At 32.4% G+C, this 72,089-nt stretch overlaps 1 protein-coding gene and 3 long non-coding RNA genes across 7 annotated transcripts in view; all 4 read right to left on the reverse strand.

The window, feature by feature from the left end:
* Positions 1-14,292: 14,292 nt before the first annotated feature.
* On the reverse strand, positions 14,293-15,061 carry LOC140062380 (uncharacterized). Its single transcript, XR_011847478.1, has 2 exons — positions 14,877-15,061; positions 14,293-14,603 (listed from the first exon to the last, which is right to left on the reverse strand). It is a non-coding gene; the product is annotated as an uncharacterized lncRNA (long non-coding RNA).
* Positions 15,062-21,503: 6,442 nt separating this feature from the next.
* Positions 21,504-22,271, reverse strand: LOC140062287 (uncharacterized). The gene is made up of 2 exons (XR_011847466.1): positions 22,088-22,271; positions 21,504-21,814 (listed from the first exon to the last, which is right to left on the reverse strand). It is a non-coding gene; the product is annotated as an uncharacterized lncRNA (long non-coding RNA).
* A 27,153-nt stretch (positions 22,272-49,424) lies between these two features.
* LOC140061975 (uncharacterized) lies at positions 49,425-50,681 on the reverse strand. The gene has a single exon (XM_072108016.1). It carries the CDS (start codon positions 50,679-50,681, stop codon positions 49,425-49,427), a length of 1,257 nt encoding a protein of 418 aa, XP_071964117.1.
* A 19,281-nt stretch (positions 50,682-69,962) lies between these two features.
* The window catches only part of LOC140062904 (uncharacterized), an 11,767-nt gene continuing 9,640 nt past the window's right edge, over positions 69,963-72,089 (reverse strand). For all 4 annotated transcript variants that reach the window (XR_011847549.1, XR_011847546.1, XR_011847548.1 and 1 more), the window contains 2 exons: positions 71,639-71,719; positions 69,963-71,035 (listed from right to left, as the gene is read on the reverse strand). This is a non-coding gene — a long non-coding RNA (uncharacterized lncRNA). The remainder of the gene's footprint in view (positions 71,036-71,638; positions 71,720-72,089) is intronic.

The following is a 72,089-nucleotide window of genomic DNA, read 5'->3' on the forward strand; positions in this document are numbered from 1 at the left end:
TTTCATCAGTTGAATTAAGGTCAAAGGTCAACATTTTAATACGCGTATTAGTTAACAAATAAATGCAAAGTTGTCCAAACTACGATATTGATGGTTTTACAAGTAATCAAATTATTTGATTAGTAAAGTTATGTTATTTCATTATAATTTTGATTAATATAATTATAATACTGTATTTAATAAAATCAGACTTCGATCAGGATAGGAAGCGAATAGGAAGAGATAAGGGGTCAAAGTTTAAAATGGACCAATTATAACAATGTATTATATACATATGTATTATAACCAGTTTATTAAAGTTAAATTTGGTCTTTTAATATATTTGTATGGTTATAGGTATTGTATGGTGTTATTCAGTCGCCTTATAAAACAAATACTTTGCAATTAAAGGTCAAATGTCAATATTAACCAATCACAAAATTTGCATTTAAAACCAAATAAAAACTAACATTTAAGACAAAATGTTATGTTTTATCATTCTGTTAAGACATCTATCAATCATACACAATCAAAAGAGCACATTTATCATTACACAAGTTGACATGGGTCAAAGGTCAACATTTAAACAAATGATATACTAAATAATGCAAAGTTATTCAAACTATGAGATCGATGTTCATAAATGTAATCACGTTATTTGATCAGTGAAGTTATGGTATTTTTATATTTTTTCTAGTGCGCATTATTTTAAATGTATTAATATAATACTGTAAAATAAATAATAAAATTAATATTATGACGATTAAAATGTTATGATGTTAAAATGTTGCGCTGACTTTCAATGATTTGCCACTATACCGTTGCATTTATTAGGGCTACAATATTCGTCTTTGGAAAATAAACTACTATTCATCAGAACCAGAGAATACAAATTCGTACAGGATAGGGCATGGACAGATCCAGGTGGCCGAACTCAATCGAAAACTTACACTACACAGACAGACCACAATTTTTATATAGTTTGGCCCATACAGGAAAGAGTTTCCTGTATACAAAGGATTCTAAAATAACCCATGTGGATTTGCCCGAATGAACCTTCTAAGGACCCTTTTGGGATCTATATGTAGTGTGCTACATAAGGCCCTGTATTAGAAATTAGTATGGGGTAAATAGTTCATAGATGTACTATGGAATAAAACTAAATGTGCACCCTCAATCTTTAAATAACATTTATGGATTTGCCCAAATGAACCCAAGGGCCGATCCTTCATGGACCTTTCGGGGTTCTCTATGTGGGGCTACAAGAGACCCTATATTGGAAATAATGTATGTGGTGTGAAAATGTGGGTTCATAGAGATATAATAAATATCCCTGTGCACCCTAGATCATCCATAAAGAATATTTTATGGATTTGCCCAAATTAACCCAAGGGCCGGTCGTTCTCCATGGATGGACATTAAGCCCCATAATGGCAATATAAGGGGTGACACTGTGAGTTCATATAGACAGGCGTGGCCCATGAATTAAGCTGCCTGTGCAATCTCGATCCTTAAGAAAAATGTATGGATTTGCCCAAATTAACCCAAGGGCCAGTCCTCCATGGACATTAAGCTTTACAACTATAACAATATTTCACTTTCAAAAACAATATTTATTTTCAAATAAAAAAAAAAAGAAAAAAAATATCCCTAGAAGTTCGAACCCTCTATTGAAATCACTCAAACCTAAGCATTACCCGTTACGCCGCAAACCAGTAGATGACTGAAGCGCTGATAATAGTCTATTTATATGAAATAGATGATCAATCAATGAAAAATAATGCCATGCAACTTTGTTTCTGATTTTAAAAAAGGTTCACTTGTTTAGGCTTGACAGTTGCAACCCTCAAAATATCTCACTTTCAAAAACAATATTTATTTTCAATAAAAAAAAAATGAAAAAAAAAACCCGTAGGCCTATAGGTTCGAAACAACTACTGAGAGCACTCAAACCTGAGCATTACCCGTAACGCCACAAACCAGTAGATGACTGAAGAGCTCATAATAGTCTATTTATATGAAATGAATGATCAATCAATGAAAAATAATGTTATGCAACTTTGTTTCTGATTTTAAAAAAAAGGTCCACTTGTTTAGGCCTGACATTTACAACCATAACAATATCTCATTTTCAAAAACAATATTTATTTTCAATTAAAAAAAAAAGGAGAAAAAATATCCCTAGAGGTTTGAAACCACTATTGAGAGCACTCAAACCTGAGCATTACCCGTTACGCCACAAACCAGTAGATGACTGAAGAGATGATAATAGTCTATTTATATGAATTGATGATCAATCAATGAAAAATAATGCTATGCAACTTTGTTTCTGATTGAAAAAAATGTCCACTTGTTTAGGCCTGACATTTACAACCCTCAAAATATCTCACTTTCAAAAACCATATTTATTTTCAATTTAAAAAAAAAAAAAGAAAAAATATCCCTAGAGGTTCGAAACCACTATTGAGAGCACTCAAACCTGAGCATTACCCGTTACGCCACAAACCAGAAGATGACTGAAGAGCTGATAATAGTCTATTTATATGAATGGATGATCAATCAATGAAAAATAATGCTATGCAACTTTTTTCTGATTTTTAAAAAGGTCGACTTGGTTAGGCATGACATTTACAACCATAAAATATCTCATTATCAAAAACAAAATTTATTTTCAATTAAAAAAAAAAAGAAAACATTTTCCTAGAGGTTCGAATCAACTACTGAGAGAACTCAAACCTGAGCATTACCGGTTACGCCACAACCCAGTAGATGAGTGAAGAGCTGATAATAGTCTATTTATATGAAATGAATGATCAATCAATGAAAAATAATGTTATGCAACTTTGTTTCTGATTTTAAAAAAGGTCCACTTGTTTAGGCCTGACATTTACAACTATAACAATATTTCACTTTCAGAAACAATATTTATTTTCAAATAAAAAAAAAAGAAAAAAAATATCCCTGGAAGTTCGAACCCACTATTGAAATCACTCAAACCTGAGCATTACCCGTTACGCCGCAAACCAGTAGATGACTGAAGAGCTGATAATACTCTATTTATATGAAATGAATGATCAATCAATGAAAAATAATGTTATGCAACTTTGTTTCTGATTTAAAAAAAGGTCCACTTGTTTAGGCCTGACATTTACAACCATAACAATATCTCACTTTCAAAAACAATATTTATTTTCAATAAAAAAAAAAAGAGAAAAAATATCCCTAGAGGTTCGAAACCACTATTGAGAGCACTCAAACCTGAGAATTACCCGTTACGCCACAAACCAGTAGATGACTGAAGAGATGATAATAGTCTATTTATATGAATGGATGATCAATCAATGAAAAATAATGCTTTGCAACTTTGTTTCTGATTGAAAAAAATGTCCACTTTTTTAGGCCTGACATTTACAACCCTCAAAATATCTCACTTTCAAAAAGCATATTTATTTTCAATTTAAAAAAAGAAAAGAAAAAAAACATCCCTAGAGGTTCGACCCACTACTGAGAGCACTCAAACCTGAGCATTTGAGGTTCAAACCCACTACTGAGAGAACTCAACATTTACAACTATAACAATATCTCACTTTCAAAAAAAAAAGAAAAAAAATGCCGCTAGAAGTTCGAACCCACTATTGAAAGCACTCGAACCTGAGCATTACCCGTTACGCCACAAACCAGTAGATGACTGAAGAGCTGATAATAGTGTATTTATATGAAATCAATGATCAATCAATGAAAAATAATGCCATGCAACTTTGTTTCTGATTTAAAAAAAGATCCATTTGTTTAGGCCTGACATTTACAACCTTCAAAATATCTCATTTTCAAAAAAAATATTTATTTTCAATAAAAAAAAAAAGAGAAAAAATATCCCTAGAGGTTCGAAACCACTATTGAGAGCACTCAAACCTGAGCATTACCCGTTACGCCGCAAACCAGTAGATGACTGAAGAGCTGATAATACTCTATTTATATGAAATGAATGATCAATCAATGAAAAATAATGCCAACCAACTTTGTTTCTGATTTTAAAAAAGGTCCACTTCTTTAGGCCTGACATTTACAACCCTCAAAATATCTCATTAAAAAAAAAAAATATTTATTTTCAATTAAAAAAAAAGAAATAAGAAATATCCCTAGAGGTTCGAACCCACTACTGAGAGCACTCAGACCTGAGTATTACCCGTTACGCCACAAACCAGTATATGACCGAGGAGCTAATAATAGTCTATTTATATAAAATGAATGATCAATCAATGAAAAATAATGTTATGCAACATTGTTTCTGATTTTAAAAAAGGTCCACTTGGTTAGGCCTGACATTTACAACCCTCAAAATATCAAACTTTCAAAAACAATATTTATTTTCAATTAAAAGAAAAAATAAAAAATTTCCCAAGAGGTTCAAACCCACTACTGAGAGAACTCAACATTTACAACTATAACAATATCTCACTTTCAAAAACAATATTTATTTTCAAATAAAAAAAAAGAAAACAAATACCGCTAGAAGTTCGAACCCACTATTGAAATCACTCAAACCTGAGCATTACCCGTTACGCCGCAAACCAGTAGATGACTGAAGAGCTGATAATAGTCTATTTATATGAAATAGATGGTCAATCAATGAAAAATAATGCCATGCAACTTTGTTTCTGATTTTAAAAAAGGTTCACTTGTTTAGGCCTGACAGTTGCAACCCTCAAAATATCTCACTTTCAAAAACAATATTTATTTTCAATAAAAAAAAAAAGAAAAAAAATACCCCTATATGTTCGAACCCACTGCTGAGAGCACTCAAACCTGAGCATTACCCGTTACGCCACAAACCAGTAGATGCCTGAAGAGCTGATAATAGTCTATTTATATGAAATGAATGATCAATCAATGAAAAATAATGTTATGCAACTTTGTTTCTGATTTTAAAAAAGGTCCACTTGGTTAGGCCTGACATTTACAACCCTCAAAATATCTCACTTTCAAAAACAATATTTATTTTCAATTAAAAAAAAAATAAAAAATTTCCCAAGAGGTTCAAACCCACTACTGAGAGAACTCAACATTTACAACTATAACAATATCTCACTTTCAAAAACAATATTTTTTTTCAAATAAAAAAAAAGAAAAAAAATACCGCTAGAAGTTCGAACCCACTATTGAAATCACTCAAACCTAAACATTACCCGTTACGCCGCAAACCAGTAGATGACTGAAGAGCTGATAATAGTCTATTTATATGAAATAGATGGTCAATCAATGAAAAATAATGCCATGCAACTTTGTTTCTGATTTTAAAAAAGGTTCACTTGTTTAGGCCTGACAGTTGCAACCCTCAAAATATCTCACTTTCAAAAACAATATTTATTTTCAATAAAAAAAAAGAAAGAAAAAAAATACCCCTATATGTTCGAACCCACTTCTGAGAGCACTCAAACCTGAGCATTACCCGTTACGCCACAAACCAGTAGATGCCTGAAGAGCTGATAATAGTCTATTTATATGAAATGAATGATCAATCAATGAAAAATCAGGCCATGCAACTTTGTTTCTGATTGAAAAAAAGATCCGTTTGTTTAGGCCTGACATTTACAACCCTCAAAATATCTCATTTTCAAAAAAAATATTTATTTTCAATAAGAAAAAAAAAAGCAATATCCCTAGAGGTTGGAACCCGCTACTGAGAGCACTCGAACCTGGGTATTACCCGTTACGCCACAAACCAGTAGGTGACTGAAGAGCTGATAATATGAAATTAATGATCAATCAATGAAAAATAATGCCATGCAACTTTGTTTCTGATTTTAAAAAAGGTCCACTTCTTTAGGCCTGACATTTACAACCCTCAAAAATATCTCATTTAAAAAAAAAATATTTATTTTCAATTAAAAAAAAAAGAAAAAAGAAATATCCCTAGAGGTTCGAACCCACTACTGAGAGCACTCAGACCTGAGTATTACCCGTTACGCCACAAACAGGTAGATGACCGAGGAGCTGATAATAGTCTATTTATATTGATGGATGATCAATCAATGAAAAATAATGTTATGCAACTTCATTTCTGATTTTTAAAAAGGTCGACTTGGTTAGGCATGACATTTACAACCATAAAAATATCTCACTATCAAAAACAATATTTATTTTCAATTAAAAAAAAAAAGAAAAAAAATTTCTAGAGATTCGAACCCACTACTGAGAGAACTCAAACCTGAGCATTACCGGTTACGCCACAACCCAGTAGATGAGTGAAGAGCTGATAATAGTCTATTTATATGAAATGAATGATCAATCAATGAAAAATAATGCTATGCAACTTTGTTTCTGATTTTAAAAAAGGTCCACTTGGTTAGGCCTGACATTTACAACCCTCAAAATATCTCACTTTCAAAAACAATATTTATTTTCAATTAAAAAAAAAATAAAACATTTCCCAAGAGGTTCAAACCCACTACTGAGAGAACTCAAACCTGAGCATTACCGGTTACGCCACAACCCAGTAGATGACTGAAGAGCTGATAATAGTTTATTTATATGAAATGAATGATCAATCAATGAAAAATAATGTTATGCAACTTTGTTTCTGATTTTAAAAAAGGTCCACTTGTTTAGGCCTGACATTTACAACCATAACAATATCTCACTTTCAAAAACAATATTTATTTTCAATGAAAAAAAAAAGAAAAAAATACCCGTATAGGTTCGAACCCACTGCTGAGAGCACTCAAACCTGAGCATTACCTGTTACGCCACGAACCAGTAGATGACTGAAGAGCTGATAATAGTCTATTTATATTGATGGATGATCAATCAATGAAAAATAATGTTATGCAACTTCATTTCTGATTTTTAAAAAGGTCGACTTGGTTAGGCATGACATTTACAACCATAAAAATATCTCACTATCAAAAACAATATTTATTTTCAATTAAAAAAAAAAGAAAAAAAATTTCTAGAGATTCGAACCCACTACTGAGAGAACTCAAATCTGAGTATTACCGGTTACGCCACAACCCAGTAGATGAGTGAAGAGCTGATAATAGTCTTTTTATATGAAATGAATGATCAATCAATGAAAAATAATGTTATGCAACTTTGTTTCTGATTTTAAAAAAGGTCTACTTGTTTAGGCCTGACATTTACAACTATAACAATATTTCACTTTCAAAAACAATATTTATTTTCAAATAAAAAAAAAAGAAAAAAAATACCCGTATAGGTTCGAACCCACTGCTGAGAGCACTCAAACCTGAGCATTACCCGTTACGCCACAAACCAATAGATGACTGAAGAGCTCGGCCGTAACTCGCATTTTTGTCAATTTTGAGATTTTTACATTTGGGGAATTATTACAAATTTATGAACAACCTGTAAAAATTTCAGGTTTCAGAGATCATTAATTTTAGAGATAGTACCACGTATCTTTAAGCAAAAAACAAATAATTCTGGTATTTTCCAAGGCAAAACAACGTATCTACCAGATCTGCCACGGAAATGTCTACGATTTTCGCTTCAAATTCTCACAATCAGCTAAGTTACGTAATTTTGAGACAGAAACCACTGATGCATGACGATAGGCATAGCAACGATCTTAACTAAAAGTAAAAGATATATTAAACAATATTAGGCTTATTACGCTAGACAACTAATTTAATGTATTAAAATTTATTCTAAGAATTAACTGTATTTACGAAAAAGTTCAGGCAAGCTTGAAACTAGGCTAGGCTATTATTTTTACAGACCTACCTAATCTAGCCTAGTACACCAGTATTGTCATTGAAACAAGGCTATGCCTAGCCTAGTAGGACGGCCGTCTTTGCATTGTTGTACGTAGGCCTTGTAGTAGCAGGCTAGTAGGTAGGCTATAAAATAATAATGTAATAAGTCTATATCATAAATAGTAGATGCAAATGGCTAAGCCTAGATTCAAATGCACTCTTTGTTTAGCCAACCTAGTTCCTAGCCATCATAGATGATCGCAGCCTTCCCTTTTGTTCAAAAAGAGTTTCAATCCATTGTTTTTAAAATCATCACAGTTACGTTGTTTTGCCATGGAATGACCACAGTTACGTTGTTTTGCCACAGAATATCGCAGTTACGTTGTTTTGCCTCAGAAATGACTTTCATTCTATGCACGTCATTTCTAAGGCAAAACAACGTATCTGTTAAAAGTGGTAATAACTTTTGATCAAATGGTTTAAATTATTTAACATTTTGTATTTAATAATAATTATTATTTATATATACTCATGCAAAATGTCACATCATTACGATAATTTGTTGTTGAAATGCAAACACTCAAACTTCAATTCAATTTTTATCGAAAAGCAACATTTTGTAGTTACGTTGTTTTGCATTGGAACGGCCGAGCTCATAATAGTCTATTTATATGAAAAGAATGATCAATCAATGAAAAATAATACCATGCAACTTTGTTTCTGATTGAAAAAAATGTCCACTTGTTTAGGCCTGACATTTACAACCCTCAAAATATCTCACTTTCAAAAACCATATTTATTTTCAATTTAAAAAAAAAGAAAAAAAATATCCCTAGAGGTTCGACGCACTACTGAGAGCACTCAAACCTGAGCATTACCCGTTACGCCACAAACCAGTAGATGACTGAAGAGCTGATAATAGTGTATTTATATGAAATGAATGATCAATCAATGAAAAATAATACCATGCAACTTTGTTTCTGATTGAAAAAAATGTCCACTTGTTTAGGCCTGACATTTACAACCCTCAAAATATCTCACTTTCAAAAACCATTTAAACCATTTGATCAAAAGTTATTACCACTTTTAACAGATACGTTGTTTTGCCTTAGATGAGGAAAATTGGTCTGAGGTTTACGATTGTGACCAACCCGTATCTTTTGATAAATTTCTTAACACATTCTATAAAATTCATAATAAACATATTAAAAATAAATATAATGTATCAAATAAAATGAAAGCAAAACAGTCTTGGATGACACCTGGCTTAATTAAAAGTAGCAAAAAGAAACAAAAACTTTATAAAAAATATATTTATTCTCATGATATTCAACATAAAAGTATATACAAAAATTATAAAAATATGTACACTAAACTCTGTCGAACCGCCAAAAGAATGCATTATATATCAAAATTTCAAAATGTAAAATGTAACCTTAAAAAGACCTGGGCTATAATAAATTCTGTATTAAGACCAGAAAATCAAAACAATTTCCCATCCCTCATAAATAACGGTTTTGAAACAATTACATCAACTAAAGAAATATGCGATTCATTTAATAAGTACTTTTCAACAGTTGGTTCAAATTTAAATAATTCTATGCCTGACCCTCATATTGACCCAATCTCATATTTACCAAATCCAATTTCTCAATCCTTTTTTATAAATCCTGTTACAAAAGAAGAAATAATAATTATTGTCAACAATTTAAATCCAAATAAAGGATCTGGTGACGATAATATCACTTCACGTACAATCAAACAAATACTGCCGTACATAATTGACCACCTTACCTACTCTATAAACTGTTCATTCTCATCTGGTGTATTTCCAAATTTATTAAAAATAGCTAAAGTTTTCCCAATCTTTAAGAAAGGTGACAAGGGCCAAGTTAAAAATTACAGGCCTATCTCCCTTCTTAGTGCTTTTTCCAAGATCTTAGAAAAACTCATGCACCAGCGACTCTATGATTACCTTACTAAATTCAACATTCTTTATACTCACCAATATGGCTTCCGTCATAACCATTCCACATCCCATGCAATTCTGGATCTTGTTAACAACATCACCTCATCTCTTGACAATAAACAATTTTTACTCTCTGTTTTTATAGACTTGTCAAAAGCTTTTGATGTCATTAATCATAAAATTCTTCTTGGTAAATTATTTAATTATGGCATTAGAGGAATTGCATTAAACTGGTTTGAAAGTTATTTAGTAAACCGTAAACAGTATGTTGCGTTAGGCTCATTTAAATCATCAGTGGAGGCTGTAAATTGCGGAGTGCCTCAAGGGTCGGTTTTAGGACCACTACTATTTTTAATTTATGTAAATGATCTTTCTAGATCAAGTGACACTCTGAAAGTCATATCCTTTGCTGATGATACTACGATTTTGTTTTCTCATTCTGATATCAATGTCTTATATAACACCGTCAACACTGAACTAAATAAAATGACTGACTGGTTCATCTCAAATAAGCTTATTGTTAATGTACAGAAAACTAATTACATTTTATTTCGTACTCAACAAAGACAAATTGATTTCTCTAATCTTAATATTTACATTAACAATAATATTATTGAACGTAAACCCGAAGTACTATTCCTCGGAGTTTATCTACATGAATACTTGAGATGGACCAGTCATCAAGCGTATGTATCTAAAAAGATATCTAAAGTAATTGGCATCCTTTGTAAATTAAGACACTTTTTTCCACAACATATCTTACTCTTGTTATATAACACCCTTATACAACCTCATCTTCTTTATTGCAACATTATTTGGGCTACTACCCATCAAATTTAGAAAAACTTAATAAACAAATTAAACGTGCTGCCAGTATTATTACTTTCTCTCACTATCTCGCCCCTTCCCAACCTTTACTTAAAAAACTCAATATTCTTAGTCTACATGATCTATTTACAACACAAATTGCTTCCTTTATTTTTCAATTCTTTAATACCAAACTCCCTGTGACAATGTCTAATCTATTAAGTCATACAAAATCACACAAGTACTATTTACGTATCGACAATAAATTTCCGCATCTTGATGTACCTCCTTTTAGACTGAAAATTTCCGAATATTTTGTTTCTGTTTCAGGACCGCGAATCTGGAATGATCTTGATGATAAACTAAAGCATTTTAAATCTCTTTATACTTTTCGTAAAAATTTTAAAAAATATCTTATTTCTTTATACTAATTTTAATATTATGATTGTAGTACACTGAAAGTATTTTTATTTCATCGTTTTTGTTTTTATTTATTATTTTATGTAGTAAATTGTATTAGTTTAAATGTATGTGTATTGTTTCTTGGGTCTTTCTCGAGACAAGAAACTTGTTTTCTTCTAGAGAAGACCCCAAATGATGGCTTATTACTATGTTTTCACTTATGTACACACCTATAATTATATTATTGTATAATGCCATTGTTGAATAAATAAATGTTTTTTGAACTTGAAATTGAACCATATTTATTTTCAATTTAAAAAAAAAGAAAAAAAATATCCCTAGAGGTTCGACGCACTACTGAGAGCACTCAAACCTGAGCATTACCCGTTACGCCACAAACCAGTAGATGACTGAAGAGCTGATAATAGTGTATTTATATGAAATGAATGATCAACCAATGGAAAATAATGCTATGCAACTTTGTTTCTGATTTTAAAAAAGATCCATTTGTTTAGGCCTGACATTTACAACCTTCAAAATATCTCATTTAAAAAAAAAATATTTATTTTCAATTTAAAAAAAAAAGAGAAAAAATATCCCTAGAGGTTAGAACCCACTACTGAGAGCACTCAGACCTGAGTATTACCCATTACGCCACAAACCAGTAGATGACTGAAGGGCTGATAATAGTCTATTTATATGAAATGAATGATCAATCAATGGAAAATAATGCCATGCAACTTTGTTTCTGATTGAAAAAAAGATCCGTTTGTTTAGGCCTGACATTTACTACCTTCAAAATATCTCATTTTCAAAAAAAATATTTATTTTCAATACGAAAAAAAAAAACAATATCCCTAGAGTTGGAACCCGCTACTGAGAGCACTCGAACCTGGGTATTACCCGTTACGCCACAAACCAGTAGATTACTGAAGAGCTGATAATATGAAATTAATGATCAATCAATGAAAAATAATGCCATGCAACTTTGTTTCTGATTTTAAAAAAGGTCCACTTCTTTAGGCCTGACATTTACAACCCTCAAAATATCTCACTTTCAAAAACAATATTTATTTTCAATTTAAAAAAAAAATAAATAAAAATATCCTTAGAGGTGCGAACCCACTACTGCGAGCACTCAAACTTGAGCATTACCCGCTACGCCACAAACCAGTAGATGACTGAAGAGCTAATAATACTCTATTTATATGAAATGAATAATTAATCAATGTAAAATGATGTTATGCAACTTTGTTTCTGATTTTAAAAAAGGTCCTTTTCTTTAGGCCTGGCATTTACAACCCTCAAAATATCTCACTTTCAAAAACAATATTTATTTTCAATAAAAAAAAAAAATAAAAAAAATATCCCAAGAGGTTCAAACCAACTACTGAGAGAACTCAAACCTGAGCATTACCGGTTACGACACAAACCAGTAGATGCCTGAAGAGATCATAATAGTCTATTTCTATGAAATGAATGATCAATCAATGTAAAATGATGTTATGCAACTTTGTTTCTGATTTTAAAAAAGGTCCACTTGGTTAGGCATGACATTTACAACCATAAAAATATCTCACTTTCAAAAACAATATTTATTTTCAATTAAAAAAAAAAGAAAAAAAATACCCGTATAGGTTCGAACCCACTGCTGAGAGCACTCAAACCTGAGCATTACCCGTTACGCCACAAACCAGTAGATGACTGAAGAGCTGATAATAGTCTATTTATATGAGATGAATGATCAATCAATGAAAAATAATGTTATGCAACTTTGTTTCTGATTTTAAAAAAGGTCCACTTGTTTAGGCCTGACATTTACAACCATAACAATATCTCACTTTCAAAAACAATATTTATTTTCAATGAAAAAAAAAAGAAAAAAAATACCCGTATAGGTTCGAACTCACTGCTGAGAGCACTCAAACCTGAGCATTACCCGTTACGCCACAAACCAGTAGATGACTGAAGAGCTGATAATAGTCTATTTATATGAGATGAATGATCAATCAATGAAAAATAATGTTATGCAACTTTGTTTCTGATTTTAAAAAAGGTCCACTTGTTTAGGCCTGACATTTACAACCATAACAATATCTCACTTTCAAAAACAATATTTATTTTCAATGAAAAAAAAAAGAAAAAAAATACCCGTATAGGTTCGAACTCACTGCTGAGAGCACTCAAACCTGAGCATTACCCGTTACGCCACACACCAGTAGATGACTGAAGAGCTGATAATAGTCTATTTATATGAATGGATAAATCAATCAATGAAAAATAATGCTATGGAACTTCATTTCTGATTTTTAAAAAGGTCGAATTGGTTAGGCATGACATTTACAACCATAAAAATATCTCACTATCAAAAACAATATTTTTTTTCAATTAAAAAAAAAAAGAAAAAATATTCCTAGAGATTCGAACCCACTACTGAGAGAACTCAAACCTGAGCATTACCGGTTACGCCACAACCCAGTAGATGAGTGAAGAGTTATGTGTATAGAAAGCAGTACTCGTATTAAAAACTAAGCAGGTTGTATTCTTGAACGCAAACTGGCAGGAAAATTTTGAATATTTTTTGTTGTTAAAATGATGGAATCTATCTAGGCTAGGGCTATAATATAAGCCTACTTCTACTATCTAGTAGGGCCTAGGCCTAGTTAGTACTGTAGTTTACTACTGTGTAGTGTAGTGTAGCAGCAGCTGTAGGCAGGCAGATAATCGGGTCAGAAAAGTAGACGGGAACCCACTTTGAGGCCTAGCTAGGTCCTATATGTCGTACTCACCTAGCTAAGCCATCACTCCACAACTAGCTACAGGAAATAGGCCTACTATGTTGATGTACCACTGATATACATTTGGAGCTCGAATTAATTTTGAAGTCTAAAAAAAGACTAACTGATGACAAAAAACGAACATTTGGAAAATGATCAGCATACAGTACCAAAGAAGTTGATGGTAGAATAGATTGTTGTTGATAGCAACCAAAACGAAAACACTAGTAATTAGAATAGGCCTTTTTTAGGGAGGAGATGCACTTTTCAGGGATTCCTTACTGTACATTAGTACCCCAAATTGAAAACTTCAGATTCATGTACAGAAATAATAATTATATGTATGCAATAAATTGTGAAATATTTAACTTTTCTATTTGACTTTTGTATTTATACATCATTGTTTTTCAATTTATAGACTTAAGCTAATGAAGACTGGAACAGAAGTTACACCCATACAGCATTTTAAAGGCAACTGGCAGTAGACTCGGTAGTGGAACACAAGATAAATATTGGATGACTATCATAAAGCATTAGGCAAATGTGTTGGTTGTTTTCCAGCTTTTAAAATGTTGTATAGTTTTCATAATTAGAGCAATAACATTTGTATACAGCATTAAATAAATAAAAAATACTACTACAGTACATGAGATAAAATCACCATAATTTTAATGTGTGAAGATTTACAGTACAGTACAGTAAAAAATGAGTTAATTACTAGTATATTTCATTGAATTTCTGCATTATTGTTGACAATTTATTTTCAACTATTAATTGATGTGTTGATTGTGGCATTACAGCAATAGCTTGTCTTCTGTGATTGTTCATCCATTTTAAAGTGTCATAGTAAGAAACGTTCAAATAAATATTGTGAATGTTGCTACCACATTTTGTGTTGATTTCTTCACCATTTTCCACTACTTCCTCATATTGTTCATTCAAGTGTGTTAATACCTATTAAAAGAAAGACATTATTTATTAAAATATGTACATAAAAAGTTTAATTGTGTGAATGTTGGTTTGAACGTTATTGCTTTGGAAGAATTTTCAACATAACGGTACTAAGTACTGTAAAGTACACATTCCAAAAAATATTTAACTTAGATTATTTGGTCATTTTCTCTAAAATAATTACATTATTGGATGTACAGTATAGGCCTAGTTACACTTTTCACAAATTTATATTAGCATTAAAATCTAATTAATCATGAAGGAAAAACCAAGCACCATAATCTCTCCTGGCCCTGGTGGTGACCTTATTTTCTATTTTTGGCAGCCATTCACAAGTTTTCGCTTTTTGAGTTTCGCTGCTCTTATGTATAATTTTTTTTAATCACAAACTCTACATAGAAAAGAAAATTAAATGTTTTAAAATGAATGAAAAGTGATATGAATAATGATAAATTAAAGACTATTATTAAATATTATAGTATTATACTAAAAATAAGACGAGTTGGTGGTGTCGAAATTCACACAAGTCACAATAAAACCATGGTGGTATAAAATATTTTATTTTTATACCTCCATGCTAAAACCTTATTCCTTACTCCATGCTCACAGATGAATGTTATAGGCCTAATCCTATTTAAAGCTAGGTTGGCAATAACTATTAATAAGGCTTACAAGTTGTATCTATTAGTATTAGCTAGGCCTGCTACTCACTCAGGGTGAACCCTCACTCAGGCCTACAACTAGGCCTAGTACTACTACCACTACTAGACTAGCTACTAGTACTACTACTAGTTTCAAACAATGATGAAAATTATCGTAGCGAAATACAAAGATTTGTTAAATTTTGTGACGATAATTATCTCCAAATAAATGCATCAAAAACAAAGGAGATGATCATTGATTTTAGGACTAAACATAAATTTAATTTTCAACCAATCACTATCAAAGGTAAAGAAATTGAAATTGTTGACCAGTACAAGTATCTAGGAATTGTTTTCAATGATAAACTGAGTTGGGGAGACCATATAGACTTCATCAGCAAAAAATTAAGTCCCAGAATGTATTGTATGAGAACTTTATATAAATTTAACTCCTGTGATTTGATGTTATTTTCGTTCTATAGATCCGTTATATGTAGTGTTTGGACGTATTGCCTCTCCTGTTGGGCTGGTAATGTTACCGGAGGGAATAAAGGACGCCTTGAAACTTTCATCCGTCGGGCTGGTAAAATGATTGGTCTGGAACTGCCTTCCTTTACCGATGTGCACCTAGAACACCTCCAGAAAGATTTTGAACGCATTGAGTCGGATGCCTCTCATCCTCTCCACAAAGTGATTATAGACCAACTTAATCCAAGTGGTAGATTGAGGCTCCTCAGTGTGAAAACAAATCGATTTGCTAAATCCTTTATTCCCTCCGGTATCATCCAGTACAACAGGAAGTCAAGAAGATAATTTTATATTGTAATTTTTTAGATGTTTTTATATGAATGGTTTTATGCTATATTTGTTTTTATAGTGTTTTCTTTGTTATTATGACGAGCAATGAATTTCCTTTTTGAGGATCAATAAAAGTTATCTTATCTTACTCTAGGCCTAGCCAATAGATAGGGGATAGTACACTCACTAGATAGCCAGTACAGCTGTAATGGGCTAGCTAGGCTTCCTATACTAACTAACAAAGCTGCACCATAGAAACTACAGTTCTTACTTACCAATATGCTAGGGCCTAGCCATAGTCTTTTCTTCAAGTAGGAGTTGTTTTTTTTGTTGTTAAACTACAGAACTTTCCCACATCGTCGTCTCGCCATATCACGTCGTATTTTTTTTCTGATGACCTAGAGGTCACATACACGCACAAGAATCATACAATATGCATAATTCATAAGCTAATTCAGGTCAAGGGTTAAAGTAAACCGGAAGCCAGCTGGCTGCCAGCCAACCGACTTCCGGTTGACTATTTTTTACTTTAAATTACGATTTTCTAAGGTAAATAATTTTTTTTTTGATCCAATTTTTTTTCAAAGTGCTAACTTCAATTTCCACGAACTGGAGACGAAGACGAAGACGACCCTTTTATTTAAATTTATTTGGATAGACCTCCATGTAAATTCATTAAAGGCTATATGATTGTTTTATATTTTAATATGTGATAGTAGAAAATCATTGTGTATAATGAGGACTATGAATCTGATATTTACTTGCATTCTCATCTTTTTAAAATTTTATTTATAATGCTGGTAGTGAATTTACTATTGAAAAAGTCATGTGTCCACTTATCTCAAATTGTGTCACACCTCTAACCTTGGTAGAACTGACTGTGTTCTATATGAGTACATTTAATTTGCCATATAGTAGTGTTTCCACCATACTTCAACCTGGTAGTTGAATACATTTCATCGGGGTAAAATTATCACCTTTAACATAAAGTATCCTCCTGAAACATGTATTTGTACTGTACTTCATCTACTATTCATTTAATTACTTAATACTAATTTGGGTGATTTATGTCTAACTTCAGGAATGATCTGAGGCTAGAAGAACGAATTTCTGCACATATAATTTATATAAAAAATAAACCAATGTTTTCCTAAAAATTTAACCCCTAGGTTGATAACTAACAAAGAAATTATTGAAATTGTGTTCTCACAATATATGTGTACTGTATCTACATATGCATACTGCTGTACTTGTTTTTAACCGCATAATGGCATTAAAAAAAAACAATGTTTTATAATTATTATGTTATTTCCAAATATTAAAGGTCTGAAACAGAAACTAAATGTTACCAAACTATGTTTTTGAAAATCTCTATGATATAATATAATAATATGAACATAATATTAAATTATATTGACTATTTTTGATAATCATCATGTCCTTATAAATTCATTTATATTTCATTTGTGTAATATAGTTCATATATGATGTATTAAATAAATTGGTAAGGCCCTATACTGTTTATATTTAAGGAAAGTTTATATACACTATTATTTAATGCCTACCAATATTAGTATTAATTGTTTATGTAACTATTGTCTAATTGCATTGATTTTTTGTATAGGCCAATGGCATTAATGTTTTCTCAAATCAAATTAGCCTAATAATGCCATATTTAGAAACAAAATTCATTAATTTCTGATATTCTGTACTTGTGTATGCATTACTAAAATAGTAGTTATTTTATTTCATTTATAATGTATGTATAAACTTTTATTCAGTTTTTTTTTACATTTTTAAGTTTAAAAATTATTAAAATACCTATCTACCTTTCTGTTATTGTTACTATTATAATATTTTTTGAGGCAGATTGATTTCAATAAAAACATTTTAAACAATTGATTTGATTTATACTGTACTATGTTAGTTCAGGAGATGAAGTGTGTGTTTGTAGAATCTGGTGTGTTGGAGGTTGGCGATGTGAGGTGTATTTTTGTCACTTTAAGACCTAAATTAGATGTTTTCTGAAGAAAAGAAGTAAGTGGATAGGCTTTCAAACAACTCCAAGAAGATTCACACAAAAATAATTACTTCCCAATAAAATAGTATGTAACAGTGTATATTACACTACACTACATTGAATAAACTCGAGCGGAAAAATAACACACATAAAAAATCATTCATTTCCTTGTCGAAACGCGCCCTCTCTAGGTTTCTATTAATTTATTAATAATTATTATTAATTAATGAGTAATATAAACTTATTTTTAACAATTAATGCTGGAAGCTGATTCTACTCCTAACAAGGTGTCATACCTCCAAATTTCGTCAACGTATTCAAAGCACTTCAATAAATATCACATTGAACATTAAAAATTAGGGTTATGGATAGAATTTTGCTGAAAAATATATACAAAAAACATCGATAAAAAATACTTTTCGAATTTAAAAACATTTGAAACTTCTTTTATATGTTCAATATAGGTTGCTCTATTCACAGAAACAAAATTTCATTCATGAATGTTTTTTGTTGGTTGTTTTTTTCAAAATCGTTATTAGGTTTAAAAAATGCATTGGAATTCTATGGTCTTTCATAAGTGTACATTTTGTAAAAACGTAAATTTAAAAAATCGGTAATATGGCTCGATAGTTATTTTTTTGTTGTAATATGGATGGAGCTACCTATATTGAACATTTATACCAAGTATCAATTGTTTTTGAATACGAAAACTATTTTTTATCGATGTTTTTTGTATATGTTTTAAGCAAAATTCTATCCATAACCCTAATTTTTAATGATCAATGTGATATTTATTGAAGTGCTTTGAATACGTTGATGAAATTTGGAGGTATGAAACTTGGTTTGGAGTAGAATCAGCTTCGAGCATCAAATGTTAGAAATATGTTTATATTACTAATTAATTAATAATAATTATTAATAAATTAATAGAAAACTAGAGAGGGCGCTTTTCGACAAGGAAATGAATGTTTTTTTATGTGTGTTATTTTTCCGCTCGAATTCATTCAATGTACTTTAATATACACTATTACATACTATTTTATTGGGAAGCCTATTCGCTTCTTTTCTTCAGAAAACATCTAATTTAGGTCTTAAAGTCACAAAAATACACCTCACATCACCAACCTCAAACACACCAGATTCTACCAACAAACACTTCATCTCCTGAACTAACATAGTACAGTATAAGTCAAATTAAATGTTTTAAATTTTTTTATTGAAATCAATCTTCTGCAAAAAATATTATAATAGTAACAATAACACAAAGGTTGATGGGTATTTTAATATTTTTTAAACTTAAAAAGGTAAAAAAAAACCTGAATAAATGTTTATACATACATTATAAATGAAATAAAATAACTACTATTTTAGTAATGCATACACAAGTACAGAATATCATAAATCAATGAATTATGTGTCAAAATATGGCATTATTAGGCTAATTTGTTTTGAGAAAAACATTAATGCCATTGGCCTATACAAAAAATCAATGCAATTAGACAAAATAGTTACATAAACAATTAATACTAATATTGGTAGGCATAAAATAATAGAGTATATAAACTTTCCTTAAATATAAACAATACCATACCAATTTATTTAATACATAATATATGAACTATATTACACAAAAGAAATATAAATGAATTTATAAGGACATGATGATTATCAATATAATTTAATATTATGTTCATATTATTATATTATATCATAGAGATTTTCAAAAACATAGTTTGGTAACATTTAGTTTCTGTTTCAGACCTTTAATATTTGGAAATAACCTATAATAATTATAAAACATTCTTGTTTTCAATGCCATTATGCGGTTAAAAACAAGTACAGCAGTATGCATATGTAGATAGAGTACACCTATATATTGTGAGAACATAATTTCAATAATTTCTTTGTTAGTTATCAACCTAGGGGTTAAAGTTGTATTGTCCCCCAAAACATGAAAAATAAAGATGAAAAAAATCAAATTTTGAATAGACCATTTTGTAGTTATAATAAAGTTATTCACTTTCGCCGAAAAAAAAATCCGAAAAAAATATTGATTTCGCTTATAAAAAATCAAAATAAGTTTACCATTTTTTCGAACTCATAAGTTCAGAAATTCCAAAATAACGATGGTTAGCTAACAGCTCATAAATATGCATGATATGTTAATGAGTATCCAAACAGGGGAGATCCGATCTGTTCACCACGTAAACAAACATGTGCGAAGAACAGAAGAAAGTGCTGGGGTTTCCCTGATCGTATGATGTAAAAAGCCCTGCCGTTAATTTGCTTTTTTTTTTTTTTTTTCTTCTTTTATTTTATACTCATCCAACAGCGAGTAACCCGCCAATTACAGGATGGATAAACTATTTAATAATTTCACAAGACAAACACAAGATGCTCTACATAAACAAAGACTTATTATTAAGTCTTTGGGAGTGGAGTTGTAAATTTTCATGAGAAAAAAACCCTGACATATGACAGGACTTGAACCCAGGACCCTTAGATTGGTAGCCAAGCATCATAGCCACCAAGCCACAGCTCCACTCCATGCTGGTAAGTAGAATTCTATTTTAGATGAATGACACATCCTCCTATAATAGTTTTTGGCGTATAGTTATAGGCTTAGCTATCTAGGCTAGGGCTATAATATAAGCCTACTTCTACTATCTAGTAGGGCCTAGGCCTAGTTAGTACTGTAGTTTACTACTGTGTAGTGTAGTGTAGCAGCAGCTGTAGGCAGGCAGATAATCGGGTCAGAAAAGTAGACGGGAACCCACTTTGAGGCCTAGCTAGGTCCTATATGTCGTACTCACCTAGCTAAGCCATCACTCCACAACTAGCTACAGGAAATAGGCCTACTATGTTGATGTACCACTGATATACATTTGGAGCTCGAATTAATTTTGAAGTCTAAAAAAAGACTAACTGATGACAAAAAACGAACATTTGGAAAATGATCAGCATACAGTACCAAAGAAGTTGATGGTAGAATAGATTGTTGTTGATAGCAACCAAAACGAAAACACTAGTAATTAGAATAGGCCTTTTTTAGGGAGGAGATGCACTTTTCAGGGATTCCTTACTGTACATTAGTACCCCAAATTGAAAACTTCAGATTCATGTACAGAAATAATAATTATATGTATGCAATAAATTGTGAAATATTTAACTTTTCTATTTGACTTTTGTATTTATACATCATTGTTTTTCAATTTATAGACTTAAGCTAATGAAGACTGGAACAGAAGTTACACCCATACAGCATTTTAAAGGCAACTGGCAGTAGACTCGGTAGTGGAACACAAGATAAATATTGGATGACTATCATAAAGCATTAGGCAAATGTGTTGGTTGTTTTCCAGCTTTTAAAATGTTGTATAGTTTTCATAATTAGAGCAATAACATTTGTATACAGCATTAAATAAATAAAAAATACTACTACAGTACATGAGATAAAATCACCATAATTTTAATGTGTGAAGATTTACAGTACAGTACAGTAAAAAATGAGTTAATTACTAGTATATTTCATTGAATTTCTGCATTATTGTTGACAATTTATTTTCAACTATTAATTGATGTGTTGATTGTGGCATTACAGCAATAGCTTGTCTTCTGTGATTGTTCATCCATTTTAAAGTGTCATAGTAAGAAACGTTCAAATAAATATTGTGAATGTTGCTACCACATTTTGTGTTGATTTCTTCACCATTTTCCACTACTTCCTCATATTGTTCATTCAAGTGTGTTAATACCTATTAAAAGAAAGACATTATTTATTAAAATATGTACATAAAAAGTTTAATTGTGTGAATGTTGGTTTGAACGTTATTGCTTTGGAAGAATTTTCAACATAACGGTACTAAGTACTGTAAAGTACACATTCCAAAAAATATTTAACTTAGATTATTTGGTCATTTTCTCTAAAATAATTACATTATTGGATGTACAGTATAGGCCTAGTTACACTTTTCACAAATTTATATTAGCATTAAAATCTAATTAATCATGAAGGAAAAACCAAGCACCATAATCTCTCCTGGCCCTGGTGGTGACCTTATTTTCTATTTTTGGCAGCCATTCACAAGTTTTCGCTTTTTGAGTTTCGCTGCTCTTATGTATAATTTTTTTTAATCACAAACTCTACATAGAAAAGAAAATTAAATGTTTTAAAATGAATGAAAAGTGATATGAATAATGATAAATTAAAGACTATTATTAAATATTATAGTATTATACTAAAAATAAGACGAGTTGGTGGTGTCGAAATTCACACAAGTCACAATAAAACCATGGTGGTATAAAATATTTTATTTTTATACCTCCATGCTAAAACCTTATTCCTTACTCCATGCTCACAGATGAATGTTATAGGCCTAATCCTATTTAAAGCTAGGTTGGCAATAACTATTAATAAGGCTTACAAGTTGTATCTATTAGTATTAGCTAGGCCTGCTACTCACTCAGGGTGAACCCTCACTCAGGCCTACAACTAGGCCTAGTACTACTACCACTACTAGACTAGCTACTAGTACTACTACTAGTTTCAAACAATGATGAAAATTATCGTAGCGAAATACAAAGATTTGTTAAATTTTGTGACGATAATTATCTCCAAATAAATGCATCAAAAACAAAGGAGATGATCATTGATTTTAGGACTAAACATAAATTTAATTTTCAACCAATCACTATCAAAGGTAAAGAAATTGAAATTGTTGACCAGTACAAGTATCTAGGAATTGTTTTCAATGATAAACTGAGTTGGGGAGACCATATAGACTTCATCAGCAAAAAATTAAGTCCCAGAATGTATTGTATGAGAACTTTATATAAATTTAACTCCTGTGATTTGATGTTATTTTCGTTCTATAGATCCGTTATATGTAGTGTTTGGACGTATTGCCTCTCCTGTTGGGCTGGTAATGTTACCGGAGGGAATAAAGGACGCCTTGAAACTTTCATCCGTCGGGCTGGTAAAATGATTGGTCTGGAACTGCCTTCCTTTACCGATGTGCACCTAGAACACCTCCAGAAAGATTTTGAACGCATTGAGTCGGATGCCTCTCATCCTCTCCACAAAGTGATTATAGACCAACTTAATCCAAGTGGTAGATTGAGGCTCCTCAGTGTGAAAACAAATCGATTTGCTAAATCCTTTATTCCCTCCGGTATCATCCAGTACAACAGGAAGTCAAGAAGATAATTTTATATTGTAATTTTTTAGATGTTTTTATATGAATGGTTTTATGCTATATTTGTTTTTATAGTGTTTTCTTTGTTATTATGACGAGCAATGAATTTCCTTTTTGAGGATCAATAAAAGTTATCTTATCTTACTCTAGGCCTAGCCAATAGATAGGGGATAGTACACTCACTAGATAGCCAGTACAGCTGTAATGGGCTAGCTAGGCTTCCTATACTAACTAACAAAGCTGCACCATAGAAACTACAGTTCTTACTTACCAATATGCTAGGGCCTAGCCATAGTCTTTTCTTCAAGTAGGAGTTGTTTTTTTTGTTGTTAAACTACAGAACTTTCCCACATCGTCGTCTCGCCATATCACGTCGTATTTTTTTTCTGATGACCTAGAGGTCACATACACGCACAAGAATCATACAATATGCATAATTCATAAGCTAATTCAGGTCAAGGGTTAAAGTAAACCGGAAGCCAGCTGGCTGCCAGCCAACCGACTTCCGGTTGACTATTTTTTACTTTAAATTACGATTTTCTAAGGTAAATAATTTTTTTTTTGATCCAATTTTTTTTCAAAGTGAATAACTTTTATGTATCATTTAAATGGCCTTTAAAAAAAAAAAAATTTTGTTCAGGGGGACAATACATCTTTAAATCATTAGGAAAACATTGGTTTATTTTTTATATGTGTACAGAAATTCGTTCTTCTAGCCTCAGATCATTCCTGAAGTTAGACATAAATTACATAAATTAGTATTAAGTAATGGATATTAGATGAAGTACAGTACAAATACATGTTTCAGGAGGATACTTTATGTTAAAGGTGATAATTAGTTTAAATGTTACCCCAATGAAATTTATTCAATTACCAGGTTGAAGTAGTCTGGTGGAAACACTACTATATGTACTCATGTAGAACCCAGTCAGTTCTACCAAGGTTAGAGGTGGGTGCCAACATTTGAGATAAGTGGAAACATGACCTTTTCAATAGTAAATTCATTACCAGCATTATAAATAAAATGTTAAAAAGATGAGAATGCAAGTAAATATTAGATTCATAGTCCTCATTATGCACAATGGTTTTCTACTATCACATTATTAAAATATAAAACAATCATATAGCCTTTAATGAATTTACATGGAGGTCTATCCAAATAAATCTAAATAAAAGGGTCGTAATATGTCTTTGTCTCCAGTTCGTAGAAAATGAACAAAAAATATTCAAAATATCCTGCCAGTTTGCGTTCAGTACAACCTGCTTAGTTTTTAATACGAGTACTGCTTTCTATACACATAACTTTGATTTCTCAAAAAAAAAAAATCTCTGTAATAATGTACTTTTTAATTACTGTAATAATCTAGGTATAGATTATGTTGACCAGGCCAGTGAGAGGACGATCGACTGTACAGTACTACCATAAGTCCTCTAGGTAGATACAACTTATTTCTTGTCTACAAAGTGTACAGTAGTATGCTAATAGTACTATTATTAGATTAGGTAGTTGGAGTAGTTTGGAAAGATACATCTATTTATAAGAGAGTACTTTATATTTATAGATATAATACCAATATGTACCATGTATTGGGATGCAATTCAACAGTTATGAATAAAAAAAACTCTGTATGCTTTTTTCTGGCTGTGAAATATAAAATTGTTAAATGAAAAAAAAATTTAGGGTGATCATCCCAGTATTTACGGTCTAAATTTGATCTTTATTCAACAATAGGCATAAACGATTTCTTAATTAACAGGTATAAAAGCAAATTAAAAGCCCTACGTACTCTGTATGTTGGAGGAAATAAGCATAAGTGCAAATAAATCCTTGACCACAGGATGTAATTCACTATTTGGAATCAGTAGTACACGACTGTGTTGGACCATAATGTGGTCCAGGTTGACGGGCCAGGAATGATGGTAGTGCCCAGTATACAATGTAGTTTAGCTTCAAGGCAATACCATGTAGCTGGATTAGCTTGGAGAAATACACTAGAGATTTAATGAGATTTGGTGTGTGATGATTCAGTTTGATAATTAGCTGTGAAAAAAAATTGTTGAATTATGAGAAAAATATTGTAAAATATAACAAGGAAGTTATACTATAGTATAATTAAGGGTTAACCGTAAAATATATTATAATAATAAATTAAAATGCAATGGGAATTACTATTACTAGGCCTACTAATATTATGTATACAATACAATATTACAGTTAAATTCATAGGTCGATATTATTTTATTATTATAAGGAAATCTGTTTTAGAATGAGAAAAAACCGTCCCAACCTAGATTTGAACCCAGCTATCAATAAAGCTATAAAGCTATTGGTACGAGTTGACCAATTATTTGGGTACGAGTTAGCCAAGTTTGGTAAGAGTTGACATGGGTACGTTACGGAATACGGATAAAGATCAACCCGTACCCCCATGCCGACTCGTTCCCATCCCATGGTAGAATACTACTTATATGTTAGTTTAGCCTAGCTGGGCTAACCTACCTCACCTCTCACATGCCCTCCTGAAAAAACGCGACCGAAATTACTGGAACCCTACCCTAGCCTACTAGACCTAGATAGTAGTGATGCGTAGTACCATGGAACTATAATAAATGGTAGACGTACTAGTACTGTGTAGTATATGTTAACATGTCTGGCTCTACGAGGCCTTTTTATGCTCATAGGATGGCTTTTTTGGGCGTCCCAATGTAGGCCTATGCCTATAGCTAGGACAGATTTCCCATTCCTGCAGGCCTGTAGCCTATGCTCTAGTAGGGCGGCCGGGTGTACTCTGGTCGATTCACCCCTGGTCGACTCGTACCCATGCCAACTCGTACTTATCTTCCTACCCTAAACTCGTATCCAACCAAATCATTGGTTGATTTCCCGCTAGACTAGTAGGCCTAGCCTAGCTACAATATTCATTATACCCTGCTAAAAAGGTAGATGAGCTACTAGACTAATTACGTAATTCGTATAATAATAACAATAATTGACTAGAAGGCCTAAAAGCGGCGGAAAACACCTTTCCATTCTTGCATGGCAGTACGAAAACCTGCCTATGGTTGTACATCATTGTAAATTGTCAACACACACTGTGCTACAGACAGTGTACCGTGTGTTAAAAGTACAGCATTTATAGCAGACAGCAACGTGTATAACTTGCTATAGTTTTACAGATAGCACCTGTGGACAGTAGCAGAATCGGGTGCACCAACATAATTTCTGTGACTACAATATATGGCTTTTTTCAGTTCCTTACACTTTACACTTAAATCTATCTGTAGCTTCATTTGTTTTTAAAATCTTAGCCTTCCTATATAATTTTCTTTTCTTTGTACAAAGTTTCTTAATTTCTGTAGTAATCCATGGAAATAATTTAGTCTTATTTCTTTTCTTAATAGGCACAGATTCATATTTTCAAACATAAAACAATTTTCCCAATTAAAATTAATTAATATGCTTTTCATCTTTTCAAAATCTGCATTTTTTAGTGCATATACAGTTTTTGTTATAACTTTGTCACGTTGTTTTGATATCCTTAGACATATCTCAATTGCCTCATGATCACATGAGTCAAAATTGTTAATAATTTGACATTTATCAATTAGAAGTGGATTACTAACAAAAGCCAAGTCCAAAAAGTGCCCATCCCCATTTCGTGTTACATAAGAAGGCTGATCTATTATTTGCACTAGTCCAGTTGCCATTGTTCCTTCTACCAAGTTTCCTGCTTGGGCGGATAAACCATTGTTCACATTCAAACAATTCCAATCAACATGAATATTAAAGTCACCTATGAGTAATACATGTTCTTAATCAACAACTTTTGCTTGAACTTTATCTAGATTATCAATAAAGGAATTTAAATATTGAACATTTGAAGAAGGCGGCCTATAAAACACTCCTAATAAAATTTTACCTATATTACTATGACATTCTATCCAAATCAGTTCAAGTGTATAAACATTGAGATCTGTGCATAAAGATGGATTTAAACATGTTTTACAAGCAATTAACCCACCCCCCCCCCCTCCATGAGAATTTCTATAATTTCTAAAAATGGTATAATCATTGTTTAAAAGCTGACTATCATATACTGTGCTATCGAGCCATGTCTCTGATATAGCAATGACGTCATGAGACGAAGAAGAAAATCTAACATTGAAATCTAATAATTTGTTTTTCACACTTCTTATATTACAATAGAATAAACTTAACATTTTACTTGATTTTGTGTTACCTGAATTTACTATATTACTGCTATTATTACTAGAATCATTGTTTATATTAATTTCATTTAATGTTATGTCATTATCATCAGCACTCTTCATCTTAGCTACATTTATTACGGCTTCATCTACTTTGCCATTTTTTCAGTGTTCAACTTGGCAAAATTTCGCTTTATGTCCTACTTGTTTACAAACCCAACACACAACTGCTTTTCCATGTCTGCAAACTCGTCGTACATGTCCACTCTCGCCACAGAAATGACAATTTGCTACAGGCATGCTTTGATGATCTCTAGTGTGCGTGCTTCCAGTTATTCTATTTTTTTTTTTGGTGATATTATTGACAGTACATTATTAATACTCTTAACCAAGGCTGATGTACCCCTCAAGTTAAGATGTAAACCATGACTTGTAAACTTTGATGAATCCACTCCATATCGTGTAGTGAAAGCTCGGCTGTGATCAATAACAATGTTACCGAAAGAATATTTGAGCATTTCATTTACGTCAAATACGCGTCTGTTTAATGAAAGATCATCAAGTCTCGGGCAAATCGCTGAGATGAAAACCTCGCCTGTTATCCTCATTTTAAGCCTTGATATCATATCAGTGTAGTCGTTCTTTAGCCTATCCAAGTCAAAGTTGATATCGCAACAGTCATTTGTTCCAGCATGAATGACAACATTTTCTACATTGGTCAGATCGATCTCACATAATGTATAGTTAACTTGTTCCACAGTTGCTCCTCTTAATGTTCTCACAGATGTTTCACATAGACCATTTGTCTTAATATGCTTCAGCATAGAGTCACCTATTATTAGATTTCTTTGTTGTTTAGCTGGAATTTGTTTGGCTGGAATCTGTTTAGCTGGAATTTGTTTAGCTGGAATTTGTTTAGCTGGAAGTTGTTTTGCTGGAATTTGTTCGGCTTTCTTTGTAGGCTTTGGTGATACATTATTATAAGTAATATTTTGCAAATTTTCTTCACAGACTTTGCCTTCTTCCCTCCTAGTGATACTGAGGCAAGGGTTATTCAAATTAATAGATGTTTGAGTATTTGATTTTACAACTGATCTCTTTGCTGAACATCTTGGTTGTTTGAAATCCTGTTCACTTACTAGAACCTGTAACGTCTTGACTTGTTCCTCTAATACAGCATTCCTATCAATAATTTCCTTATACGAGGATGAGAGATTTTAAAACGTTTAAGACCATTTTGAGCATTTCGACAAAACTTTTTCACACAAAACATCAAAGTGTACAAAAAGCTTCAAATCGCATTTGGAGACGTTTTAGACCATTTTGTGATTTTCGAAAAAAATTGTTAACATAAAAACACAAAAGTGCTTAGAATAGCTTCAAATCGCATTTGGAGACGTTTTAGACCATTTTGTGCAATTCGATGAAACTTGTTTACACAAAAACATCAAAGTGCTTAAAATCACATTAGAAACCGTTTTAGATCATTTTGAGCATTTCGATAATAAACTTTTCACACAAAAACATCAAAGAGCACAAAATAGCTTAATATCGTATTTAAAAACGTTTTAGACCATTTTGAGCATTTCGACAAAACTTAACATCAAAGTGTACAGAATAGCTTCAAATCGCATTTTAAAACGTTTTAGACCATTTTGTGCATTTCGATGAAACTTGGTTACACTAAAACATCAAAGTGCTTAGAACCACATAAGAAGCCGTTTTAGACCATTTTGAGCATTTCGATAAAACTTTTCATACAAAAACATCAAAGTGCACAAAATAGCTTAATATGGTATCTAAAAACGTTTTAGACCATTTTGAGCATTTCGACAAAACTTAACATCAAAGTGTACAGAATAGCTTCAAATCACATTTGGAGACGTTTTAGACCAGTTGTGTGCATTTCGATGAAACTTGGTTACACAAAAACATCAAAGTGCTTAAAATCACATTATAAACCGTTTTAGACCATTTTGAGCATTTCGATAAAACTTTTCACACAAAAACATAAAAGAGCACAAAATAGCTTAATATTGTATTTAAAAACGTTTTAGACCATTTTGAGCATTTCGACAAAACTTTTTTACACAAAACAACAAAGTGTACAAAATAGCTTCAAATCGCATTTGGAGACGTTTTAGACCATTTTGTGATTTTCGAAAAAAATTGTTAACATAAAAACACAAAAGTGCTTAGAATAGCTTCAAATCGCATTTGGAGACGTTTTAGACCATTTTGTGCAATTCGATGAAACTTCTTTACACAAAAACATCAAAGTGCTTAAAATCACATTAGAAACCGTTTTAGACCATTTTGAGCATTTCGATAATAAACTTTTCACACAAAAACATCAAAATGCACAAAATAGTTTAATATTGTATTTTAAAACGTTTTAGACCATTTTGAGCATTTCGACAAAACTTTTTCACACAAACCATCAAAGTGTACAGATGTTAACACAATATATGTGCATAAATGGCAATATTATAGTCTATTTATTGGATTTTAAAAGGTGGAAAATTTGGTCATTTTTCGAAAAAATTCCTGTGGTCCCCAGCAGGAAAATTTTTCGAAAAATGGCCAAATTTCGACCCTTTTATTTTTTGACATAACTAGTTACTATGGCTCTATAAGATGATGTTAACACAATATATTTGCATAAATGCATAAATTTTAGCATAATTATAGAATTTTAAAAATTGGAAATTTTGGCCCTCTTTCACAAAAATTCCTATGGTCCCCCAGAGGGAAATTTTCGAAAATTGGCAAAATTTTAACCCTTTTATTTTTTGACATAACTAGTTACTATGGCTCTATAAGATGATGTTAGCACAATATATTTGTAAAAAAGGCAATATTATAGCATAATTATTGAATTTTAAAAATTGGGAATTTTGACCATTTTTCGACCCTTTTATTTTTTTGACATAACTAGCTGCTATGTCTCTATAAGATGATGTTAGCACAGTATATTTGCATAAATGCCAATATTATAGCATAATTATTGAATTTTAAAAAGTAGAGATTTTGGCAATTTTTCTAAAAAATTCCTATGGTCCCCATCAGGGAAATTTTCGAAAAATGTCCAAATTTTGATCTTTTTTTTTCACATAACTAGTTACTATGGCTCTATAAGGTGATGTTAGCACAATATATTTGCATAAATGGCAATATTATAGCATAATTTTTGAATTTTAAACAATGGAAATTTTGACAATTTTTCGAAAAAAAATCCTATTGTCCCTCGCAAGGAAATTTTTAGAAAAATGGCCTAATTTCGACCCTTTTATTTCTTGACATAACTAGTTACTATGGCTCTATAAGATGATGTTAACACAATATATGCGCATAAATGGCAATATTATAGCCTAATTATAGACTTTTAAAAAGTGGGAATTTTGGCCATTTTTCGACCCTTTTATTTTTTTGACATAACTAGCTGCTATTTCTCTATAGGATGATGTTAACACAATATATTTGCATAAATGCCAATATTATAGCATAATTATTGTATTTTAAAAAGTGGAAATTTTGGCCATTTTTCGAAAAAAATCCTATGGTCCCCCGCAGGGAAATTTTTGCAAAAATGGCCAAACTTCAAATCTTTTATTAGTCGCGTGGACGCGACTCTACAGTTCACTATGTCTGTCGGTCTGTCTGTCGGTCCGGTATCACTTTGCGTTTTATCGCTTTTCTGTACTTTTTGAACTGTTTTGATGTACAGAAAAGTTTTAAAGTACATTACTTTTTGAAAGTTCATTTATTTCTTAGAGCACGCAACTTATTGTTGTTGGCCTTGTTTTTTGACATTACTAGTTACTATGGCTCTATAAGATGATGTTAACACAATATATGTGCATAAATGGCAATATTATATTCTAATTATTATTGAATTTTAAAAGTTGGAAATTTTGGTCGTTTTCGACCCTTTTATATTTTGACATAAGTAGTTGCTGTTGCTCTATAAGATGATGTTAGCACAATATATGTGCATAAATGGCAATACTATAGCCTAATTATAGAATATAAAAAATTGGAAATTTTTTCCATTTTTCGAAAATAATCGTATGGTCCCCCGCAGGGAAATTGTCGTAAAAATGGCGAAATTTCAAACCTTTTATTTTTTGAAATAATTAGTTACTATGGCTCTATAAGTTAATGTTTACACAACATATGTGCATAAATGGCAATATTGTAGTCTAATTATTGAATTTTAAAAGGTGGACATTTTGGTCATTTTGCGAAAAAATTCCTGTGGATGATGTTAGCACAATATATTTGCAGAAATGGCAATATTATAGCATAATTTTTCAATTTTAAAAAGTGTAAATTTTCGCCATTTTTCGAAAAAAAAATCTTATGGTCCCCTGTTGGGAAATTTTCGAAAAATGGCCAAATTTTGACCCTTTTATTTTTTTACATAACTAGTTACCGATGGCTCTATAAGATGATGCTAACACAATATATTTGCATAAATGCCAATATAATAGCATAATTATTGAATTTTAAAAAGTGGAAATTTTGGCCATTTTTCGAAAAAATACTTATTTTTTTCCGCAGGGAAACTTTCGCAAAAATGGCCAAATTTCAAACCTTTTATTTTTTAACATAACTAGTTACTATGGCTTTTTAAGATGATGTTAGCACAATATATTAGCATAAATGGCAATATTAGAGTATACTTATTTAATTTTAAACAACGGAAATTTTGACCATTTTTCGAAAAAAAATCCTATGGTCCTCCGTAGGGAAATTTTTCGAAAAGTGGTCAAATTTCGACCCTTTTATTTTTTACTCTACAGTTCACTATGTCGGTCGGTCTGTCGGTCTGTCTGTTGGTCCGGTATCACTATGCTTTTTATCGCTTTTCTGTACTGTTTGAACTGTTTTAATGTAGTAACAGACAAGTTTTAAAGCACACGACTTATGGCTGTTGGCCTTGTTTACATTACTAGTTACTATGGCTCTATAAAATGATGTTAGGACAATATATTTGCATAAATGGCAATATTATAGCATAATTTTCGAATTTTTTAAAAAGTGGAAATTTTTGCCATTTTTCCAAAAAAATTCCCCTCAGGAAAATTTTCGAAAAATTGCCAAATTTCAACCCTTTTTATTTTTTTGACATAACTAGTTGCTATATCTCTATAAGATGATGTTAGCACAATATATGTGCATAAATGGCAATATTATAGCATAATTATTGAATTTAAAAAAGTGGAAATTTTGGCCATTTTTCGAAAAAATTCCCATGGTCCCCCGCAGCGAAATTGTTAAATTTTGACCCTTTTATATTTTGACATAACTAGTTACGATGGCTCTATAAGATGATGTTAGCAAAATATATCTGTATAAATGGCAACATTATAGCATACTTTTCGAATTTTGAAAAGTGGAAATTTTTGCCATTTTTCGAAACAAATTCCTATGGTCTCACACAGGAAAATTTTTGAAAAATTTCCAAATTTTGTCCCTTTTATTTTTTGACATAACTAGTTACTATGGCTCTATAAGATGATGTTAGCACAATATATTTGCATAAATGGAAATATTATAGCATAATTATTGAATTTTAAAAAGTGGGAATTTTTGACATTTTTTGAAAAAATTCCTATGGCCCCCCCCGCATAGTCCGGTGGCAGGAGGGGGGGGGGGGAATCACCACCCGAAAGTGGACAAATTGCCATCCAACTTTTCTAGACTAGAATTTTGTGTAGATTACGAATATGAAAGGTAATCGATCAGGATAGGAAGCGTTTTCGAGATATAAGGGGTCAAAATTCAAAATTGACCAATTACAACAATGTATTATGTATATGTATTATAACAAATTTATTGAAGCACAATTTGGTCTTTTATTACATTTTTATGATTATAAGTGTCTATTCAATCCTTTGTGATTAAGGGTCAAATGTCAATATTGACCAATCATAGAACGTACCTATAAAACCAAATAAAAACTAATATTTAATCAAAATTGGATGTTTTCTCATTCTGTTAATCAATCATACGCAATGTAAAAGAGCGAATACATCATTTCATCAGTTGACATAAGGTCTATTTCATCAGCTGAATTAAGGTCAAAGGTCAACATTTTAATACGCGTATTCGTTAACAAATAAATGCAAAGTTTTTTTTTTTTTTTTTTTTTTTTTTTTTTATTGAACACTTTCACATTTAAATTTAAAAAATAGCTTAACATAATAACACTTTCTTATTAATAGTAATACATAATATACATTTCTCTTAAGAACAAAATATAAATAATTTCACAATGTAATAAATATAAATCTATTTTTTCTTTTCACTTAAAAACAAAGTCTATAAATAATTTGTTGTCAATTTTTTCTTTTTTAGCAAAAAATAATTTAATTAAACATAAAACTTTCTTATTCAAATAAATAGTTATTACTTACTAAATAAACAGATGATAAAAGTTCTATAAATTCAAGATTAAAAAAAAACATTATATGAAAACAATGCTTTTATTGAACACTTTCATATTTCAATTTAAAAAATAGCTTAAAATAATATCACCTTTTAAATAATAATAATATATAATATACATTTCTCTTAAGAACAAACTATAAATAATTTCATGATGTAATAAATATAAATCTATTTTTTCTTTTTTCTTAAAAACAAAGTCTATAAATAATTTGTTGTCAATTTTTTCTTATATAACATATTTCAACTAAATAATTTAATTAAACATAAAACTTTCTTATTCAAATAAATAGTTTAACTTACTAAATAAACAGATCATAAAAGTCTATAAATAATTCAGGATTAAAAAACATAATATAACAAACAGTACTAAGTCCTTTTTTTTTAATGCAAAGTTACCAGTCAATGAGTTCATGTTTTTCCAAGAAAGGACTCCATTTGTTTAAGTAAGTATGATGCTCCCCTTTAGTTTTCAAAATAAATTCTTCTTGTTTAACGTGTAACTTAATCTCATTCACGAATCGAGCAATATTAGGCTTAATTTTTCTCATTTTACAGCTATATATGTAGTGTCGACAAATTAGTAAAATAGTATTTAGGGCTTTAAATGATTTTTTTCTAACTCCAAAAAGGCACAATTCGGGGTTGATAATTACATTTATATTAAAATATGATTTCAACCATTGTTTAATCTTTCTCCAAAATATTTTAATTTCACAGCATTGTGCAAAAATATGTATTAAGGTTTCTGTTTCTGCTTTACATAAAGCGTATAAAGGCGAGTCAATTTTCCCAATTTTATACAAAAAGGAGTTATTACCTAAAATTCTATGCACAATTTTATATTGAAACCAGATTAGTGGTGTGGACATAGTAAGTGAGAAAAACATGGTATTAATAATTTCCCACTCTTTATCAACATATAAAGTATCCAATGCCTTCTCCCACTTAATTTTAGCTTTCGATTGTTTTTTCTAGAGTTGATTAGAGTATTATAAATTATCTTTGATCCTTTTTTATTTTTTATTACTACGCTAAGGTTAAAAGGTAGTAGTGGGCTATTTATTTTTCCTTTTGGAAAAATTTGATATAAAGACGTACGTTGTCTGACCGCATGTATTAGGCCTTCATATTGAAGAAAGTTGATGTTAAGATTATGACGTTTACTAAGTTGTTTTAATGGAGTTATTCGATGTCTATCAACTAAATCATTTATAAAATTCACCCCATGATTACTCCAGTTTTTATAATAGATACTTTCTCCGCCGACTTTAATATTGTCATTCATCCAGAGTGTTTGTCTACATATCGATTCGGTGCTCATAGGAGTGTTGTGTTTCACAAATACGCACCACGCCTTTATTACATCCAGCCAAAATGCATTGTAAGGCTTAACCTTCGCTAATTTGATTAATTTCGATGATCCGCCTTCTATGAGCCAAGTTTTATGAATATTCAACACGAGTGGAACTAAAAGAGCCCATCCCGTCTCATTGGACGTTACTAACCGTCTAACCCACGTGATTTTTACCGATTGAATATATGCGTTTATATCGACCATTCGTAAGCCTCCAAATTTATTTTCTTGTATAAGTTGATCTCTGGATATTCTATCCACCCCTTTCCATATGAAACGATATAGTTCTGACTTAAGTGATTTTATTACATTTTCAGGGGGATCGGGTAATGTCGAAAGGATATAGGTAAGTTTGGACAGTAATAAAGACTTCACTACCGTGATTCTTCCCAAAACAGTTAAGTTTCTTTTTGACCAATGTCTCATTGTATTTTTATTGATTTATATACGTCTTCATAGTTCAAATCTACCATTTTATTTAAATTTGTACTGAACCGAATACCCAATGATTCAAAGGGTTCTCCATGTTTGATCCATTTTATATTATAGTTTTCGCATATTGAGTCACCTCGGTCTTTAAACGAGCCAACCCAGACAGCATTTGTTTTGTTCACATTCACTTTTAGCCCAGAAATTTTGGAAAATACGTCGAGAGTCTTAAATGCTTCGTGCATTGACTTCTCTTTACCGTCAAGAAACAATACAGTGTCGTCCGCATACTGAGATAATCGATACTCATGATTTGCAATTGATATTCCTTTAATTTGTTTATTTTCAGATATCATTGAGGATAAAATTTCTGCGCACAGAAGAAACAGGTATGGACTCAACCCATCCCCTTGTCTACATCCTCTTTCGATTAAGAATGATTCGGAGAGAAAGACATTGACAAGAACTGAGGATCTTGCATCTTTATATAGTACTTTCACCCATTTTTGAATGGATTGTCCGAAGTTAAAATGTTTAAGAACGCAGTTAAAAAATGTGTGAGAAATGCAGTCGAACGCTTTTTCAAAGTCTATCAGTAAAAGTAGACCAGGAATTTTCTTCTTTTCACAAATTTGAATAACATCATACATAAGTCTTGTATTTTCGCCTATATATCTCCCATTAATAAATCCTTTCTGTTGTTCACTAATTAATATATCAAGGACCGATTTTATTCGTTCTGCAATGCATGACGAAACAAGTTTATAAGTGACACTTAACAGGGTAATAGGTCTCCAGTTTTTTAGATAATCTCTGGGTTTATCCCCCTTAGGGAGTAAAGTAATTATTCCTGACTTTTGGGAAGTTGACAGTTGACCTGAGTTATACGACTCGTTAATAGCTCTCAAAAGATAGCAAACTAAATCCGAAAAAAAAAAAATTAAAAAACTCATAGCTAAAGCCGTCAATACCAGGTGACTTTCCATTTTGTGACCTCTTAAGAGCCTCTAAAAGTTCATTATAAGTAATTGGCCCTTCAATTTTATTTTGTTGTTCTTTTGTTAATGTTGGTAATGTATTCATAGTTTTAAGAAGTTTTACAATATTTTTTTCATCATCTGTATTGTGGTTTGAGGAATAAAGGTTTTTATAAAAGTGTCTAGACTCAACAAGAATTTCATTTGTGTTTTGCAGAATACTATTGTTGCTTTCCTTTACTATTTTATTTATAGTTTTATCAACAAAATTTTTTTTTTCCATGTTAAGAAAAAATTTGGTGGGCCTTTCGCCTTCTTCGATCCATTTAAGTTTAGTTTTCATCATTATTCTTTCCATCTTCACTTTTCTGATACTCATAAGTTCGCCGGACTTAAGTTCTAGTGTATCGTTTAACGTGGCGTCGCCCTTATTGATATCAAGTGTTATTTTTTCTATTTCCCTTTCTAATTCTTTTTCTTTTTTATTTTCAATCTTTTTCTTATAAGCCCCGTAAGAAATTGTTTTTGCTCTAATTTCCATTAATATCATTTCTAAAAGAAGTTGATCACTGATGCTAAACAGCGCTTTATTAGCATCTTTATTATCGTTTTCGTTTTGCATTATATATTGTCTTAGGACTCTATTTATGGTTTCTTTAACTTGTTGCACGTATTGAATATCTTTTAATAAGGTATTGTCAAATTTCCAGTATCCTGGCCCGTGTTTTATCTGGTTCATCGTCATTTTAATATCTACAAGTGAGTGATCGGTTCGGTAACCTGATTTTATATTACAATCCAGCATTTTGCTGTTTAGTTCAGATGAGATTAGGAAATAATCAAGCCTGGCTTGTTTATTGAATTTATTCTGTCTCCAGGTAAACTTTTGTTCATCTTGGTTGTAAATACGCCAAACATCTGTAAGATTAAATTCACTACAAATATTTATTATCTTTTCTCTTGCCTTTGGATTATTAAGTTTTAGATAATTTTTACAGTCTAATTTTTTGTCCAAAATACAGTTCCAGTCGCCGCAAACGATATTATGTGGGTTTTCATATTCTAAAAGAACTTCCCTCATGTTGTCGTAAAAACTGGGGGTGTCGTTGTTGGGCCCATAAATTGAGATTAGCGTAAATTTTAGATCATCAACCTTTACCTCCAAAGCTAACATATTTCCATCATTATCTTTTTTATGCTTTGTAACAGTGTAGGGAAAGTTATTATTGAAAAAGATTGCGACTCCCCTTGCATTACTACGATATGAACTAAAAAAACAATCAAGGCCCCACTCCAATCTAACAAGTGACTCAGTTTCTGCCGAGAAGTGTACATCTTGGAGGCAGATAATATTGTATTTTTTTGACTTTAGATAGTGTAACACATCTTTGCGTTTTGATTTTTCTGCTAGACCTCGACAGTTCATTGAAACTATTGATAGCGTATTATTATTATTAGACATTTTTGATTGTTATTTTTTTACTTATTTTGTTTATATATAACGGTAGATAAAATAATAAAGCAAGGGTATATATGGTGTCATAATGGTTGTTTTGTGCAACAACCATAAACCATAGCAGTCCAAAGATTTTTTTAGCTTCGGTGAGTAACGGACCGATTCTATTGCATTGTATTTTACCACGTTCGTAAAATTTGCATTTTATGTTAATTAAATTTTTATTACAGACGATTATAAGTTTACTTGATTGCTCTCCTATATTTTCTTTTATTTTAACAGTATTTTTTCTGAAGTTTTTAAGGGGCCCAACAATGTCTATACACCATGTTCCGGCCAAAATGAAAGAGTCGTAATTAGTATTAACTTCAAGTATCCAGTAATTTTTATTACTAATTATCAGTGGGCAACTACATTTTCCAAGATCATTAGGTGAAGTAAAATTTGTATGTAATCGCAGTCCAAAATAGCCCTGTGCTGTGGCAATGCGTATTACTTTTGTATTCAGATTACCAATTGTTCGATCATACCTCGTGTTAAAATTAGCATATGTGTTCAGTTTTTTTTTGTTATAGAGTAAAAATAAAATAAAATAAAAAAAGAGAAACAAAGAAAACCCACCCAACAAAGGATAAAAAAACCCTGTATATCCTTCCCCCTTCCATACCCTCGAAACGTAAATTCTCTTCAAATATAATAATAGCCTAATTTTTTTTTTTAAGCAACGAAAAAAGTAGCGAAAAAAGATAAGTATCAATACAATCATCACTGATATACCCCTAAACAGGCATACATACAATATCAGTACATTGTTGGATAAATTAATATATCATATAGCGACACAGAGTTATGTTTTTAAAGTTAAATTACAGCCTTATACAGACAGTCTCGAACTCCCGTCTTCTTCTACAATTCTTAATACAGCCGGGTAATTTAAGAAAACTTTTCTGCCGGATTTCTCCTCTAACAGTTTCTTACGTTTGGCCCACAACCGCTTCCTCTTTATTCTCAGATTTGGGGTAAAGTCATCCGTTATCCAAACCTTTTTTCCAGGAAAGGGACTGTTTTTCAAGTTTACAGCTCCCTTCATTACTTTAATTTTGTCGGTGAATTTATTGAAGGCAATATGTATTGGCCTCGGATACTTGGCTCGTTTACCACCTGTGGGCAGGAATGTCGGGGTACGGTGAGCTCGTTCTATGTCCATAGGCCTATTACTATCCACTTTCAGGTATGTTTTAAAGAATCCTAGAATATAATCTGAACAGTTATTACCTTCCGACTGCTCTGGAATGCCAAAAATAACTATGTTGTTCCTCCGTTGCCTATTTTCCAGTTCATCTACCCGATTTTGTAGTACTTCCATATCCTGCGAGTCTGCCTTTTCATCTAAATTAGCCTGTAGTGATTCTTGGGATGCTTCCATATCCCTAACCTTCTGCCACATGTTTTTGAAGTCCTCTTCCAAAATGACAAGCCTTTCGTTAATGGAGTCGAGTATTTCCAGTTTCTTTAGTTTCCCTATAATTGTGTCCAACTTGTCTTCACTGTCCGCTTTTGATCTAGTTTTTGTTGCCATATTGTATTCGATTAGTTATCCTACAGTACAATTGTATCTTTAGTATGTTTAGCGTGCTCGGTAGCTATTGCATGCATGCCTCACCTGGGCGTGGAGGTTTAGGTATTCATATTACCCGCTGCTCAATTTACATGGAGTTAGCATCTTAGCGGAGCGAATCCAAAACGCGTCCGCTCTCCACGAAGTCACAATGACAAAATAAATGCAAAGTTGTCCAAACTATGATATTGATGGTTTTACAAGTAATCAAATTATTTGATTAGTAAAGTTATGTTATTTCATTATAATTTTGATTAATATAATTATAATACTGTATTTAATCAAATTAGACTTCGATCAGGATAGGAAGCGAATAGGAAGAGATAAGGGGTCAAAGTTTAAAATGGACCAATTATAAAAATGTATTATATACATATGTATTATAACCAGTTTATTAAAGTTAAATTTGGTCTTTTAATATATTTGTATGGTTATAGGTATTGTATGGTGTTATTCAGTCGCCTTATAAAACAAATACTTTGCAATTAAAGGTCAAATGTCAATATTAACCAATCACACAATTTGCATTTAAAACCAAAAAAAAACTAACATTTAAGACAAAATGTTATGTTTTATCATTCTGTTAAGACATCTATCAATCATACACAATCAAAAGAGCACATTTATCATTACACAAGTTGACATGGGTCAAAGGTAAACATTTGAACAAATGATATACTAAATAATGGAAAGTTATTCAAACTATGAGATCGATGTTCATAAATGTAATCACGTTATTTGATCAGTGAAGTTATGGTATTTTTTATATTTTTTCTAGTGCGCATTATTTTAAAGGTATTAATAAAATACTGTAAAATAAATAATAAAATTAATATTATGACGATTAAAATGTTATGATGTTAAAATGTTGCGCTGATTTTCAATGATTTGCCACTATACAGTTGCATTTATTAGGGCTACAATATTCGTCTTTGGAAAATAAACTACTATTCATCAGAACCAGAGAATACAAATTCGTACAGGATAGGGCATAGGCAGATCCAGGTGGCCGAACTCAATCGACAACTCACACTACACAGACAGACCACAATTTTTATATAGTTTGGCCCATACAGGAAAGAGTTTCCTGTATACAAAGGATTCTAAAATAACCCATGTGGATTTGCCCGAATGAACCCTCTAAGGACCCTTTTGGGATCTATATGTGGTGTGCTACATAAGGCCCTGTATTAGAAATTAGTATGGGGTAAATAGTTCATAGATGACCTATGGAATAAAACTAAATGTGCACCCTCAATCTTTAAATAACATTTATGGATTTGCCCAAATGAACCCAAGGGCCGATCCTTCATGGACCTTTCGGGGTTCTCTATGTGGGGCTACAAGAGACCCTATATTGGAAATAATGTATGTGGGGTGAAAATGTGGGTTCATAGAGATATAATAAATATCCCTGTGCACCCTCGATCATCCATAAGGAATATTTTATGGATTTGCCCAAATTAACCCAAGGGCCGGTCGTTCTCCATGGATGGACATTAAGCCCCATAATGGCAATATAAGGGGTGACACTGTGAGTTCATATAGACAGGCGTGGCCCATGAATTAAGCTGCCTGTGCACTCTCGATCCTTAAGAAAAATTTATGGATTTGCTCAAATTAACCCAATGGCCAGTCCTCCATGGACATTAGGCCCCGTAATGGAAATATAATGAGTGACACTGTGGATTTATATAGACAGGCACATGGAATAAAGCTGCCTGTGCACTCTCGATCCTTAAGGAACACTTATGGATTTGCCCAAATTAACCCAAGGGCCGGTCCTCCATGGATGGACATTAAGCCCCATAATGGAAATATAATGAGTGACACTGTGGGTTTATATAGACAGGCACATGGAATAAAGCTGCCTTCACAAAATCACAAAATGGAAAAAACTTGTTAACATAAAAACACCAACGTGCTTAGAATAGCTTCAAATCGCATTTGGAGTCGTTTTAGATCATTTTGTGCATTTCAATGAAACTTGGTTACACAAAACATCAAAGTGGTTAAAATCACATTAGAAACCGTTTTAGACCATTTTGAGCGTTTCAATAAAACTTTTCACACAAAAACATCAAAGAGCACAAAATAGCTTAATATCGTATTTAAACACGTTTAAGACCATTTTGTGATTTTCGAAAAAACCTGTTAACACAAAACATCAAAGTGTACAAAAAAGCTTAAAATCGCATTTGGAGACGTTTTAGACCATTTTGTGATTTTCGAAAAAACCTGTTAACACAAAAACACAAAAGTGCTTAGAATAGCTTCAAATCACATTTGGAGACGTTTCATACCCTTTTGTGCATTTCGATGAAACTTGGTTACATAAAAACATCAAAGTGCTTAAAATCACATTTGAAACCGTTTTAGACCATTTTGAGAATTTCGATAAAACTTTTCACACAAAAACATCAAATTGCACAAAATAGTTTAATATCGTATTTACAAACGTTTTAGACTATTTTGAGCATTTCGACAAAACTTTTTCACACAAAACATGAAAGTGTACAGAAAAGCTTCAAATCGCATTTGGAGACGTTTTAGACCATTTTGTGATTTTCGAAAAAACTTGTTAACATAAAAACACCAAAGTGCTCAGAATAGCTTCAAATCGCATTTGGAGACGTTTTAGACCATTTTTTGCATTTCGATGAAACTTGGTTACACAAAAACATCAAAGAGCTTAAAATCACAATAGAAACCGTTTTAGACCACAGCTTATAGAGCCATAGTAACTAGTTATGTCAAAAAATAGGTTTGAAATTTGGCCATTTTTGCGAAAATTTCCCTGCGGGGGATAGGAATTCTTTTCGAGAAATGACCAAAATTTCCACTTTTTAAAATTCAATAATTATGCTATTATATTGGCATTTATTCAAATATATTGTGTTAGAATCATCTTTTAGAGCCATCGTAACTAGTTAGGTCGAAATTTGGCACTTTTTCGAAAATTTCGCTGCGGGGACCATAGGAATTTTTTTCGAAAAATTGCCAACATTTCCACTTTTTAAAATTCAAAAATTATGCTATAATATTGCCATTTATGCACATATATTGTACTAACATCATCTTATAGAGCCATAGTAACTAGTTATGTCAAAAAATAAAAGGGCCTAGATTTGGCCATTTTTCGAAAATTTCCCTTCGGTGGACCATAAGATTTTTATTCGAAAAATGGGTAAAATTTACACTTTTTTAAATTCGAAAATTATGCTATACTATTGCCATTAATGCAAATATATTGTGCTAACATCATCTTATACAGCCAGAGTAACTAGTTATGTCAAAAAATAAAAGGTTTGAAATTTTACCATTTTTGCGAAAATTTCCCTGCTGGGGACCATAGGAATTTTTTTCGAAAAATGGCAAAAATTTCCACTTTTTAAAATTAAAAAATATGCTATTTAATATTGCAATTTATGCAAATATATTGTGCTAACATCATCTTATAGAGCCATAGTAACTAGTTATGTCAAAAAATATAAGGGTCGAAATTTGCGGGGGACCACAGGATTTTTATTTTCGAAAAATGGCAAAAATTTCCACTTTTTAAAATTCGAAAATTATGCTATAATATTGCCATTTATGCAAATATATTGTGCTAACATTATTTTATAGAGCCATAGTAACTAGTTATGTCAAAAAATAAAACGTTTGAAATTTGGCCATTTTTGCGAAAATTTCCCTGCGGGGGACCATAGGAATTTTTTCGAAAAATGGCAAAAATTTCCACTTTTTAAAATTCAATAATTATGCTATTATATTGGCATTTATGCAAATATATTGTGTTAGAATCATCTTATAGAGCCAGAGTAACTAGTTATGTCAAGAAATAAAAGGCTTGAAATTTTACCATTTTTGAGAAAATTTCCCTGCGGGGGACCATAGGAATTTTTTCGAAAAATGGCCAAAATTTCCACTTTTTAAAATTCAATAATTATGCTATTATATTGACATTTATGCAAAAATATTGTGTTAGCATCATCTTATAGAGCCATCGTAACTAGTTATGTCAAAAAATAAAAGGGTCGAAATTTGGCAAATTTTTCGAAAATTTCGCTGCGGGGGACCATAGGAATTTTTTCGTAAAATTGCCAAAATTTCCACTTTTTGAAATTAAAAAATTATGCTATAATATTGCCATTTATGCACATATATTGTGCTAACATCATCTTATAGAGCCATAGTAACTAGTTATGTCAAAATAAAAAAGGGTCTAAATTTGGCCATTTTTTCGAAAATTTCCCTTCGGGGGGGGGGGGGACCATAAGATTTTTATTCGAAAAATGGCGAAAATTTACACTTTTTTAAATTCGAAAATTATGCTATAATATTGCCATTAATGCAAATATATTGTGCTCACATCATCTTATACAGCCAGAGTAACTAGTTATGTCAAAAAATAACAGATTTGAAATTTTACCATTTTTGAGAAAATTTCCCTGCGGGGGACCATAGGAATTTTTTCGAAAAATGGCAAAAATTTCTACTTTTTAAAATTAAAAAAGTATGCTATATAATATTGCCATTTATGCAAATATATTGTGCTAACATCATCTTATAGAGCCATAGTAACTAGTTATGTCAAAAAATAAAAGGTTTGAAATTTGGCCATTTTTCCGAAAATTTCATAGGAATTTTTTCGAAAAATGGCCAAAATTTCCACTTTTTAAAATTCAATAATTATGCTATTATATTGGCATTTATGCAAATATATTGTGTTAGCATCATCTTATAGAGCCATCGTAACTAGTTTTTTCAAAAAATAAAAGGGTCGAAATTTGGCAAATTTTTCGAAAATTTCGCTGCGGGGGACCATAGGATTTTTTTTCGAAAAATGATCGAAATTTCCATTGTTTAAAATTAAAAAAGTATGCTATATAATATTGCCATTTATGCAAATATATTGTGCTAACATCATATGCCGTTTGTTATTATGCAAATGAGTTTTTGCAGGTGTAGTGTGAAAGATGGTATTGTTAGTAATTCGCGGTCAACACGCCACACTGTTGAATTTTGATTTTGTTAATCAATGTTGCTACATTGGTAGCGAAATGTCCGATTCATGCAGGATATTGTATTGTAATATGTTATGAATAAACATTTATGGATGGTAGTTGGTGTGTATGGCCGCACCGTCCCAGAATAAACATGTTTTAAACAGATAGTTTGTCTCCGATGATTTTTGTATTGGGTTAATGGAGAGTGAAATAGATCAAATATAGAACATTTGCAAAGATGCCGATTTCCAGACCGATTTCGAAACTTAGACTAATTCCGCCGCCGGGCCGGGCATATACGAAGTCGAGTTTTTAAAGTAGAAAACTCTACCTAAACTTTTGAATTCGCATCTGGATAGTTGAATTTTTAACAAATATCATAAATATCATAGGTGATTATGTATGGTAATAAGTATAAGTATAAGTGCAATTCTGGGCTCTATTTTCATTATTAGCTCTCTGGGCTAGTAGGCCTACTGGAGACCTAATATTTAATTTCATATTTCAATGAATAGGTGCACTTTGCGGGGACAAGCTCTATTGTCCTTGTTAGTCTTATATTTTGTTTCATATAATTTCAAATCATGTAAAGTACCAATTTCAGGCGGGAGTCTGTGCAACTCTATTTTTTTTATTTTAAACAGTTTGGTATGCCTCGTGGTTGTTATGCAAATGAGCTTGTGCACGTGTATTATGGGGAAGATAATATGTTAATCATTCGCGGTCAACACGCCACACTGTTAAATTTTGAGGCTGTTAATATTTACATTAGAATATTGTTCAAATCATGTAAATAAAACATTTTCCGGGCGGGAACCCAGCAGCTCTCGGAAAGAACTCCAGGTGGAAAAGAAGCTCACCCATGAGTACTGAATACGAAGGAGCACATTGACTTCTTTTGGAGGCTTTATGGCAGTCTTTTTACATGTATTTGATTTCAAAAACAATATTTATTTTCAATTAAAAAAAAATAATAATAAAAAAATAAAAATATCCGTAGAGGTTCGAACCCAATGCTGAGAGCACACAAACTTGAGCATTACCCGTTACGCCACAAACCAGTAGATGACTGAAGAGCTGATAATACTCTATTTATATGAAATGAATGATCAATCAATGAAAAATAATGCCATGCAACTTTGTTTCTGATTTTAAAAAAGGTTCACTTGTTTAGGTTTGACAGTTGCAACCCTCAAAATATCTCACTTTCAAAAACAATATTTATTTTCAATAAAAAAAAAATAAAAAAAAATACCCGTATAGGTTCAAACCCACTGCTGAGAGCACTCAAACCTGAGCATTAACCGTTGCGCCACAAACCAGTAGATGACTGAAGAGCTGATAATAGTCTATTTAAATGAAATGAATGATCAATCAATGAAAAATAATGCCATGCAACTTTTTTTCTGATTGAAAAAAATGTCCACTTGTTTAGGCCTGACATTTAAAACCCTCAAAATATCTCACTTTCAAAAACCGTATTTATTTTCAATTTAAAAAAAAAAGAAAAAAATATCTATAGAGGTTCCACCCACTACTCAGAGCACTCAAACATGAGCATTACCCGTTACGACACAAACCAGTAGATGACTGAAGACTTGATAATAGTCTATTTATATGAAATGAATGATCAATCAATGAAAAATAATGCCATGCAACTTTGTTTCTGATTTTAAAAAAGATCCATTTCTTTAGGCCTGCCATTTACAACCCTCAAAATATCTCATTTTCAAAAAAAATATTTATTTTCAATAAGAAAAAAAAAAGCAATATCCCTAGAGGTTGGAACCCGCTACTGAGAGCAATCAAACCTGGGTAATACCTGTTACGCCACAAACCAGTAGATTACTGTAGTGCTGATAATATAAATTTAATGATCAATCAATAAAAAATAATGCCATGCAACTTTGTTTCTGATTTTAAAAAAGGTCCACTTCTTTAGGCCTGACATTTACAACCATCAAAATATCTCATTTTAAAAAAAATATTTATTTTAAATTAAAAAAAAAAGAAAAAAGAAATATGCCTAGAGGTTCGAACCCACTACTGAGAGCACTCAGACCTGAGTATTACCCGTTACACGACAAACAAGTAGATGCCTGAAGAGATCATATATTAGTCTATTTATATGAAATGAATGATCAATCATTGTAAAATGATGTTATGCAACTTTGTTTCTGATTTTAAAAAAGGTCCACTTGGTTAGGCATGACATTTACAACCATAAAAATATCTCACTTTCAAAAAAAATATTTATTTTCAATTAAAAAAAAAGAAAAAAAATACCCGTAAATGTTCGAACCCACTGCTGAGAGCACTCAAACCTGAGCATTACCAGTTACGCCACAAACCAGTAGATGACTGAAGAGCTGATAATAGTCTATTTATATGAAATGAATGATCAATCAATGAAAAATAATGTTATGCAACTTTGTTTCTGATTTTAAAAAAGGTCCACTTGTTTAGGCCTGACATTTACAACTATAACAATATCTCACTTTCAAAAACAATATTTATTTTCAATTAAAAAAAAAAGAAAAAAGTACCCGTATAGGTTCGAACCCACTGCTGAGAGCACTCAAACCTGAGCATTACCCGTTACGCCACAAACCAGTAGATGACTGAAGAGCTGATAATAGTCTATTTATATGAATGGATGATCAATCAATGAAAAATATTGCTATGCAACTTCATTTCTGATTTTTCAAAAAGTCGACTTGGTTAGGCATGACATTTACAACCATAAAAATATCTCACTATCAAAAACCATATTTATTTTCAATTAAAAAAAAAGAAAAAATATTCCTAGAGATTAGAACCCACTACTGAGAGAACTCAAACCTGAGCATTACCGGTTACGCCACCACCCAGTAGATGAGTGAAGAGCTGATAATAGTCTATTTATATGAATGGATGATCAATCAATAAAAAATAATGCCATGCAACTTTGTTTCTGATTTTAAAAAAGGTTCACTTGTTTAGGCTTGACAGTTGCAACCCTCAAAATATCTCACTTTCAAAAACAATATTTATTTTCAATATAAAAAAAAAAAAAAATAATACCCGTATAGGTTCGAACCCACTGCTGAGAGCACTCAAACCTGAGCATTTCCCGTTACGCCACAAACCAGTAGATGACTGAAGAGCTCATAATAGTCTATTTATATGAAAGGAATGATCAATCAAGGAAAAATAATGCCATGCAACTTTGTTTCTGATTGAAAAAAATGTCCACTTGTTTAGGCCTGACATTTACAACCCTCAAAATATCTCACTTTCAAAAACCATATTTATTTTAATTTAAAAAAAAAAAGAAAAAAAATATCTCTAGAGGTTCGACCCACTACTCGGAGCACTCAAACCTGAGCATTACCCGTTACGCCACAAACCAGTAGATGACTGAAGAGCTGATAATAGTGTATTTATATGAAATGAATGATCAATCAATGAAAAATAATTGAAAATTAAACGAGGCTTACCTGTAAGGTGAAGTTTGATGTAAATTCTACCATATCAGCAGTGGCACTTCTGGGTTAACATGAGAGGCACGACCAGTGTCCGCTAAGATCAGACTTCAAATCCTTGTGTGCACGATCCGACGTGGTAAGAAAAAACCCGATAAGGGCGGGTAGCTAATAGGGAAGGGCATGTTAACCCAGAAGTGCCACTGCTGATATGGTAGAATTTACATCAAACTTCACCTTACAGGTAAGCCTCGTTTAATTTTCAATTCTACCATATCAACAGTGACGCAACTTCCGGGTTCCCATGAGACTTTAAAGCAGAGTGAACACAAGGACAAATTATCCAACACACTAGAATACTTGTTGCCATGCCAACGTTATTTTTATTTACTCTATTGTAATACTGCAACATCATATGCATTTTTGTTACTATTATCAATTGGCTTATTGTAATACCTGTTAAACGTAGTAGCAGAGGCCCAACCTATGTGTTTTAAAATTTCATCCACCGGGATAGACCTACTGGCTTTAGAAGCACTAGCTGCCCTTGTACTATGCGCAGTAAACACAGCTGTATCAATTCCTGCTAGGCCCAGTAGTGTTTTAAGCCATCTGCCAATGGTGCTAACCCCAACGGATTTAAATGGTCTAACATACGAGATCAACAGTTTTGACTCGCTTCTCAGTGGCTGTGTACGGTCCAAATATGATTCGAGGGTATTAAACACACACAATTCCTGTTTTGAATATTTCTTAAACCTTAGGGATGAAAAAAGTTTATTGGGCCGGTCCTGTTTAGCAAGTACAGTAATTGAAAAATCAAAGCTGTTTCCCGACTTTATCATACTCTTAGTGTCTAGTCCCGCCAGCATATTGCATCTCTGCCCTGACGTTAGAGCCATCAACATGACTAGTTTATATGATAAATCCCTGAGTGACAACTTATCTAATGGCTGCATTAGAGATAAGTAATCTAGAACAATGTTAGCGTCCCAGGTAACTGCGTACCTTGGAGCCGGAGGCCGGCAATTAAAAACCCCTTTCATATACTTGGTCACTAGTACATGACGTGTAATGGGTCGGTCCTCCCTGCCCTGATGGTCAGTTAAGCAACATGCTAACGCTGACCTAGCCGTGTTAAGCGAGGAGTAAGAAAGCCCTTCTTTAAAAAGGTTATGTAAAAACTTTAAGACATCTCCTACAACGGGGTGCAAGAAATCAATTTTTCTTTGAAAACAAAATTGACGCCACTTCCTGATGTGTACGTCATACTGCTTCCTTGTGCTCTGTCGCCAAGAACACAAGATGACATCCTCAATTTCTGCCGGTAGGCTGACGTCAGCGATGATTTCCCTGACAACTTGCAAATTAGTAGACATAACTGTGAGCTTAGTGGATGGTGATTAATAAGTGGGTGTTCTAACACTGACTTGTTGACCCTTACCCAGCGTGGTGTGTCGATGAGTAAGTCGAGAACTCTCGTAAACCATGCCTGTGTTCTCCACAGTGGCACCACCATGATGCCCGTGGCCTGTTCCAGTAAAATTTTCTGTAGGCATCTAGCTATCAGACAAAAAGGGGGAAAAACATAAAATTGTTTAAATGTTGACCAATCACTGGTAAAAGCATCAATGATAACAGCGTTTGGATCTGGTTTCCAAGACGCATATGCCGGTACCCTATGATTAATTCGACTAGCAAATAAGTCAATATCCGGCACTCCAAAACAGTCAACAATCTTAGAAAAAATACCTGCATTCATTTGCCATTCTAACCCAGATACAAAATTTCTAGACAGAACATCTGCCTCTACATTTTTTATGCCCGGAGTATGAGCAGCGGTAAGCCAAATATTTCGCTCTATTGCCCAGTACCAAATCTTGTAGGCAACCGAATTACATGACCACGATTTCGTACCTCCCATACAATTTATATATGAGACAGCGGTCGCGTTGTCTGACATAATACGAATATTTACTTTGTGCAAATGGCCACAAAGTGCCTGTAAGCCAAATAGCGCTGCAAGCATTTCTAGAATGTTTATGTTGTGAACAGCTTCCTCTAGGGACCACAGCCCCTGCGTTCTGCTCTCGTCAACTATGGCCCCCCAGCCCTTGCGGGAAGCATCTACGAAGATCGTATAGTTAATAGGGCCATGATTAATCAGTTTTGAGGCTGTTGGGAGAAATTTTATCCACCATTCAAGTTCAATTATACTCTCCTCCGAGAGGATCATCATCACCTCAAAATTACCGGCTGAATGCCGCAATGCCAAATCTTTGTCTCGGACAAAATGTCTGTAGTGTAACGGTCCATATTCCACGCCTGGGAATGTCGCAACAAGCTTACCTATGAGTGAAGCAAATGCCCGGATGCTACCAGATTTCTTAAATACAAACTCTCTGCAAAGGCCAACAATGCTTGACATCTTTGCTTTGGTAACCGAAACAGACATAGACACCGAGTTTAATTGAAAACCCAGGTATTCTAACTGCTGAGTACAGATTTTTCCCGATGCACTGAAAACCCTAATTTTGTTAGCAGCATTGTAGCTTGCAACGTAGCCTCTTGACACCCCACCAATGTGTCGTCAGTGTAAAACGAGTCATCAATGTAGCCGAGGCATGAGATACCAAAGCTATTCCTTAAAGTAGAAAAAACTGGCTTCAGCAGCTTTGTAAAAACGCGAGGGCTACAAGATAAGCCCATAGGTAGCACATTAAATTGGTAAAATACACCTTTCCAACAAAATTTAAGAAACCGTCTATACTTTGCTGCAATAGGCACCGAATAATAAGCGTCCCGGAGGTCGATGGATGACATAAAACACCCCGGCTTCATAAGCTTTATTGCCGAATCTATCGTGTCCATTTTAAAATGCCTATAAGTGACATACTCATTAAGTTCCTTAAGGTTGAAAATAACTCTATATTTACCCGGTTCTTTTTTGGGACGGATAAATATGGGCGAAACAAAATCTCCCTTACATAGTTTGGAAATATCAATAACCCTTTTGGCCAAAAAAGATGCAAGTTCTGAGTCAATAGCTCGTTGCTCAGCAACAGAAAATTGCGACTCTAATTGTCGATTATAGCCAGCCTGCACAGGCATAGCTTCAAATTCAATTTCACAATTGGTAACACATGACAGAACAAGGGGATCCGTAGTGATCTCTTTCCAACGGTCCACGCAGAACCTTAATTGACCTGCAATAAAACTAACATGATTATTAAGAATTCTATCAATCTGATTAACAAAACTGACCTCTACTCTCGATTTTCCTTTGGTTGAGCAGCCAATCGGGCTCCCTGTCTGCGTTGGTAGGAGCCCTTTCCTCCTAAAAAAGACTGGTTTGACTGGTACCTCTGGAACCCTGAGCGACTTCCACCTCAGCCGCGGAACCCAACTCGTCTGGCTCCTGCATATGGGTGGTATCCACGACCCCGACCTCTTCTAGCACCTGATAATTTCCCGCCAAGTTTGTTTGATTTGAAGAGATCATCTATCTGTTTGGTAACATCATCTCCAAAGAGCTCTGTGGTTATTGGAGTCGTAACCCCACAGAGTGCAACAAATCGTGTGTTAAGGTCTGGTTTTAACATCTCCCTTCGCTTCAGGTTAAACTCCCGGTTTGCAGTCAGCGCTATAACCAGTGCATGCGTCAATGTAGTTTTCAAATCACCTGAGGCCTTGTGACATGCTTGGAGCAGAGCATACATAGAGTTTACGAACAGTGCCTGCACTTTCTGCAACCCAACATCATTGGTCCTGGTCGAAGGTTTCAACTGGCCCCACACAGGTAAGTTCACCTTGGGTGTGATTAGCATTTCACAGTTGAGTGGTCGAAGATATTTTCCAGTAAGCTCAGTCATCTTTGCAGGGGGTATCCTTCCACTAATCAGGTCACTTACAATTGTAGCCAATTTATCATCCACAGCTGGCCCTGTAAGTGTGGCTGTACTAAATTCAGCTGCTAAGTCAGCAAAATCACTGGTTTGACTAGCTGTAGCTACCTCCTCTGGCCCACTTGTGTACTCATCAATGCGTTGTGCTGTTTGCGCTGCGGGGAGCTCATCATCCGACCACACAGGCATATAGGACTGGCCCTCATCAGGCTCCTCTGTGAAGCCAACCATATCTTTGACTGGTTGAACCAAATCTTGCTTCATGCTGGCCACCATTGACAACATCGAGTTAATCAACTCCTCCTTTAATTTATCACCAACACTAGAAGCTGTACCACCTGGCGAGCCATCATGTTCTGCCATATTAGAAAGTCTATGGGGACAGAATAACAGTACTATATAGCTTAGTCACAGTACATCAACCCAAGAAATCTCATCGCTTGCCTTATTATAACACCTGTATGCAACAGACATACCATTAAGGTCATGACCTGCTTAGTATACTCGCATACATGCACATTTGCCAGTCAAGGCCTAGCTAGCAATACCTACTATTAATTAGTAATAGCATAGAGAAATTATACTATCTCTATGGTAATAGGCCTGCTCTAGGCCTAGTAGTAGTATAGTAGACGGCTCAACAACCGCCTGATATAGCAATGAATTTATAAATTATAAATTATAGCCTTTTTAACGCATTGGCTAATTGAGTGAACGGAGACTATCAGCTTACTCTCCATTGTGCAGGTGTAAAACAAAACACTGCATTAGGGAAACGAGTAACTTACTTTCCCTTTAACAAAAATATGCGGCATGCCACAGCCTGCATAACATTCCATAGATTAAAGATGGCGGCCACGCATATAGCCTCACTTGCACGCCATCATTCCCAATTTATAATAGCCTACTCCGAATTCATCATAAGATAAGGAGATAGAAATAAAGCCATATAGGCTAAATTAAGGGCGTCCGTACGGTCATACAGTCCGCCCAGTCCTCTAGCAACTACCTAAAGCAAAATTTTAACGTTACCTTTTATGAAGCCCACAACTGCGATGATCCTCACGCCGTATGTATCTAAAGAAACAACAACATCCAACTAGCGCACACGTCTGACCTGTCGCGGTTCTGGAAGTACAATGATCTTAGCGGACACTGGTCGTGCCTCTCATGGGAACCCGGAAGTTGCGTCACTGTTGATATGGTAGAATGCCATGCAACTTTGTTTCTGATTTTAAAAAAGATCCATTTGTTTAGGCCTGACATTTACAACCTTCAAAATATCTCATTTTCAAAAAAAATATTTATTTTCAATTAAAAAAAAAGAGAATAAATATCCCTAGAGGTTCGAAACCACTATTGAGAGCACTCAAACCTGAGCATTACCCGTTACGCCACAAACCAGTAGATGACTGAAGAGCCTATAATAGTCTATTTATATGAAATGCATGATCAATCAATGAAAAATAATGCCATGCAACTTTGTTTCTGATTGAAAAAAATGTCCACTTGTTTAGGCCTGACATTTAAAACCCTCAAAATATCTCACTTTCAAAAACCATATTTATTTTCAATTGTAAAAAAAAAGAAAACAATATCCCTAGAGGTTCCACCCACTACTCAGAGCACTCAAACCTGAGCATTACCCGTTACGCCACAAACCAGTAGATGACTGAAGACCTGATAATAGTCTATTTATATGAAATGAATGATCAATCAATGACAAATAATGCCATGCAACTTTGTTTCTGATTTTAAAAAAGATCCATTTCTTTAGGCCTGACATTTACAACCCTCAAAATATCTCATTTTCAAAAAAAATATTTATTTTCAATAAGAAAAAAAAAAGCAATATCCCTAGAGGTTGGAACCCGCTACTGAGAGCAATCAAACCTGGGTATTACCCGTTACGCCACAAACCAGTAGATTACTGAAGTGCTGATAATATGAATTTAATGATCAATCAATGAAAAATAATGCCATGCAACTTTGTTTCTGATTTTAAAAAAGATCCACTTCTTTAGGCCTGACATTTACAACCCTTAAAATGTCTCATTTTAAAAAAAAATATTTATTTTCAATTAAAAAAAAAAGAAAAAAAGAAATATCCCTAGCGGTTCGAACCAACGACTGAGAGCACTCAGACCTGAGTATTACCCGTTACGCCACAAACCAGTAGATGCCTGAAGAGATCATAATAGTCTATTTATATGAAATGAATGATCAATCAATGTAAAATGATGTTATGCAACTTTTTTCCTGATTTTAAAAAAGGTCCATTTGGTTAGGCATGACATTTACAACCATAAAAATATCTCACTTTCAAAAACCATATTTATCAATTTAAAAAAAAAAGAGAAAAAGTATCCCTAGAGGTTCGAAACCACTATTCAGAGCACTCAAACCTGAGCATTACCCGTTACGCCACAAATCAGTAGATGACTGAAGAGCTGATAATAGTCTATTTATATGAAATGAATGATCAATCAATGAAAAATAATGTTATGCAACTTTGTTTCTGATTTTAAAAAAGGTCCACTTCTTTAGGCCTGACATTTACAACCATCAAAATATCTCATTTTTTTAAAAATATTTATTTTCAATTAAAAAAAAAAGAAAAAAGAAATATCCCTAGAGGTTCGAACCCAATACTGAGAGCACTCAGACCTGAGTATTACCCGTTACGCAACAAACCAGTGGATGCCTGAAGAGATCATAATAGTCTATTTATATGAAATGAATGATTAATCAATGTAATATGATGTAATGCAACTTTGTTTCTGATTTTAAAAAAGATCCATTTGTTTAGGCCTGACATTTACAACCTTCAAAATATCTCATTTTTAAAAAAAATATTTATTTTCAATTAAAAAAAAAAGAGATAAAATATCCCTAGAGGTTCGAAACCACTATTGAGAGCACTCAAACCTGAGAATTACCCGTTACGCAACAAACCAGTAGATGACTGAAGAGCTGATAATAGTCTATTTATATGAAATGAATGATCAATCAATGAAAAATAATACCATGCAACTTTGTTTCTGATTGAACAAAATGTCCACTTGTTTAGGCCTGACATTTAAAACCCTCAAAATATCTCACTTTCAAAAACCACACTTGTTTTCAATTGTAAAAAAAAAGAAAAAAATATTCCTAGCGGTTCCACCCACTACTCAGAGCACTCAAACCTGAGCATTACCCGTTACGCCACAAACCAGTAGATGACTGAAGACCTGATAATAGTCTATTTATATGAAATGAATGATCAATAAATGAAAAATAATGCCATGCAACTTTGTTTCTGATTGAAAAAAATGTCCACTTGTTTAGGCCTGACATTTAAAACCCTCAAAATATCTCACTTTCAAAAACCATATTTTTCAATTAAAAAAAAAAAGAAAAAAATATCCTTAGAGGTTCCACCCACTACTCAGAGCACTCAAACCTGAGCATTACCCGTTACGCCACAAACCAGTAGATGACTGAAGACCTGATAATAGTCTATTTATATGAAATGAATGATCAATCAATGAAAAATAATGCCATGCAACTTTGTTTCTGATTTTAAAAAAGATCCATTTCTTTAGGCCTGACATTTACAACCCTCAAAATATCTAATTTTCAAAAAAAATATTTATTTTCAATAAGGAAAAAAAAGCAATATCCCTAGAGGTTGGAACCCGCTACTGAGAGCAATCAAACCTGCGTATTACCCGTTACGCCACAAACCAGTAGATTACTGAAGTGCTGATAATATGAATTTAATAATCAATCAATGAAAAATAATGCCATGCAACTTTGTTTCTGATTTTAAAAAAGGTCCACTTCTTTAGGCCTGACATTTACAACCCTCAAAATATCTCATTTAAAAAAAAATATTTATTTTCAATTAAAAAAAAAGAAAAAAGAAATATCCCTAGAGGTTCGAACCAACTACTGGGAGCACTCAGACCTGAGTATTACCCGTTACGCCACAAACCAGTAGATGCCTGAAGAGATCATAATAGTCTATTTATATGAAATGAATGATAAATTAATGTAAAATGATGTTATGCAACTTTGTTCCTGATTTTAAAAAAGGTCCATTTGGTTAGGCCTGACATTTACAACCATAAAAATATCTCACTTTCAAAAACAATTATTTATTTTCAATTAAAAAAAAAAAGAAAAAAAATACCCGTATAGGTTCGAACCCACTGCTGAGAGCATTCAAACCTGAGCATTACACGTTACGCCACAAACCAGTAGATGACTGAAGAGCTGATAATAGTCTATTTATATGAAATAAATGATCAACCAATGAAAAATAATGTTATGCAACTTTGTTTCTGATTTTAAAAAAGGTCCACTTGTTTAGGCCTGACATTTAAAACCATAACAATATCTCACTTTCAAAAACAATATTTATTTTCAATGAAAAAAAAAGAAAAAAACACCCGTATAGGTTCGAACACACTGCTGAGCACACGCAAACCTGAGCATTTCCCGTTACGCCACAAACCATTAGATGACTGAAGAGCTGATAATAGTCTATTTATATGAATGGATGATCAATCAATGAAAAATAATGTTATGCAACTTTGTTTCTGATTGAAAAAAATGTCCACTTGTTTAGGCCTGACATTTAAAACCCTCAAAATATCTCAATTTCAAAAACCATATTTATTTTCAATTGTAAAAAAAAAGAAAAAAATATTCCTTGCGGTTCCACCCACTACTCAGAGCACTCAAACCTGAGCATTACCCGTTACGCCACAAACCAGTAGATGACTGAAGACCTGATAATAGTCTATTTATATGAAATGAATGATCAATCAATGAAAAGTAATGCCATGCAACTTTGTTTCTGATTGAAAAAAATGTCCACTTGTTTAGGCCTGACATTTAAAACCCTCAAAATATCTCACTTTCAAAAACCATATTTATCAATTTAAAAAAAAAAAGAAAAAAATATCCCTAGAGGTTCCACCCACTACTCAGAGCACTCAAACCTGAGCATTACCCGTTACGCCACAAACCAGTAGATGACTGAAGACCTGATAATAGTCTATTTATATGAAATGAATAATCAATCAATGAAAAATAATGCCATGCAACTTTGTTTCTGATTTTAAAAAAGGTCCACTTCTTTAGGCCTGACATTTACAACCCTCAAAATATCTCATTTAAAAAAAAAATATCTATTTTCAATTAAAAAAAAAAGAAAAAAGAAATATCCCTAGAGGTTCGAACCAACTACTGAGAGCACTCAGACCTGAGTATTACCCGTTACGCCACAAACCAGTAGGTGCCTGAAGAGATCATAATAGTCTATTTATATGAAATGAATGATCAATCAATGTAAAATGATGTTATGCAACTTTGTTCCTGATTTTAAAAAAGGTCCATTTGGTTAGGCATGACATTTACAACCAAAAAAATATCTCACTTTCAAAAACAATTATTTATTTTCAATTAAAAAAAAAAAGAAAAAAAAATACCCGTATAGGTTTGAACCCACTGCTGAGAGCACTCAAACCTGAGCATTACCCGTTACGCCACAAACCTGTAGATGACTGAAGAGCGGATAATAGTCTATTTATATGAAATGAATGATCAACCAATGAAAAATAATGTTATGCAACTTTGTTTCTGATTTTAAAAAAGGTCCACTTGTTTAGGCCTGACATTTAAAACCATAACAATATCTCACTTTCAAAAACAATATTTATTTTCAATGAAAAAAAAAGAAAGAAACACCCGTATAGGTTCGAACACACTGCTGAGAGCACTCACATCTGAGCATTACCCGTTACGCCACAAACCAGTAGATGACTGAAGACCTGATAATAGTCTATTTATATGAAATGAATAATCAATCAATGAAAAATAATGCCATGCAACTTTGTTTCTGATTTTAAAAAAGGTCCACTTCTTTAGGCCTGACATTTACAACCCTCAAAATATCTCATTTAAAAAAAAAATATCTATTTTCAATTAAAAAAAAAAGAAAAAAGAAATATCCCTAGAGGTTCGAACCAACTACTGAGAGCACTCAGACCTGAGTATTACCCGTTACGCCACAAACCAGTAGATGCCTGAAGAGATCATAATAGTCTATTTATATGAAATGAATGATCAATCAATGTAAAATGATGTTATGCAACTTTGTTCCTGATTTTAAAAAAGGTCCATTTGGTTAGGCATGACATTTACAACCAAAAAAATATCTCACTTTCAAAAACAATTATTTATTTTCAATTAAAAAAAAAAAGAAAAAAAATACCCGTATAGGTTCGAACCCACTGCTGAGAGCACTCAAACCTGAGCATTACCCGTTACGCCACAAACCAGTAGATGACTGTAGAGCTGATAATAGTCTATTTATATGAAATGAATGATCAACCAATGAAAAATAATGTTATGCAACTTTGTTTCTGATTTTAAAAAAGGTCCACTTGTTTAGGCCTGACATTTAAAACCATAACAATATCTCACTTTCAAAAACAATATTTATTTTCAATGAAAAAAAAAGAAAGAAACACCCGTATAGGTTCGAACACACTGCTGAGAGCACTCACATCTGAGCATTACCCGTTACGCCACAAACCAGTAGATGACTGAAGAGCTGATAATAGTCCATTTATATGAAATGAATAATCAATCAATGAAAAATAATATCATGCAACTTTGTTTCTGATTTTAAAAAAGGTCCACTTCTTAAAGCCTGACATTTACAACCCTCAAAATATCTCATTTAAAAAAAAAAATATCTATTTTCAATTAAAAAAAAAAGAAAAAAGAAATATCTCTAGAGGTTCGAACCAACTACTGAGAGCACTCAGACCTGAGTATTACCCGTTACGCCACAAACCAGTAGATGCCTGAAGAGATCATAATAGTCTATTTATATGAAATGAATGATCAATCAATGTAAAATGATGTTATGCAACTTTGTTCCTGATTTTAAAAAAGGTCCATTTGGTTAGGCATGACATTTACAACCATAAAAATATCTCACTTTCAAAAACAATATTTATTTTCAATGAAAAAAAAAGAAAAAAACACCCGTATAGGTTCGAACACACTGCTGAGAGCACTCAAACCTTAGAATTACCCGTTACGCCACAAACCAGTATATGACTGAAGAGCTGATAATAGTCTATTTATATGAATGGATGATCAATCAGTAAAAAATAATGTTATGCAACTTTGTTTCTGATTGAAAAAAATGTCCACTTGTTTAGGCCTGACATTTAAAACCCTCAAAATATCTCACTTTCAAAAACCATATTTATTGTCAATTGTAAAAAAAAAGAAAAAAATATTCCTAGCGGTTCCACCCTCTACTCAGAGCACTCAAACCTGAGCATTACCCGTTACGCCACAAACCAGTAGATGACTGAAGAGCTGATAATAGTCTATTTATATGAAATGAATGATCAATCAATGAAAAATAATTTTATGCAACTTTGTTTCTGATTTTAAAAAAGGTCCACTTGTTTTGGCCTGACATTTACAACCATAACAATATCTCACTTTCAAAAACCATATTTATTTTCAATTGTAAAAAAAAAGAAAAAAATATTCCTAGCGGTTCCACCCTCTACTCAGAGCACTCAAACCTGTGCATTACCCGTTACGCCACAAACCAGTAGATGACTGAAGAGCTGATAATAGTCTATTTATATGAAATGAATGATCAATCAATGAAAAATAATTTTATGCAACTTTGTTTCTGATTTTAAAAAAGGTCCAATTGTTTAGGCCTGACATTTACAACCATAACAATATCTCACTTTCAAAAACCATATTTATTTTCAATGAAAAAAAAAAGAAAAAAAATACCCCTAGAGGTTCGACCCACTACTCAGAGCACTCAAACCTGAGCATTACCCGTTACGCCACAAACCAGTAGATGACTGAAGAGCTGATAATAGTGTATTTATATGAAATGAATGCTCAATCAATGAAAAATAATGCCATGCAACTTTGTTTCTGATTTTAAAAAAGATCCATTTGTTTAGGCCTGACATTTACAACCTTCAAAATATCTCATTTAAAAAAAAAAAATTTATTTTCAATTAAAAAAAAAGAGAAAAAAGATCCCTAGAGGTTCGAAACCACTATTGAGAGCACTCAAACCTGAGCATTACCCGTTACGCCACAAACCAGTAGATGACTGAAGAGCTGATAATAGTCTATTTATATGAAATGAATGATCAATCAATGAAAAATAATGCCATGCAACTTTGTTTCTGATTTTAAAAAAGGTCCACTTCTTTAGGCCTGACATTTACAACCCTCAAAATATCTCATTTTAAAAAAAAATATTTATTTTCAATTAAAAAAAAAAGAAAAAAGAAATATCCCTAGAGGTTCGAACCAACTACTGAGAGCACTCAGACCTGAGTATTATCCGTTACGCCACAAACCAGTAGATGCCTGAAGAGATCATAATAGTCTATTTATATGAAATGAATGATCAATCAATGTAAAATGATGTTATGCAACTTTGTTCCTGATTTTAAAAAAGGTCCATTTGGTTAAGCATGACATTTACAACATAAAAATATCTCACTTTCAAAAACAATTATTTATTTTCAATTAAAAAAAAAAAGAAAAAAAATACCCGTATAGGTTCGAACCCACTGCTGAGAGCACTCAAACCTGAGCATTACCCGTTACGCCACAAACCAGTAGATGACTGAGGAGCTGATAATAGTCTATTTATATGAAATGAATAATCAACCAATGAAAAATAATGTTATGCAACTTTGTTTCTGATTTTAAAAAAGGTCCACTTGTTTAGGCCTGACATTTAAAACCATAACAATATCTCACTTTCTAAAACAATATTTATTTTCAATGAAAAAAAAAGAAAAAAACACCCGTATAGGTTCGAACACACTGCTGAGAGCACTCAAACCTGAGAATTACCCGTTACGCCACAAACCAGTAGATGACTGAAGAGCTGATAATAGTCTATTTATATGAATGGATGATCAATCAATGAAAAATAATGTTATGCAACTTTGTTTCTGATTGAAAAAAATGTCCACTTGTTTAGGCCTGACATTTAAAACCCTCAAAATATCTCACTTTCAAAAACCATATTTATTTTCAATTATAAAAAAAAAGAAAAAAATATTCCTAGCGGTTCCACCCACTACTCAGAGCACTCAAACCTGAGCATTACCCGTTACGCCACAAACCACAGTGGGAAAGCCACTTCGCGTTTTGACCGTTAAATCGTGTAAAATCGACTTACTTCCGCATTGACGATTTTGAAGCGCCACCTATCGTTGAAAACTGAAACCACGATTTTTCGTCGCCTAGCAAATAAGTGCTGTTTTATTTTAAGCTTTCATGAATATTTAAGAACCGCCCAACATTACCTATTATGGTAAAAGCATTTCCTAATAAGTGTAATTGAATAACCAATCGGTTTCCTTCAAAGAAACCGAAGCTAATACAATACATTCGGCGACTGAAGTCGGGACTCGTGAAATTTATAAATGTGGTACGATTTGACTACTGTTTTGTTGTCCATTTTCTGAATAGTCGGAGGTGCATCCCAACAAATTAAAAAAATTATAATCAATTGTTTTATCAAGAATAATATTAGTTTAATCGAGTATGATATATTTCTATCCTGTTCAAAATGTGTTGGTGTATTCTCAGGCCTCGAAAGGTAGGTACATTTTCTAGCTGTGAGCGTGGTTTCGGCAACGCGAGACACGTGTGTCAGTATAGGCGATAGCGAGACGTGTGTTGTACTGTGTTGATGCTGATCCGACAGTCGTTAAGTTGTACTGATTACGAGTATCATTGGTCCTGGCCGGCCTAGCCTGGTGATCTGATCCCCCCCCCAAAAAATACTTTTTTTCAATCAGTATTAATATTATTATTTTATTTTTCATTTATTATTTGATTTATTAGGCTCAATAGATGCCTAGCTTGGCTACTAGTAGGCCTAGATTATATAAATAATAATAGCAAATACTGTAATATTAATTAATAAAATACAGCTTCCATTTGCCTTACTTTTATCAGGGAGTTGTTATTACAATATATAATATTATAATTATATATACAACCAGACTTTACAATTTTTTTTAAATAATATTTTTTTTTTTTCTGACACTTTCAGGAATCGTTGATGATGCAGAGTTCTTTGTCTTTGTGACTTCAAACTGAGAGTGAAGTGGATAAAAAGATGACACCGGTACCTACCGACATTGTCATACCCAAACTATAATTTAATTATTTAAAACAAAATGTTGAATTACAAATATATGTATGTTGCAGAGGATTTAGATGAATTACAATACAAATATTTATGTTGAATGCAAACCTACTACACTATACTCTGTAAATTATGTTATTGTCATGTGGTAGACCTTAAAAATTGAATATTTATTGTATGTTAGGCCTATTTTATATTTTATTAATACTGTATTAGTTTAATATTACTATTAATTTATATTATACAGTACTAGGCTAGTTTGTACATGTTTTTACCCAAAAAAATGAATAAATAATTTGTTATTCAATCTAATTGCTTGTTTGTTCATCAATAACAAAAAAATTGTAAGCAAGTATATTAAACAGTTCTTGTTAGCCGCTTATTTCAGGTCATATTATTAATATTAGCTAGGCCCGACGCGCCCGATCACAACGTCACTAAGTGACTTTCCGCCCCTGGAACAATCGCTCGCTAATAGGGCTAGGCCTCGGACTCGTATAAAAGCTATTATAATAGTTAATAATAAATATTCCTCAACTAAAATGTATACTGTGATAAATAAACAAGTAATAATATACGTTGTATTGGAATGTATTTATTTATATGAATTCTTATACGCGGACAATTATAAACATCGCGTATATCGTTCGCTATAAATAAATTCATAAACACGATGACGATGTGTTTACAAAATGGCGGTTTCGCTAGTTTTCGATGGAACAAATAGTGGTAACTTTAGTTTGAATAGTCGGAGCTGCATCCCAACCACCGAATGTTGTATCTTAATATCGTATTCTGTAGATTATTAATTTTTCTAACAGGGATTTTAAATTCAGGACTGTTCAATTTTTCTAAATATTTTATTTTAACGATTTTCTAGGGTACAATTTCGGAAAAAAGACATTGGTTGATTTTGCCGTTAAATTACAGATTATCGTTTTGTTCAAATACATTTAATTTTACATGACAATATATTAAAACCATTTATGAATTTATTTCACTAACAATATTTTTCCGATAATCAGCTAAATTTACAAATATTGTGTTTTTCCAACACCCTAAAATTTAGCAATTTTGAACTAAATTAGAAAAGTAGGGCGCCCTCTCCGAGTCGAAATTTGACACGATTAATCGACTGGCTGTCCCACTGACCAGTAGATGACTGAAAACCTGATAATAGTCTATTTATATTAAATAAATGATCAATCAATGAAAAATAATAACATGCAACTTTGTTTCTGATTGAAAAAAATGTCCACTTGTTTAGGCCTGACATTTAAAACCCACAAAATATCTCACTTTCAAAAACCATATTTATCAATTTAAAAAAAAAAATAAAAAAATATCCCTAGAGGTTCCACCCACTACTCAGAGCACTCAAACCTGAGCATTACCCGTTACGCCACAAACCAGTAGATGACTGAAGACCTGATAATAGTCTATTTATATGAAATGAATAATCAATAAATGAAAAATAATGCCATGCAACTTTGTTTCTGATTTTAAAAAAGGTCCACTTCTTTAGGCCTGACATTTACAACCCTCAAAATATCTCATTTAAAAAAAAAGTATTTATTTTCAATTAAAAAAAAAAGAAAAAAGAAATATCCCTAGAGGTTGGAACCAACTACTGAGAGCACTCAGACCTGAATATTACCCGTTACGCCACAAACCAGTAGATGCCTGAAGAGATCATAATAGTCTATTTATATGAAATGAATGATCAATCAATGTAAAATGATGTTATGCAACTTTGTTCCTGATTTAAAAAAAGATCCATTTGGTTAGGCATGACATTTACAACCATAAAAATATCTCACTTTCAAAAACAATATTTATTTTCAATGAAAAAAAAAGAAAAAAACACCCGTAAAGGTTCGAACACACTGCTGAGAGCACTCAAACCTGAGAATTACCCGTTACGCCACAAACCAGTATATGACTGAAGAGCTGATAATAGTCTATTTATATGAATGGATGATCAATCAATAAAAAATAATGTTATGCAACTTTGTTTCTGATTGAAAAAAATGTCCACTTGTTTAGGCCTGACATTTAAAACCCTCAAAATATCTCACTTTCAAAAACCATATTTATTTTCAATTGTAAAAAAAAAGAAAAAAATATTCCTAGCGGTTCCACCCTCTACTCAGAGCACTCAAACCTGAGCATTACCCGTTACGCCACAAACCAGTAGATGACTGAAGAGCTGATAATAGTCTATTTATATGAAATGAATGATCAATCAATGAAAAATAATTTTATGCAACTTTGTTTCTGATTTTAAAAAAGGTCCACTTGTTTAGGCCTGACATTTACAACCATAACAATATCTCACTTTCAAAAACCATATTTATTTTCAATTGTAAAAAAAAAGAAAAAAATATTCCTAGCGGTTCCACCCTCTACTCAGAGCACTCAAACCTGAGCATTACCCGTTACGCCACAAACCAGTAGATGACTGAAGAGCTGATAATAGTCTATTTATATGAAATGAATGATCAATCAATGAAAAATAATTTTATGCAACTTTGTTTCTGATTTTAAAAAAGGTCCACTTGTTTAGGCCTGACATTTACAACCATAACAATATCTCACTTTCAAAAACAATATTTATTTTCAATGAAAAAAAAAAAGAAAAAAAAATACCCCTAGAGGTTCGACCCACTACTCAGAGCACTCAAACCTGAGCATTACCCGTTACGCCACAAACCAGTAGATGACTGAAGAGCTGATAATAGTGTATTTATATGAAATGAATGCTCAATCAATGAAAAATAATGCCATGCAACTTTGTTTCTGATTTTAAAAAAGATCCATTTGTTTAGGCCTGACATTTACAACCTTCAAAATATCTCATTTTAAAAAAAAAAATTTATTTTCAATTAAAAAAAAAAGAGAAAAAAGATCCCTAGAGGTTCGAAACCACTATTGAGAGCACTCAAACCTGAGCATTACCCGTTACGCCACAAACCAGTAGATGACTGAAGAGCTGATAATAGTCTATTTATATGAAATGAATGATCAATCAATGAAAAATAATGCCATGCAACTTTGTTTCTGATTGAAAAAAATGTCCACTTGTTTAGGCCTGACATTTAAAACCCTCAAAATATCTCACTTTCAAAAACCATATTTATTTTCAATTTAAAAAAAACAAAAAAATATCCCTAGAGGTTCCACCCACTACTCAGAGCACTCAAACCTGAGCATTACCCGTTACGCCACAAACCAGTAGATGACTGAAAACCTGATAATAGTCTATTTATATGAAATGAATGATCAATCAATGAAAAATAATGCCATGCAACTTTGTTTCTGATTTTAAAAAAGATCCATTTCTTTAGGCCTGACATTTACAACCCTCAAAATATCTCATTTTAAAAAAAAATATTGATTTTCAATAAGAAAAAAAAAAGCAATATCCCTAGAGGTTGGAACCTGGTACTGAGAGCAATCAAACCTGGGTATTACCCGTTACGCCACAAACCAGTAGATTACTGAAGTGCTGATAATATGAATTTAATGATCAATCAATGAAAAATAATGCCATGCAACTTTATTTCTGATTCTAAAAAAGGTTCTCTTCTTTAGGCCTGACATTTACAACCATCAAAATATCTCATTTTAAAAAAAATATTTATTTTCAATTAAAAAAAAAAAGAAAAACGAAATATCCCTGGAGGTTCGAACCCATTACTAAGAGCACTCAGACCTGAGTATTACCCGTTACGCCACAAACCAGTAGATGCCTGAAGAGATCATGATAGTCTATTTATATGAAATGAATGATCAATCAATGTAAAATGATGTTATGCAACTTTGTTCCTGATTTTAAAAAAGGTCCATTTGGTTAGGCATGACATTTACAACCATAAAAATATCTCACTTTCAAAAACAATATTTATTTTCAATTAAAAAAAAAAGAAAAATTATACCCGTATAGGTTCGAACCCACTGCTGAGAGCACTCAAACCTCAAAACCATATTTATTTTCAATAAGAAAAAAAAAACCAATATCCCTAGAGGTTGTAACCCGCTACTGAGAGCAATCAAACCTGGGTATTACCCACTACGCCACAAACCAGTAGATTACTGAAGTGCTGATAATATGAATTTAATGATCAATCAATGAAAAATAATGCCATGCAACTTTGTTTCTGATTCTAAAAAAGGTCCACTTCTTTAGGCCTGACATTTACAACCATCAAAATATCTCATTTTTAAAAAAATATTTATTTTCAATAAAAAAAAAAAAGAAAAAAGAAATATCCCTAGAGGTTCGAACCCACTACTGAGAGCACTCAGACCTGAGTTTTACCCGTTACGCCACAAACCAGTAGATGATTGAAGAGCTGATAATAGTCTATTTATATGAAATAAATGATCAATCAGTGAAAAATAATGTTATGCAACTTTGTTTCTGATTTTAAAAAAGGTCCACTTCTTTAGGCCTGACATTTACAACCATCAAAATATCTCATTTTTAAAAAAATATTTATTTTCAATTAAAAAAAAAAGAAAAAAGAAATATCCCTAGAGGTTCGAATCCAATACTGAGAGCACTCAGACCTGAGTTTTACCCGTTACGCCACAAACCAGTAGATGACTGAAGAGCTGATAATAGTCTATTTATATGAAATAAATGATCAATCAGTGAAAAATAATGTTATGAAACTTTGTTTCTGATTTTAAAAAAGATCCATTTCTTTAGGCCTGACATTTACAACCCTCAAAATATCTCATTTTCAAAAAAAAATATTTATTTTCAATAAGAAAAAAAAAGCAATATCCCTAGAGGTTGGAACCCGCTACTGAGAGCAATCAAACCTGGGTATTACCCTTTACGCCACAAACCAGTAGATTACTGAAGTGCTGATAATATGAATTTAAGGCCTGACATTTACAACCATCAAAATATCTCATTTAAAAAAAAATATTTATTTTCAATTAAAAAAAAAAAGAAAAACGAAATATCCCTGGAGGTTCGAACCCACTACTAAGAGCACTCAGACCTGAGTATTACCCGTTACGCCACAAACCAGTAGATGCCTGAAGAGATCATAATAGTCTATTTATATGAAATGAATGATCAATCAATGTAAAATGATGCCATGCAACTTTCTTTCTGATTTTAAAAAAGGTCCACTTTTTTAGGCCTGACATTTACAACCCTCAAAATATCTCACTTTCAAAAACAATATTTATTTTCAATTTAAAAAAAAAAATAAATAAAAATATTCTTAGAGGTGCGAACCCACTACTGTGAGCACTCAACCTTGAGCATTACCCGCTACGCCACAAACCAGTAGATGCCTGAAGAGCTGATAATAGTCTATTTATATGAATGGATGATCAATCAATGAAAAATAATGTTATGCAACTTTGTTTAGGATTTTAAAAAAGGTCCACTTGGTTTGGCCTAACATTTACAACCATAAAATATCTCACTTTCAAAAACAATATTTATTTTCAACAAAAAAAAAGAAAAAAAATTCTCGTAGAGGTTCGAACCCACTACTGCGAGCACTCAAACCTGATCATTACCCGTTACGCCACAAACCAGTAGATGACTGAAGAGCTGATAATAGTCTATTTATATGAATGGATGATCAATCAATGAAAAATAATGCTATGCAACTTCATTTCTGATTTTTAAAAAGGTCGACTTGGTTAGGCATGACATTTACAACCATAAAAATATCTCACTATCAAAAACAATATTTATTTTCAATAAAAAAAAAAAATTTTCCTAGAGATTCGAACCCACTACTGAGAGAACTCAAACCTGAGCATTACCGGTTTCTCCAAAACCCAGTAGATGAGTGATGAGCTGATAATAGTCTATTTATATGAAATGAATGATCAATCAATGACAAATAATGTTATGCAACTTTGTTTCTGATTTTAAAAAAGGTCCACTTGTTCAGGCCTGACATTTACAACTATAACAATATTTCACTTTCAAAAACAATATTTATTTTCAATAAAAAAAAAATAAAAAAAATACCCGTATAGGTTCGAACCCACAGCTGTTTCAACCAATGTAAAATATATAGAAAAAGTCAAGCGCCCTCAATATTGTCAGACGGCGATATGTGCCTGAGCGTGACGCCGCGCGAGTGGTTGAATCTGGTTCAACTTTCGCGACATTTGCAACTTTTATAACTACACTTTAAAATGGACCTGAAATGGATTTTCGATTTTTTTCATTTTAGAATGATGTTTTGGGGGCTATTAAGTGTTGTTAGAATGTATATTGTTACAAAATATAAATTGGCCCTTTTGGGGAAAGCCCCATTTGAAAATCAAAAAAATTCGTGGTGACGTCACTTTGCGAATATATTCCTATCCCTCCAATGGACAATTTGCAGTTTTTTGGCTATAACTCTTGAAATCTATGGAGTATTTTCTAAAAAATGCTTGCGCATTTGCAGAAACGTATTTAGAATTTTTTTAGGTAAAATTAGTACCGTATACACGGTTATTCATCGAGTAAATGACGATTTAAAATCTTAAAATCAACGGTTTTTTTCTGGCAATACCGAAGTTGGCCTGGCACCGTTGTCCGGGATACAGCTCCGTGCGCAATGATGCGTATCCATATTTTCCGTTCGTGTATTTTGTATATCGTTCGTAATTTATACTGCTAAAATTTGTTAGTTTCTTTAGTTTTTAGTTTAGCAGAATTAAATTAGTAATATGAGATGATAATTTATTTGTCACGAATCAGGCAGTTCGATAACGAATTTTATTCATATTTTACTTTGGCTTGACAATGAGCGCAGCAAGTTGTTGATATCGCTTTGGTCCTTGGATGCACATGAAACGGAGCCTCGCCGTATGATGTGGGTGGTGGATCGACTCCGCGCGCTGGATTGGGGGCCTAGGCCTAGTAAAGGCTTGGGAGGTAGGCCTTCTAAATTCGGGTTTTATAACAAACGAAGTACATTTTAGGGACCTATATTTCAACAACATTAGATATTGAATAAATTAGTATTAGTGTCAACGCTTCGCGTATCTTTCCAGGCCGTCGACCCGGCCGTCGATCATTCACTGACTATCGGGCGGCATACACGCTCTCGATACCATCGTGTGTATATGTGACGTCGTGAATATAGAGGCTTCCGACGGCCGTTGAAATAGAATATTGCAATGGCGTGAGTAATTTTCGCTAATTTACCATGGTATCTTAAAATTTCGTTTTTACTCAAAATACTATACATTTTGTTTTTATTTGTATGGGTTTGTGTTAATTTGATACATTTAAATAACATGTGTGAATTTCTTGAAAATAGAAATTCCATTTCAGGTCCATTTTAAATTAATTTAATCAATTTCGTCATAAATATTATAAAACCATTTTTATACTATTTGTTAGAAAGTAAGATTTTTAATTACCGATTTTTTTGGAAATAGTAAGTAATTAAGCATAACATCAAGTTTACGAAATTATTTACACCCGGAAGTTTTAAAAATTAACATCGATCGGCCTAGCAAATGTAAACAATGGAAAGTTTGAAAAAATGCTTGTCAAATTGTACACTTTTTGTTTTTATTCGTAATTTTCATAAATACTTGGAAAATCTAGGTAAAAGTTTGATTATATATGCTTACATGAGACATTGAATTGTTAGGAGGTGACGGTGAAAATCTCAAGAAATTTTCATTTAAAAACTCGACTGTTTTGTTAAATGCGAAACAGCGTATTTGGCGAGAGGTCGATGAACGCGGCTGATAACCGCTCGCTAGGCTGTACGCACTAGGCCTAGGTAGGTTGTAGCTAGGCCTAGTTGGTACGTATAAGTAGTGTAATCATGCTATACATCATTTTAATTTACAATAGATTAAATAATAAGCTTAATTATTATCATTGTATTTATTTCAACTGAATATAATTCATCATAAATGTAAAAATTTAGTAAAACTACTAACTACCAGGCCTAGCTAGGCCCTTAAAATTAAAGCCTATACAAAAATACTCAAACTACTTATATAATATAAAATTAAAGGTTGGTAACATTAAAATTTCTTTTCTTTTTTGTAGGCAACACAGTTTCACGAAAAGGCTTTACGTTCTACTTGCTTCTGTTGTGGAACAAAATTTAAAGAAAAGGATAAAAAATACAATTTAAAAAATATGAAAACCATCACAAATTTGCACTAAATCTAACAAATGTAAAATTACAACCTATATACATTTATACAACCTGCCATTCGCGAATTTTCAATGGATACTGTGTACTACCACGCTAACATTTAAATTAACAGGGCATGGACCAAATTGCTTGGCATGCTACACTTCAACAACAACTATGACCTGGGCCAAAACTACATTCACAAGTGAAAGAACACACTGGCGTTTAAGGGAACAGTTTTTTGTCTGGTACAGCTGCTCCATAATCTGCTTTTCTTCTTTATATCTTCACTCTTTTTGAAAGTTTATACTAACAAATTTAATTAAATGAACATACCTCATAATCAAATAACTGTTTTCTCATCCTAATTTATATACATAGTTTAAAAAGCGCCAATTTTCAATTAAGATTACATCATACATTGTATATTTCTATTCAACAAAATTGTCAAAACTTTCTATTATTTAAATGTCTAAGATAGTCAGATCTCGGGTCCATTCTACAGTCACCACAGATTGACTTTTTCATCACAAAATTTCTGAAATTATAAAATGTATTAATGTGTAAATTAAGTGTTTTTTAATTACATAAAAAATATCATACATGTATTTTTAGCAGAATACAGGCATATTGCACCAGGTGTAAAACAGCCTAAGCTACATATGCTTGAGCACCATGCTATTGCATTCATGAGAGAATGGAAGGTGGTCTCTGAGCAAGCTGGGGAGCTAATACATGCCAAACTCAACCGTCACAAAACAGCAGTGTGGATTAGAGTCAAACTTAGACTCATCTGACTTTCACATCTCCAATGATACAAAATGAAATAATAAAACCCAACAAATGCAAGAAAGCCAACAAAGAATGATTCATTAACATTAATGATCATAAAATATTGTACATTTTTAAATGTTAAAGGAATATTGCATTGTATTTATTTCCTTTTAACAATGCCTAATGATAATGAATATGTAAAAGTAATACTATAGTATGTCATTATTTCAATTACTAATTACTATTGATTGATAGTACTACTGCTGTACTGTACATGTGTTAGTGATTGATTGTTAAAGTTACAAATTCATAGCATGGTAAACACAATTTAAAATTTACTAGTTCTTGAACAGTAAAATAAACTTACCTATATAGATGGTAGGTATAGGTATTGGTCCAAATCTGTTTAAAATGTTTTAGCCATTTTGGGTTGCCGCTATATATGTACCTAAAAAATAGTAATAGTAATAGTATAACATTATAATAAGAATTAAATAAAATTAACTTATTAAATTTACTATGGTTGCATACATACTAATTTGAATATGCAGTGATGAGCAAAAACAAATGTTAAAATTCATTATTTATAATAATTGTAATTATTACATACAGGGTAGGCATATATGCCTTATGTCATTGCATAGGGTATATATAACCAGGTATCCTCATAATAAACATTATTTGTAATAAATACTGTAAATATATTAAAAATAAAAATTAATAATAATTAAATAATAATATATAGGCATAGAGCCTCTAGGCCTAATTAGGTAGCCTACTAATACCTAGCCTATTGCTCTAGGCTAGGCTAAATAAGC

This window comes from Antedon mediterranea, chromosome 11 (genome assembly GCF_964355755.1).
Source record: "Antedon mediterranea chromosome 11, ecAntMedi1.1, whole genome shotgun sequence".
Lineage (NCBI taxonomy): Eukaryota > Metazoa > Echinodermata > Crinoidea > Comatulida > Antedonidae > Antedon > Antedon mediterranea.

Coding starts and splice junctions, on each gene's coding strand:
- LOC140061975 (XM_072108016.1), bottom strand. CDS start 50,681: ATGTCTGTTTCGGTTACCAAAGCAAAGATGTCAAGCATTGTTGGCCTT.